The sequence below is a fragment of the Nicotiana sylvestris genome, chromosome 1, assembly GCF_000393655.2.
Source record: "Nicotiana sylvestris chromosome 1, ASM39365v2, whole genome shotgun sequence".
NCBI lineage: Eukaryota > Viridiplantae > Streptophyta > Magnoliopsida > Solanales > Solanaceae > Nicotiana > Nicotiana sylvestris.
Genome location: NC_091057.1, coordinates 33,921,798 through 33,993,886, shown reverse-complemented (window position 1 = coordinate 33,993,886; position 72,089 = coordinate 33,921,798). Strand labels below are relative to the sequence as shown.

Genomic DNA, 72,089 nt, shown 5'->3' with positions numbered 1-72,089 from the left:
TGGGTTGCAGAAGCGGAAGGCTAAGGGAGGCACGATATCGTAGATGCGGAAAAGAGACCACACCTGCGAAGCCGCAGATGCGGCGAGTGGACTGCAGATGCGGTGTGGATCCGTAAGTGAAATTCCGCATATGCAGAGAAATGACCGCAGAAGCTGCTATTGGACCGCAGATGCGGTTATGTCTGGGCAAAAGGTATATATGTTTCCTTTTCATGTTTTTTGAAGGGTTTATTCATTTCAACTTCGGACTTAGAGTTGTTGAGCGATTCTGAAGAGAGATTTCAAGAGAACTTCGATAAGGTAAGGATTTTGAACCTAAAACACACTTCTATGGTAATATTTCATGGATTGGGACTGAAATTTTAGAGATTAAAGGACTAAAAATGGAGGTTTAGGGCTTGAGTTTAAGAGGGCTTAAATTAAGGATTTGAGGGGTCAATTGAACTCCGATTCTTGTGTGTTTTGATATACATGAACTCGTGGGGAGACGAGGAATCTAATGATGTGAAAAGTTCTGAGTTTCGAGAAGTGGGCCCAGGACTCGAGTTTTTCTAATTTTGGGATTTTTGATATTTTTCGAATGTTTTCGCTTGGGCTTTGTTCCCTTAGAATATTGTAGGTATTCGTTCTGATTTTGGATAGATTCGACGTGCGTGGAGGCCGATTCGAGGGGCAAAGGTGTCGCGAGCTAGAGTTGTAGCCGCTCGAGGTGAGTAATAATTGTAAATGATATTCTGAGGGTATGAAACCCCAGATTGCACATCGAAGTGCTATATTGAGGTGAGACACGCGCTGATGATGAGCGTGAAGTCATTTACTATTGGGGATTGTGACTTGGTCCGTCCCGATTGATGATTTTACCGCGTATTTGACTGAAACTTATTTGTTATCATCATGATTTGGGCTGATTGCCATATTTGGGTTTCGTGCCAACTATTTGAACCCTCCGAGGATTTTTATCGCTAATTCTTCACTGTTTGACTTGTTACTTGAACTCAGTCCTGTTGATATTTACTGTTTTACAAACTCAATCACTTTTATTCATATTTGAAACTTAAATGATATTTTTAAATGATGTTTTGGGCTGGGAACTACTGTTTTACTAATGCCCGAGGGGCTTGTGATGATTTTCAGACTGAGTGAGGCCGAGGGCCATATGTGAGGATATGCTGAGTGATATGAGGCCGAGGGCTTGAGATATTTTTATACGCCACGAGGTGGCTTGATATAGCGCTTGGGCCGTAAGGGGCCCCTCCGGAGCCTGGACCCCTTACAGTGAGCGCGGGTACCCATCATGATTTGAGAGTGAGCCCGAGGGGCTGATACTATACTGAGAGTGAGCCCGAGGGGCTAATATTGGACCGAGAGTGAGCCTGAGGGGCTGATACTGTTCTGAGTGATTGTTACTGTGCCCGAGGGGCGGAATTCTACTTGTTATTTACCTGCTAAATTACCTGTTTTACTTGGTTTAAAGGAATTTCATTTGACTTCTTCATGGATTTACTGCTTTAAGTGATTTTACTGCTTGATATTTTTGCCTTTACATGTTTTCTTGCTTTCAGCCATTATTTATATTTATTACTCACTGGGTCGGAGCACTCACATTACTCCCTGCACCGTGTATGCAGATTCAGGCATCGCAGAGTCTGCTCCTGAGTGTTGATCTTCCCAGTCCAGACAGTGTTTTCGGAGACCACGAGGTAGCTGTTGGCATCCGCAGCCCCCGTGCCTCCCTTATCATACTGTTGTCATGTTCTTGAACTTCTGTATCAGATTTCGTATCTAGTAGACTGGTATCCGGATTTATTAGTTGCTCATTACTTGTGACACCCCGCTTTGGGCTGTGTCGGGATGGTTTCTACTGTTGTTATCGTTATTTCCGCAAATTATGGTTATTATATCATGTTTTAGAACTATTTATGGTATTTAAATGTTTAAATGAGGTGTTCTGTTTTGGTCTGGCTGACCTTGTCTTCACGAGATGCGCCATCACGACCGAGTTCGGGGTTAGGGTCGTGACAAGAACATATTTTTCAAGCACCAATCAAACAAAAGGAAATAAGTGATAAAACCATTCATTTTCTAGGAAAACATTTTCCATGGAAATCATTTTCCATTCGTACCAAACACATCCTAAGAGTAGTATAATATGAATCAAGCCAAAACATTTGGATGAATCCTTGCGTGCTGTTGAAAGGGCAACATAAGACATTTGTATCTTATGTATCCTTGAAAATAAGATCATCTTTATTTTTTAATTTTGGCTCCTCTCTTGGATGTATTCTTATTCCAGGCAAAATTTAAGGATCAATTGAAGAAGGAAAAAATCGTGTAGCAGAACCAAGACTTATAACGAGGAGGAAGAAAGGGTATGTATATAATTATTAAAAATTGGTGGAGATAGAATTGGGTGAGTTAATTTTATAATTTTTTTTCTCATTAAGTGAAATAATATATTTATTTTATGATCAATTCTATTTTTGTTCCTCTATATTGTCATGACCCGGATTTCCCACCCTCGGGAGTGACGCCTACTCGTAGAAGCCAGGCAAGCCAAAAAATATAAAAATTCAATCTCTTTCATTTTTTCTCTCTTTTTAACGAATTGAATTAACAGGTAATCAACATTTAAATAATAGCAAAAGATGAAATTAAGCGGAAGACTTAGACTAATATAATACCAAAATCAGTACGAAAATGCCAACATGCGTCTCTACCCAGAAATAGTGTCATAATATCCACTGACTGTCTATTAATACTACATACAAACGTCTGAACAAGGAAATACAGTCTGTCTCGGAAACAAGTGAAAACAGAACATATAAATAGATAGAGAGAACGCCGGGCCTGCGGACGCCTGCAGGACTACCTCGGGAACTCTGAGTGGACTGAAGGCTGGCTCCCCAAGTGCTACTGTCCAAATGCTGCTTCGGTATCTGCACATAGTGCAGAGTGTAGTATCAGCACAACCGACCCCATGTGCTGGTAAGTGCCTGGCCTAACCCCGGCGAGGTAGTGACGAGGCTAGGACCAGACTCCAGATAAACCTGTGCAGTTATATAATATACAACGGAAAATAAACATGAATAAACAACTTAAATGGGAGGGGGTACATGCTACGGGAAAAATATCAAATCCAGCAGAAACTTAAGAGAAATATGAGAGAACGATTCAAGATCTACAACAAAACAATAATAATACTATTGCAGTGCGCAACCTGATTCCTTATCATTTAACACTGTTGCGGCGTGCAACCCGATCCAATATAATATTTGTTGTGGCGTGCAACCCGATCCAATATAACATTGCTGCGGCATGCAACTCGATCCATATATATATATATATATATATATATATATATATATATATATATATATATATATATATATTGCGGCGTGCAACCCGATCCATATATAATAATGTTGCGGCGTGCAACCCAATCTATATATAATAATGTTGCGGCGCACAACCCGTTCCAATATACAGTCAACAATAATCATAACAGTAGTCCCGACAAGGGATCAATAACGAACTATACTATCCCGGCAAGGGAATCGACAACATAAATAATTACGTCCCGGCAAGGGAGAAACAACTATAACCAATCTTAATCCAACATCTAACCATTTTAGCTATCACCAGTACTCAAACTTAGTAATTCCCACGAAAACAAACTTAATCCTTGCTCAATATCGAGAGTCATCAATTAAAGCATCCGTAATATCATTTAAGAACATAACAAGTTGCAATTTAAGACTCACGGTAATGCTCGACACCAACGTATAGATACTCATCACCATGCCTATACGTCGTATTCAACAAGAAGCAAATAGCAAATAGGATACAACTCCTAATCCCTCAAGCTAAGGTTAGACCGAACATTTACTTCGAACTTCCACGGCCAACTCAAGCCTCAAACACCGCCTTTCCTTTCGAATTCGGCTCCAAATCAATTGTATCTATACATAATCGACTTCATAACATCAATAAACACTAACAATCCAATTCCAATGCTTAATTATAGCTTTCTAATCATTCTTCCCAAAAAGTCAAAAATTGACCCCAGGCCCGCTTGGTCAAAATACGAGGTTCGGACCAAAACCCAATCACCAATTCACCCACGAGCCCGAATATATAATTTGTTTTCAAATCCGACCCCAAAACGAGGTCAAATTCCCAAATAATCAAAAAGCCCTAACTCTACCCAAATCCCTAATTTTCTATCCTTAATCATATGTTTTAGGCCTAGAAATCTAGTGGGTATTGATAAAAATGGAAGAAAACAAGCTAAAGTTTACTTACTCAAGAGATTATGGTGAAGAAGTTCTTCAAAAATCGCCCAAGAGGTGTGGAGAAGATGAAATTTGTGAAAAATAATAAAAATCCCGTATGGCATTCTGTTTTTGAAACTTAAAATAACTGGGCGATATTGTTCATCGCGTTCGCGACAGGCTCATCACGTTCGCGATGAGTCAGGACTGAGAGACCTTTGCGTTCGCATAAGTGGGCTCACGTTCGCGGAGAAGAAACTCCTCGAGCCCTCACGTTCGCGTCCAGGTGGTCACGTTCGCGTCCAGGTGGTCGCGTTCGCGTAGGGTATAGTACCCCTCCCCCTGCCCTGGCTATAAGCCTCCGCGTTCGCGAAGGGAAGACCCCCCAATGCCTCGCGTTTGCGACCTGGGTTACGCGTTCGCATAGAAGGAATTTTCCTTCATCACAAATAACACATCGCGTTTGCGAGGGTCCTCCCGCGAATGCGAAGAAGAAAGTATCAACACATCAGAACAACTATTTTCTGCAATTTTTCGCAAGTCCCAAACATTCCGAAACACATACGAAACTCATCCGAGCCCTCGGGGCTCCAAACCAAACATGCCTACTAGCTCAAAAACATCATATGAACTTATCTGTGAGATCAAATCGCCAAATTAACCCCTTAAAAAATGAATTAAACCTCAAAATCAATAAAAAAAAAATCAAAACTTCTTAAAGCATCAAACTTTGCATTTACGGTCCGAATCATGTCAAACGGATTCCGTTTCTTACAAAACTTCACAGAATTATCTTAAATCACATATAAGACCTGTACCGGATGCCGGAACAAAAATACGGGCCTGGTACCAACATGTTCTAATCAAAATTCATTTCAATTTCCTTTAAACAATTTCAAAAAATATTTTCTTTAAAAATTCATTTCTCGGGTTTGGGACCTCGGAATTCGATTCCGGACATACGCCCAAGTCCTATTACGGATCCTCCAGGACCATCAAATCACGGGTCTAGGTCTGTTTACTCAAAATGGTGACCGAAGTCAAATTAACTCATTTTATAGTCAAAATTTATTATTTTTCACATATTTTCACATTTAAGCTTTCCGGTTACGCGCCCGGACTGCGCATGCAAATCGAGGTGACTCTAAATGAGGGTTTCAAGGCCTCGGAACACAGAATTCAATTTAAAAGCAAGTGATGACCTTTTGGGTCATCACATATATATAGTCTTTCATATTTTTTACGATTTTAATTTCTAGTTTTACTCTGATTCTCTGTATCAACTATTCCTTTTTGTCACATTTGATTGATTCATACTTCAAAAAATAAGTTATTTTGGTAATAAATACCCTAGGCAAATGTTGCAAGGTTCAAAACTAAACCACTTACAATTTTTACTTAATACCTTTTTTTGTATAGGGAAGAGTTCAATACCATAACGTACACCTAACCCATATATTATGTATTACGCTCTCACAGCTAGATCAAAATCAAGTAGGATTTTTTTGTGTCTCAATACTATATGGAATTGATGAAAAAAGTTTAAGGGTCTTGTAATATATGTTAGCTTAGGACATCAGTTCCATTGAGACTACTACCCACGAATATCCTGTTCAACTAACTTCATTCATATTTCCTGAATAACACATTCACTATGTTTAATGTTCTTTGTAGTTGTTGTCTTATTTTTATTGAGTATATAAATCTTGATTGAGAATGTCAGGGGTGGACGGGTGGCTATGATGACTCAAAAGGTCATCACTCTTGCTTTTAAATTGAATTCTATATTCCGAGGCCTTAAAAATCTCATTTAGCGACACCTCAATTTGCATGCACAGTCCGGGTGTGTAACCGGAAAGCCTAAATGTGAAAATCTTTGAAAAATGATAAGTTTTGACTGTAAAATGAATTAATTTGACTTCGGTCAACGTTTTGGGTAAACGGACCCGGACCCATGATTTGACGATCCCAGAGGGTCCGTAGGAAATTATGGGACTTGGGCGTATGCCCGGAACCGAATTCCGAAGTCCCAAGCCCGAGAAATGAATTTTTAAATAAAACTATTTTCTGAAATTGTTTAAAGGATTTTGAAATGAATTTTGATTAGAACATGTTAGTATCGGGCCCATATTTTTTTTTCGGCACCCGATACAGGTCTTATATGTGGTTTAAGATAACTTTGTGAAGTTTGGTAAGAAACGGAATCCGTTTGATGTGATTCAGACCGTAAATGCAAAGTTTGATGCTTTAAGAAGTTTTGAAATATTTCATTGATTTTGAGTTTAATTCGTTGTTATTGAGGTTATTTTGGCAATTTGATCACACAAATAAGTTCGTATGATGTTATTGAGTTAGTACGTATGTCTGGTTTTGGAGCCCCGAGGGCTCGGGTGTGTTTCGGAAGGTTACTCAAAAGTTGCAGTTTTTTCCAGTTTCTGGTGTGCTGATACTTTCTTCTTCGCGTTCGCGGGAGGACCCTCGCGAACACGATGTGTTAATTGTGCTGAAAGAAAATTCTTTCTACGCGAAGGCGTAACCCCGGTTCGCGAACGCGAAGCATTGGGGGGTCATAGCCTGGGCAGAGGGAGGGGTACTATACCCTACGCGAACGCGACCACCTGGACGCGAATGCGAAGGCTCGAGGAGTTACTTCTCCTCGAACGCACGCCCACTTATGCGAACGCGAAGGTCTCTCTGGCGTGACTCATCGCGAACGAGAAGACCATTTTCCCCAGTTATTTTAAGTTTCAAAAACAGAACACATTACGGGATTTCCACAATTTTTTCATAAATTTCATCTTCTCCACACCTCTTGGGCGATTTTTGAAGAACTCTTTCACCATAACCTTTTGGGAAAGTAATCTTTGACTTGTTTTCTACCATTTTTATCAACACCCACTAGATTTCTAGGCCTAAAACATGTGATTAAGGGTAGAAAATTAGGGGTTTGGGTAGAGTTAGGGCTTTTTGATTATTTAGGAATTTGACCTCGTTTTGAGGTCGGATTTGAAAACAAATTATATATTCAGGCTCGTGGGTGAATGGGTGATCGGGTTTTGGTCCGAACCTCATGTTTTGACCAAGCGGGCCTAGGGTCAATTTTTGACTTTTTGGGAAGAATGATTAGAAAGCTATAATTAAGCATTGGAATTAGATTGTTTAGCATTTATTGATGTTATGAAGTCGATTATGTATAGATACAATTGATTTGGAGCCGAATTCGAAAGGAAAGGCAGTGTTTGAGGCTTGAGTTGGCCGTGAAAGTTCGAGGTAAGTGTTCGGTCTAACCTTAGATTGAGGGATTAGGAATTGTGTCCTATTTGTTATTTGCTTCTTGTCGAGTACGACGTATAGGCATGTTGACGAATATCTATACGTTGGTGTCGAGCATGACCGTGAGTCTTAAATTGGAGTTTGTTGTGTTCTTAAATGATATTATGGATGCTTTAATTGATAATTCTCGATATTGAGCAAGGATTTACTTTGATTTCGTGGGAATTTACTTATGATTGAGTATTGGTGTTAGCTGAGATGATTAGAAGTTTGGTTGAGATTGGTTATAGCTGTTTCTCCCTTGCCGAGACGTATTTATTTTTACTATTGAATCCCTTGTCGGGATGGTGTAGTTTGTAGTTGATCCCTTGCCGGACTCTTGGTGTGGTTGTTGCTAAAGGAAAATTAAATATATGGATCGGGTTGCATGCCGCAACAATATTAAATATATGGATCGGGTTGCACGCCGCAACAATGTTAAATTGGATCGGGTTGTACGCCGCAACAGTGATATAAATGGATCGGGTTACACGCCACAATAGTGTTACATGATAGGGATCGGGTTGCGTGCCGCAATAGTGTTATTATTGTTTTGTTTTAGATTTTGAGCTATTTTCTCATATTTCTCTTTGGTTTCTACTGGACATGATTATTTCCCTGTAGCATGTACCCCCTCCCATTTAAATTGTTTATTTTCGTTTATTTTCCGCTATATATATATATAACTACATAGGTTTATCTGGAGTCTGGTCCTAGCCTCGTCACTACCTCGCCGGGGTTAGGCCAGGCACTTACCAGCACATGGGGTCGGTTGTGCTGATGCTACACTCTACAGTCTGTGTAGATATCGGAGTAGCATCGAGACAATAGCACTTGGGGAGCCAGCCTTCAGTCCATCCAGAGATCCTGAGGTAGTCCTGCAGGTGTCCGCAAGCCCGACGTTCTCTTCTATCCATTTATATGTTTTGTTTTTACTTGTTTCCAAGACAGAGTGTATTTCATTTTTGAGACATTTGTATGTAGTACTCATAGACAGTCCGTGAATATTGTGACACCAGATTCCGAGTAGAGGAGTATAGTGGCACTGTAGTACTGATTTTGATCATTTTTAGCTGTTTAAGTCTTCCGCTTATTCTGTTATCGTTAATCTTTAAATTGTTGATTACCTATTGATTCAAGTTGTTAAAAGGATTGAAATGAAAGAGTTAGAATTTCTATATTTTGTGGTTTGCCTAGCTTCTACGAGTAGGCGCCATCACGACCCCCGAGGGTGGGAAATCCGGGTCGTGACAAGTTGGTATCATAGCTCTAGGTTATATAGGTCTCACAATTCACAGACAAGCTTAGTAGAGTCTGAGGGATCGGTACGGAGACGTCTGTATTTATCCTCCAGAGGCTACAGAGTTAGGAAAAACTTCACATTTGTTCTTTCTGTCGTGCGGTTTGGTTTCTCAATGCTAATTGAATCTCTACTCTGTTCTTTCGCATATGGCGAGAACACACGCTTCCTCATCCACCGCTCAGCAGCCCAAGCCCCCAGCAGCAGCTCCCACAAGGGGTAGAGGGCGAGGCCGAGGCCGTGCTAGAGGCCGGGGTAGAGCTCAGCCCAGAGCAGCAACACCAGCAACACCAGCGGCGGAGCCTCATGTTGACTTTGATGATGAGGTTCTGGCCCCAGCAGTTCTGCTGGGCCCAGCTCAGGTCCTAGAGGGGTTTATTGCCACCCCAGTTCTTCAGGATGCTCTAGTCCGTCTAGTGGGCCTTATGGAGAGTGTCATTCGGGCAGGCTTGCTTCCTGTAGCACCAACCATCTCTCAGGCTGGAGGAGGAGCCCAGACTCCTACTACTAGCACTATGGAGCAAGTAGCTCCCCAGATTCAGACTCCAGCGATTCAGCCAGTTGGATCAGTTCAACCGGGTGTGGTAGCTCAGACAGGTGATGGAGCAGCTATGTCTGCCGATGCTTTGTGGAGATTGGATAGGTTCACCAAGCTCTTCACTACTACTTTCAGCGGTGCATCTACTGAGGATCCCCAGGATTATTTAGACAACTGTCACGAGGTTCTTAGGAACATGGGGATAGTTGAGACCAATGAGGTCGATTTTGCCACTTTTCGCTTGTTTGGATCCGCCAAGACTTGGTAGAGAGATTATTGTTTGGCTAGACCAGCCGGATCGCCAGCCTTAACTTGGGAGCAGTTTGCACAGCTATTTCTGGAGAAGTTCTCCCCATCACTCAGAGAGAGGCCTATCGAAGGCAGTTTGAGCATCTCCACCAGGGTTCCATGATTGTTATCCAGTATGAGACCAGATTCATCGACTTGGCTCGTCATGCTCTTATCATACTTCCTACCGAGAGAGAGTGGGTGATAAGGTTTATTGATGGTCTTATTCAGTCGATTTGTCTTCAGATGGCTAGGGAGGCTGCGAGTGAGATCACTTTCCAGGAGGTGGCCAATGTGGCCAGGAGAGTGGAGATGGTTCTATCACAGGGAGGTGGTCATGGGTCGTATAAGAGGCCCCGTTATTTAGGCAGATTCAGTGGTGCCTCGTCTGGAGGCAGAGATTCGTATGGTAGAGGCCATCCTCCTAGGCCCTTTCAGTTAGCACTTCAGGTTTCTCACGGTGCTTCAGGTGGCCGTGGTTCTCACATGCAGTATTCGGATCAACAGCCCTATGGTGCACCACCAACTCCTATTAGTGCACTGCCGCTCCAGAGTTTTTGGGGTGATCATTCAAGTCGCCAGGGTCAGTCTCAGTTTCCTCAGCCGCAGCACTCAAGTAGATGCTATGAGTGTGGTGAGTATGGTCATATCAGGAGGGCTTATCCGAGATTGGTGGGTACTCAGTCGCAGTAGCAGGGTTCCCGTGATATGGTTCATGCACCAAGTGTTCCATAGACCGTCCAGCCAGCTAGAGGTGGGGGTGGAGGTGCTGGGGGTGAAGGTAGAGGTGCTAGTGGTGGAAACCAGCCAACTGCAGGCCGTCCTAGAGAGGTAGTCCAGGGTGGTGGGGCCCAACCCCGATGTTATGCTCTTCCAGCTAGGCCCGAGGTTGAGGCTTCAAATGCGGTTATCACAGGTACTGTTCTGGTTTGTGATAGAGATGCTTCAATTTATTTGATCTAGGGTCTACATACTCGTACGTGTCATCTTATTTTGCACCGTATCTGGTCATGCCTAGTCATTCACTAAGTGTTCCTGTTTATGTGTCTACACTGGTGGGTGATTCTATTATGGTAAATAGAGTCCATCGCTCTTGTATAGTTGTGATTGGGGGGTCTTGAAACTCGAGTAGATTTGTTGCTTCTGGACATGGTCGACTTCGATGTTATATTGGGGATGGACTGGTTATCACCTTACCACGCCATCTTGGATTGTCATGCCAAGACTGTGACCTTAGCTTTACTAGGTTTGCCTCGTTTAGAGTGGAGAGGGACTCCTGGTCATTCTACCCGTAGTGTTATCTCTTATGTGAAGGCTGGATGTATGGTCGAGAAGGGGTGTTTGGCCTATTTGGTGTATGTTCATGATTCTAGTGCTGAGGTTCCTTCCATTGATTATGTGCCCATTGTTCGTGAGTTTCCCGAGGTATTCCCTTCAGACTTGCCGGGTATGCCACCTGACAGGGATATTGACTTTTGCATTAATTTTGCTCCGGACACTCAGCCCATTTCTATCCCGCCGTATCGTATGGCCCCGCCTGAGTTGAAAATGTTAAAGGAGCAGTTGCAAGACTTGCTTGAGAAGGGTTTCATTAGACCCAGTGTTTTGCCTTGGGCTGCACTGGTGTTGTTTGTTAAGAAGAAGGATGGGTCGATGAGAATGTGTATTGATTATCGGCAGTTGGACAAAGTTACAATCAAGAATAAGTATCCATTGCCGAGGATTGATGATTTGTTTGATCAGCTTCAGGGTGCCAAGGTATTTTCGAAGATTGACTTAAGATCTGGCTACCATCAGTTGAGGATTAGGGCATTCGATGTCCCAAAGATAGCTTTCTACACTCAGAACATGCATTATGAGTTCTTGGTTATGTCATTCGGGTTGACAAATGCTCCAACAACTTTTATGGATTTGATGAACCGAGTGTTCAAGCCTTATTTGGACTCATTCGTGATAGACTTCATTGATGATATTTTGATTTATTCCCGCATCCGGGAAGAGCACGAGCAACATCTCAGAGTGGTTCTTCAGACTTTGAGGGATAGTCAGTTATATGCTAAGTTCTCGAAGTGTGAGTTCTGGTTGAGTTCAGTTGCATTCGTGGGTCATGGTGTATCAACAGAGGGTATTCAGGTTAATCCGAAGAAGATTGAGGCAGTCAAAAACTGGCCTAAGCCAGCATCAGCTACAGAGATTTAAAGTTTCTTGGGATTGGCAGGCTACTATCATCAGTTCGTAGAGGGGTTCTTATCTATCGCAGCCCCAATGGCCAGGTTGACCTAGAAGGGTGCCCGGTTCAGATGGTCGGACGAGTGTGAGGCGAGCTTTCAAAAGCTCAAGACAACCCTAACTACGACATCGATGTTGGTTTTGCCTATAGGTTCATGGCCTTATACAGTTTATTGCGATGCATATCGTATTGGGCTTGGTACAGTGTTGAAGCAGGATGGTAAGGTCATTGCCTATGCTTTGCGGTAGTTGAAGATTCATGAGAAGAACTATCCAGTTCGTGATTTGGAGTTGGCAGCCATTGTTCACGCATTGAAGATTTGGAGGCATTATCTGTATGGTGTGACATGTGAGGTGTTCACGGATCACAAGAGTATTCAGTATTTGTTCAAGCAAAAGGAGTTGAATTTGAGGCAGAAGAGGTGGTTAGAGTTGTTGAACGACTATGATATCACTATCTTATATCATCCGGGAAAGGCCAATATGGTGGCCGATGCTTTGAGTAGGAAGTCAACCAGTATGGGCAGTCTTGCTTATATTCCGGTTGGTGAGAGACCGCTTGCTTTGGATATTCAGGCCTTGGCCAATCAGTTCGTGAGGTTGGATGTTTCTGAGACTAGTCGTGTGTTAGCTTGCACGGTCGCTCATTCTTCTTTATTAGAGCGTATCCGTGATCGGCAGTATGATGATCCCCATTTGTGTGTCCTTAGAGACACGATGCAGCGCGGAGGTGCCAAGCAGGTTACCTTAGATGATGATGGAGTTTTGAGATTGCAGGGTCGAGTGTATACCAAATGTGGATGGGCTTCGGGAGTTGATTTTAGAGCAGGCCCACAGCTCCCAATACTCTATTCATCAGGGCAACACAAAGATGTATCAGGATTTGTGGCAGCATTATTGGTGGCGGAGAATGAAGAAGGATATAGTTACATATGTGGCTCGGTGTTTGAATTGTCAGCAGGTTAAGTACGAGCATCAGAGGCCTGGTGGTTTATTTCAGAGGATTGAGCTTCCCGAGTGGAAGTGAGAGCGGGTCACTATGGATTTCGTTGTTGGACTCCCACAGACTCGGAGGAAGTTCGACGTAGTGTGGGTCATTGTTGACAGGCTGACCAAGTCAGTGCATTTCATTCCTGTGGCAGTCTCCTATTCTTCTGAGAGGTTAGCTGAGATCTATATATGGGAGATTGTTCGCCTTCATGGTGTCCCCATGTCTATCATTTCGGACCGAGGTACGCAGTTTACCTCACGCTTCTGGAGAGCAGTTTAGTGAGAGTTGGGCACTCGGGTTGAGTTGAGCACAACATTTCATCCTCAGACGGACGGCCAATCCGAGCGGACTATTCAGATTTTGGAGGATATGCTCCGAGCTTGTGTCATTGACTTTAGAGGCTCGTGGGATCTGTTTTTTCCTTTAGCAGAGTTTGCCTACAACAACAGCTACCAGTCGAGTATCCAGATGGCTCCTTATGAGGCTTTATATGGTAGGCGGTGTCGGTCTCCGGGTGGATGGTTTGAGCCGGGAGAGGCTCGGTTGTTGGGTACGGATCTGGTTTAGGAGGGCTTGGACAAGGTCAGGATTATTCAGGATAGGTTTCGTACAGCTCAGTCCAGGCAAAGGAGTTATGCCGACCGCAAGGTTTGAGATTTGGCTTTCATGGTCGGTGAGCGGGTATTGCTTCGAGTGTCGCCTATGAAGGACGTGATGAGATTTGGGAAGAAGGGCAAGCTAAGCCCTAGATTCATTGGCCCGTTTGAGATTCTTGATCGAGTGGGAGAGGTGACTTATAGACTTGCATTACCGCCAAGCTTATCAGCCGTGCATCCAGTGTTTCATGTGTCCATGCTTCAGAAGTATCACGACGATCCATCCCACGTGTTAGATTTCAGCACTCTCCAGTTGGACAAAGACTTGTCTTATGAGGAGGAGCCGATAGCTATTCTAGACCGGTAGGTTTGTCAGTTGAGATCAAAGAGTTTTCCTTCTATTCGTGTTCAGTGGAGAGGTCAACCTCCTGAGGCATCGACCTGGGAGTTCGAGTTCGATATGCGGAGCCGTTATCCCCATCTTTTCCCTGACTCAGGTACTTCCTTCTTCTATCCGTTCGAGGACGAACAGTTGTTTTAGAGGTGGAGAATGTGATGACCCAAAAGGTTATCACTCTTACTTTTAAATTGAATTCTGTGTTCCGAGGCCTTGAAAATATCATTTAGCATCACCTCGATTTGCGTGCACAGTCCGGGCACGTAACCGGAAAGCTTAAATGTGAAAATCTGTGAAAAATGATAAGTTTTGACTGTAAAATAAATTAATTTGACTTCGGTCAATGTTTTGGGTAAATGGACCCGGACCCATTATTTGACGGTCCCTAAGGGTCCGTAGGAAATTATGGGACTTGGACGTATGCCAGGAATTGAATTCCGAAGTTCCAAGCCCGAGAAATAAATTTTTAAATAAAATTATTTTCTGAAATTGTTTAAAGGATTTTGAAATGAATTTGGATTAGAACATATTGGTATCGGGCCCGTATTTTGGTTCCGGCGCCCGATACATGTCTTATATGTGGTTTAAGATAACTCTGTGAAGTTTGGTAAGAAACGGAATCCGTTTGACGTGATTCGGACCATAAATGCAAAGTTTGATGCTTTAAGAAGTTTTGAAATATTTCATTGATTTTGAGGTTTAATTTGTTGTTATTGAGGTTATTTTGGCAATTTGATCACATGAATAAGTTCGTATGATGTTATTGAGTTAGTACGTATGTCTGGTTTTGGAGCCCCGAGGGCTCGGGTGTGTTTCGGAAGGTTTTTGGAACTCAAAAATTGCAGGTTGTTTTCCAGTTTCTGGTGTGCTGATACTTTCTTCTTCGCGTTCGCAAGAGGACACTCGCGAACGCGATGTGTTAATTGTGTTGAAGGAAAATTCCTTCTACGCGAAGGCGTAACCCCGGTTAGCGAACGCGAAGCATTGGGGGGGGTCATATCCTGGGCAGGGGGGGGGTACTATACCCTACGCGAACGCGACCACCTGGACGCGAATGCGAAGGCTCGAGGAGTTACTTCTCCGCGAACGCACGCCCACTTACGCGAACGCGAATGTCTCTCTGGCGTGATTCATCGCGAACGCGAAGACCATTTTCCCCAGTTATTTTAAGTTTCAAAAATAGAACACATTACGGGATTTCCACAAGTTTTTCATAAATTTCAACTTCTCCACACCTCTTGGGCTATTTTTGAAGAACTTTTTCACCATAACCTCTTGGGTAAGTAATCTTTGACTTGTTTTCTTCCATTTTTATCAACACCCACTAGATTTCTAGGCCTAAAACATGTGATTAAGGGTAGAAAATTAGGGATTTGGGTAGAGTTAGGGCTTTTTGATTATTTAGGAATTTGACCTCGTTTTGAGGTCGGATTTGAAAATAAATTATATATTCAGGCTCGTGGGTGAATGGGTGATCGGGTTTTGGTCAGAATCTCGTATTTTGACCAAGCGGGCCCAGGGTCAATTTTTGACTTTTTGGGAAGAATGATTAGAAAGCTATAACTAAGCATTGGAATTGGATTGTTTAGCGTTTATTGATGTTATGAAATCGATTATGTATAGATACAATTGATTTGGAGCCGAATTCGAAAGGAATGGCAGTGTTTGAGGCTTGAGTTGGCCGTGAAAGTTTGAGGCAAGTGTTCGGTCTAACCTTAGATTGAGGGATTAGGAGTTGTGTCCTATTTGCTATTTGCTTCTTGTCGAGTACGACGTATAGGCATGGTGACGAATATCTATACGTTGGTGTCGAGCATGACCGTGAGTCTTAAATTGGAGTTTGTTGTGTTCTTAAATGATATTATGGATGCTTTAATTGATAATTCTCGATATTGAGCAAGGATTTACTTTGATTTCGTGGGAATTTACTTATGATTGAGTATTGATGTTAGCTGAGATGATTAGAAGTTTGGTTGAGATTGGTTATAGCTGTTTCTCCCTTGCCGGGACGTATTTATTTTTACTATTGAATCCCTTGCCGGGATGGTGTAGTTTGTAGTTGATCCCTTGCCGGACTCTTGGTGTGGTTGTTGCTAAAGGAAAATTAAATATATGGATCGGGTTGCACGCCGCAACAATATTAAATATATGGATCGGGTTGCACGCCGCAATAATGTTAAATTGGATCAGGTTGCACGCCGCAACAGTGATATAAATGGATCGGGTTGCACGCCACAATAGTGTTACATGATAGGGATCGGGTTGCGCGCCGCAACAGTGTTATTATTGTTTTGTTTTAGATTTTGAGCTGTTTTCTCCGTAGCATGTACCCCGTAGCATGTACCCCCTCCCATTTAAATTGTTTATTTTTGTTTATTTTCCGCTATATATATATATATAACTACATAGGTTTATCTGGAGTCTGGTCCTAGCCTCGTCACTGCCTCGCCGGGGTTAGGTCGGGCACTTACCATCACATGGGGTCGGTTGTGCTGATGCTACACTCTACAGTCTGTATAGATATCGGAGCAGCATTGGGACAATAGCACTTGGGGAGCCAGCCTTCAGTCCATCCAGAGATCCTGAGGTAGTCCTGCAGGCGTCCGCAAGCCCAGCGTTCTCTTCTATCCATTTATATGTTTTGTTTTTACTTGTTTCCGAGACAGACAATATTTCCTTTTTGAGACATTTGTATGTAGTACTCATAGACAGTCCGTGAATATTGTAACACCAGATTCCGGGTAGAGTAGTATATTGGCAATGTAGTACTGATTTTGATCATTTTCAACTGTTTAAGTCTTCCGCTTATTCTGTTATCGTTAATCTTTAAATTGTTGATTACCTATTGATTCAAGTTGTTAAAAGGATTGAAATTAAAGAGTTAGAATTTCTATATTTCGTGGCTTACCTAACTTCTACGAGTAGGCGCCATCATGACCCCCGAAGGTGAAAAATCCGGGTCGTGACAGTGGCTCAAGGAGGAGGCTAGTAAAGCCTTGATTTACGCCCTCAAAATTCTGAGGCCCCCAAAATTTTAATTTGTGAATTTTATAATTTTATTTTAGTTTAGGCAATACTAGAGTTTGCAAAAAAAAAGTACAAAAAATGCATGGTAAAAATGAAAAAAAGAACAAGTGTCTACTCTTTAATAGTAAAAATATATAGAACTTTGAATTAAACTACTTAAATCTTTCATATTAGTAAATATAGTTTTTTACAATAATATCAAAGGTAATATATTATAAATACATGCATAACATTTTATTTGTTTAAATTACTCCTTACTAATATAAATAATAATAATATTATGTGAAATTAAAGGTTTGATATCATTTAAGAATATTATACCATAAACAATAAGTTACCTTAACTTTTTTTTCATATGTAAGTGTATACATATGCAAATTATAATTAAAAATAAAGTACAAGGCATCTCATAAAAAATTGGCTTTAGTCCATTAATCTTACTGAGTCGCCGTTAGAAGATATAAATCATAGTTCAACTAATTTTCAAATCACTTGTCTGTCTCTTCAGGTATAAACGAGGTCTAAGTGAACAACCAAGACTGGACATTAAACTCCAAATACCACAATTCATCTTATTGTAACTATTGGTCCCAACTCCTAAAAGAATAAGCAAATATTATGTTAAACAACGAAGGATCATAAAAGCTAAAACCACGCTCTAGCATAAGCTACTAAAAATGTGATCAAAGAGAAATTGGCAACTCTATCCTATCAATTTTTTTATTTTGATTGTTGTCATGGTGTAAGAATTAAGCACTGACAAGGGAATGTACCAAATTGAAAGCGCAACTGAACAAACATGAGGTGAATAATAATTCCTGAGACAAAAAAAATATAACTCATAATAAAATATTAAAATGACCCGTTGAATAATTAATGGACAACCAATGGATACAAAATAATTATACAAGACACAAACTGAAGAAACAAGGAGATATAGCATGATATGGCAACACATGAAACGAGCACCATAAGTTTCTACCTTGACACAAGGAATAATATGCTAGACAAGAAACTCAACGCTCACTATCTAGAAAACTTGATGAGCTGACCAACCGCAGTAGTTCAGACTTACAACCTCATCATCATAAAGTAGCCAAATATATGCAATGACCAAGATCGTCCTTTCAAATTTCACACCTCTCGGAAGTTAGACTAATGCATATCAGACTTGAATAAAACATATATAATTAGAGCACAAAAAAAGTTTAGGGATATCATCTTAAAAGTATTTTCAGTTCACAAATGACCAAAAACTTCATTTGAAAGAAAGTTCAATGACCAAGATCTTCATTATAATAGTGATATATAGTGTGATAATGGAAACATCTCGGGCGTAAATGCAAGGATGATGTATAACTCATATAAAAACTTGAAAATCATTATAAGTAACTGTTCAGTTTTGGATTGTTGAGTTTTGGATTGTTGAGTTTTTGCTTAAGATGAAATAGTCTTAAATGAGAGTGAATGGGAAATGAGATTTGGATTTGGATTTGGATTTGGATTCGGATTTGATCAAATGATCGATCGATTGATTAATTATTTGGACCAAATTTATTTGTTAATAGTGAATATTAACGTGATATAATCCGTGTTTGTAACGGATGTTTTTCAATCCGTGTATTGTGTTGCACCAAGAAAGCAATAAGATGCCTAGTGCACCTCCCACCATGGTCAAGTGCTCCTCCCACCAAGCAAGTGTTCATTCCACCATGTAAGTGCTTCCTCCATGATATCCTAATGCTTGTTCCACCATGGAGGGGGCGAATTTCTCTCACATGACTGCTATAAATAGAGCAGAAGTTGTAGAGAAAGAAGAACACACCGGAAAAAAAACGCTCGAAACAATCGGTATACAATTGATATACACTTTGTATATAATTGATATACACTCTGTATACACTCAAACTACACTCTGTATACACCGTGTATACACTGGAAAAACGAATTGCAATCTGATATTCTCTTCAGTAAGAATTCAACATCGGCTATACATTGCATTCCTTCCTCTCAGAATTACCATTCGACTTCTGAGTTCTCCTCCCTTGTTCTGCATTGTTTTAAAACTACAAACAAAGCAACTGTAAGTGTGATTTGCTGCCGAACTTTGCGTTCGCTGAAATACTGGGGTTTGAAGTACCGCTACACCAGTGTGTAATTCGTTCTATCCTGGGAGGAAATAATCCATAACCTTGGGTACTAGGAGGGGATTAAATTCCTTAAGGAAACACTGTGAATTCAGTGGGCTCGAATTAATTTTTGTTTCAGTTATATCATTTATATTTACGTATGTTACTGCTGTAGGTAGCTGATAAAGAGGATAATATATATCTAAGAGTGGAAAAGTTAAAAACTTGATCTTCCATCATTCCATATTTATACTAGATAATAAGTACTATACAGGAAACAACAACAACAAGCTTAAGGAATTTAATAATTTTAATTTTTGTATTTGTGTTACTTTTATTATTCTGGAAACTTAAAACCTTTGTGGTTTTGTGTACTCCCATTTGGAGAGTAAAGCCTTCGTGGCGTTTTGTTGGACATTAAAATCTACGTGATTTTTCACTCCAGTTTTAAACGTTTATTAAACGTTTGTTTGTGTCATTTTTACAGTAAAAATGGCAAATGACGGAAATCAAGCTATTCCGATGACTGCCAACGCATCGACAAGTCGAACTCTAGCGTTGGCACCGTCAGAGAAACCCGGAAAATTTTCCTGGATGGATTTCAAGCGCTGGCAGCAAAAGATGTTCTTCTACTTGACTACGTTATGTCTACAGAAGTTCATCAAGGAAGATGTTCCTGATCTTCCAGATGAAACTCCAGAGAATGATAGCTTTCTCGTGATTGAGGCGTGGAAGCATTCTGACTTCTTGTGCAGGAATTATATTCTTAGCGGACTGGAGGATAATCTGTATAATGTATACAGTGGCGTGGAGACGTCAAAAGAATTGTGGAATGCGCTTGAAAAGAAATACAAAACTGAAGATGTCGGGATGAAGAAATTCGTCGCTGCAAAATTTTTGGACTACAAAATGGTAGATAGCAAGTTTGTTATTACCCAAGTCCAGGAGTTACAAGTGATTATTCATGATCTACTTGCTGAAGGTATATTTCAAATGAATGCTAATGTTGAAAGTAAATTTTTTAGTAATTTTGCTAATGGAATTTTCATTGAAGGTCTTGTCATCAATGAGGCATTCCAAGTAGCAGCAATAATTGAGAAGTTGCCTCCATTGTGGAAGGACTTTAAAAATTATTTGAAACACAAACGAAAGGAGATGTCCCTTGAAGATCTCATTGTTCGATTGAGAATCGAAGAGGACAATAAAGCTGCTGAAAGGAGAGGCCGTGGAAATTCAACAATAATGGGAGCAAATATTGTTGAAGATAACAAAAAGAGAAAGAAGGCTTCTGGTCCGAAATACAACCCAAGCAAGAAGCGGTTCAGTGGAAACTGCTACAACTGTGGGAAAACCGGACACAAATCTACGGAGTGTCGTGCTCGGAAGAAAGACAAGCAAAGGGGTCAAGCAAACATGGTAGAAAAGCATGATGATGTTGATGACTTGTGCGCCATGCTTTCTGAATGCAACCTGGTAGGAAACCCAAAGGAGTGGTGGATTGATTCTGGAGCCACTCGCCATGTTTGTGCTGTGAGGGAAGCATTTTCTACATATGCTTCTGCTGGACCCGAAGAGACGCTCTCTATGGGAAATGCTGCTACAGCAAAAATTGAAGGATACGGTAAGATATTTCTCAAGATGACTTCTGGCAAGGTCATGACTTTGAACAACGTCCTTCATGTTCCCGAGATTAGGAAGAACTTAGTCTCTACTGGACTTCTTGTAAAGCACGGTTTCAAGTGCGTTTTTGTATCTGACAAGGTAGTGATTAGTAAGAATGAAATGTTTGTAGGAAAAGGTTACCTTACTGAGGGCCTTTTCAAGCTGAATGTAATAGTTGTTGAAACTAATAATAAAACTTCAGCTTCTTCTTACTTACTTGAGTCAAATGATTTATGGCATGTACGTTTGGGTCATGTCAATTATAAAATCTTGCGAAAAATGATTAACTTGGAAGTATTGCCTAAGTTTGAATGCGAAAAATCAAAATGTCAAATATGTGTGGAATCTAAGTATGTTAAACATCCTTATAAGTCGGTTGAAAGGAATTCAAATCCTTTAGACTTAATTCACACAGATATTTGTGACATGAAGTCAATACCATCTCGCGGTGGAAAGAAGTATTTCATAACTTTTATTGACGATAGTACTCGATATTGCTATGTTTACTTACTTAATAGTAAAGATGAAGCAATAGACGCATTCAAGCAATACAAAAATGAAGTTGAAACGCAACTTAACAAGAAAATCAAAATGATAAGAAGTGATAGGGGTGGTGAATATGAATCTCCTTTTGAACAAATATGTTTAGAATATGGAATTATTCATCAAACAACAGCCCCTTACACTCCCCAATCCAATGGGATTGCGGAAAGAAAGAATCGTTCATTAAAGGAGATGATGAACGCATTGTTGATAAGTTCTGGTTTGCCACAGAACTTGTGGGGGGAAGCCATTCTTACGGCCAGCCGAATACTAAATCGAGTACCCCATAGCAAAACACAATCCATTCCATATGAAAAATGGAAAGGAAGGAAGCCCAACTTAAATTATTTTAAAGTGTGGGGGTGTTTGGCAAAAGTGCAAGTTCCTAAACCCAAAAGGGTAAAAATAAGACCGAAAATAGTTGATTGTGTTTTCATAGGATATGCGACTAATAGTAAAGCATATCGATTTCTGGTTCATAAATCAGAAAATCCCGACATTCATAATAATACGGTTATAGAATCAGATAATGCTGAGTTCTTTGAAAATATATATCCGTATAAAACGGAATGCGAGTCGGATGGTGAAGGATCTAAACGACCTCGGGAAGAAACAAAAGAAAGTACATTTAATCAGGGGGATCCAAGACGTAGTAAACGTCAAAGAACGTCTACTTCGTTTGGACCAGATTTTGTGACTTTCTTATTGGAAAATGAGCCTCGAACATTTAAAGAAGCTATGTCTTCTTCGGAATCATTGTTCTGGAAAGAGGCAGTCAATAGTGAAATAGAATCCATATTGAACAACCATACATGGGAATTGGTTGATCTTCCTCCTGGAAATAAACCTTTGGGTTCTAAATGGATTTTTAAGAGAAAAATGAAAGATGATGGCACTATTGATAAATTTAAGGCAAGACTTGTTGTCAAAGGGTATAGACAACGAGAAGGTCTTGACTACTTTGATACATACTCCCCAGTTACAAGGATTACGTCCATACGGATGTTAGTAGCATTAGCTGCAGTGTATGGTCTTGAAATTCATCAAATGGATGTTAAAACGGCCTTCTTAAATGGAGAGTTGGAGGAAGAAATTTACATGGAACAACCTGAAGGGTTTGTGGTTCCAGGTAAAGAAAATAAGGTATGTAGACTTGTTAAGTCCCTTTACGGACTAAAACAAGCACCCAAACAATGTCATGCGAAATTTGACCAAACAATGTTGTCAAATGGTTTTAAGATAAATGAATGTGATAAATGTGTGTACATTAAAAATGTTCCAAATCACATAGTCATTGTTTGCCTATATGTGGATGATATGCTAATAATGAGTAATAACATTGCCAACATAAATGCTACTAAGCGTATGCTAACTAGCAAGTTTGATATGAAGGACTTGGGAATTGCGGATTTAATTCTGGGGATTAAGATCCAAAAGACTCCTCAAGGTCTGGCATTGTCACAATCTCATTATATTAAGACAGTACTTGAAAAATTCAAGCACTTGGGCTTTAAAGTTGCAAAGACTCCAATTGACGTGAATCTTGCACTAGCAAAGAACAAAGGCCAAAGCATATCACAATTGGATTATGCTCGTGTGTTGGGATGCTTAATGTACATCATGAATTGTACACGACCAGATATAGCTTGTGCTATAAGTAAACTAAGTCGATACACGAGCAATCCAGGTCAATCTCACTGGATGGCAATGAAACGAGTTTTGGGATACTTAGAACATACCCAAAACTTTGATTTGCACTACAGTAAATATCCTGCGGTGATTGAAGGATATTGTGATGCAAATTGGATCACCGGTTCAACTGATTCGAAGTCCACAAGTGGATATGTATTCACTATTGGTGGAGGAGCGGTATCTTGGAAGTCGTCCAAACAAACATGTATTGCCCGCTCTACAATGGAGGCTGAGTTCATAGCCTTAGATAAAGCCGGTGAAGAAGCTGAATGGCTCCGGAATTTCTTGGAAGACATTCCATTTTGGCCCAAATCGTTGGCACCAATATGCATACACTGTGATAGCCAAGCGACAATTGGAAGGGCTGGGAGCATTATGTATAACGGTAAATCTCGTCATATACGATGAAGACATAAAACCGTTAGGCAACTTCTCTCTAGAGGAATTATCACGATTGACTATGTAAAGTCAAGTGATAATGTGTCGGATCCACTTACAAAAGGCCTAACTAGAGAGGTAGTTGAGAAATCATCGAGGGGAATGAGACTATGGACGAGAACAAGTCATCGTGGCGGTAACTCTACCTAGAAGACTGGAGATCCCAAGATCTAGGTTCAAGGAGATCAAACAAAGTTATTAATGACTATTCAACATTGTCAACAAATTTTTTTAGTCCATTCTCGTAATGAGACAATGTTCAGTACCAAGGATAAAGTATTAAGACTTTTTAATGATTTCTAAATTTGATACATGGTATATCAAATAGTGTATTTACGGGATGACACATTTAGGAATCACCTATGTAAGTGTGAAATGTTAGCCGCTTCAAGGAGAATTTTACAAGGCCAATTCTCTACGCACTTATGAAACCAGGCAGTGTTCATGGCTGAAACGAACACAACAATGAGAACCAAAGACGATTAAGGGATTGATTGTGTGACTTATGGTTGTCTAGGTATACACTAAAGTTCAACGGTTCAAAGATATCAAATCTACCGATTGACCGAGTATATCCGACATAAGTTCACTACGGAAAGTTCAAAGGGAAACCTACTTATCCAGATGAAATTAATTCTTGCTTGCAAATCACACAAGTTTTTCATGCATACTTCCGTGATATAGCTCCCCATTTATGTGGGGGATTGTTGAGTTTTTGTTTAAGATGAAATAGTCTTAAAATGAGAATGAATTGGAAATGGGATTTGGATTCGGATTTGATCAAATGATCGATTGATTAATTATTTGGACCAAATTTATTAGTTAATAGTGAATATTAACGTGATATAATCCATGTTTGTAACGAATGTTTTCCAATCTGTGTATTGTGTTGCACCAAGAAAGCAGCAAGATGCCTAGTACACCTCCCACCATGGCCAAATGCTCCTCCCACCAAGCAAGTGTTCATTCCACCATGTAAGTGCTTCCTCCATGATATCCTAATGCTTGTTCCACCATGAAGGGGGCAGATTTCTCTCACATGACTGCTATAAATAGAGCAGAAGTTGTATAGAAAGAAGAACACACCGAAAAAAACACTCGAAACAATCGGTATACAATTGATATACACTATGTATATAATTGATATACACTCTGTATACACTGTGTATACACTGGAAAAACGAATTGCAATCTGATATCCTCTTTAGTAAGAATTCAACATCGGCTATACATTGTATTCCTTCCTCTCAGAATTTCCATTTGACTTCTGAGTTCTCCTCCTTTATTCTGCATTGTTTTAAAACTACAAACAAAGCAACTGTAAGTGTGATTTGCTGCCGAACTTTGCATTCGCTGAAATACTGGGGTTTGAAGTACCGCTACACCAGTGTGTAATTCGTTCTATCCTGGGAGGAAATAATCCATAACCTTGGGTACTAGGAGGGGATTAAGTTCCTTAAGGAAACACTGTGAATTCAGTGGGCTCGAATTGATTTTTGTTTCAGTTATATCATTTATATTTACGTATGTTACTGCTGTAGGTAGCTGATAAAGAGGATAATATATATCTAAGAGCGGAAAAGTTAAAAACTTGATCTTCCATCATTCCATATTTATACCAGATAATAAGTACTATACAGGAAACAACAACAACAGTAACTAGTTGGTAGTATCCGATCTGTTGGGATCAAAAGTAACAAGGCGTAATTTTTTAATGTGATTTGGTCAATTGACTTGCATATAATAAAACGAATATAAAAAAACACATGGAAAGAAAAATCTTCCCCTAAACAGAGTTTTTTTAAAAACTACATTGTGGATGTTATATTGTTTTTTCTATGAAGGAGGGATTCTCAATTTATAGAGGTCCACAATTTTTTCCTCCAAGAAAGGAATATGTCAAATATGGAAGAGTTCCTTTAAGGAAAAAATAACATATTTTAATTACATATTCTCATCACCGCTCGTTTCTCTCGGCGCTCGTTTAGGTGAATCTATTAACGTGTGCTGCTCACCGGAATGGGAGGGCGAGGAAGACTACGGAGGCGGGTGAATAAGGTACTGATTACGGGCTTCAAGCTGCTCGAGGAACTGAAGATAGGAACAGGAAGTGAAAAATCACCTGTTGGAGGAAATCTCCATAGATCTGCTGCAAAGCAAACAACAATGGATAAGGAAAATCAATTGAACAAACAGGAATTGGAGGTCACACCTATAACTGGGAAGGGAAAATCAATTACTGATATGGATGAATCAAGCACATGCAGGAAGACTAACAATGGTGATGAGACTAACTGCCATGCAGAGGTAACTCTAGGGCTAAAGATGTGCAAATTTAGAGCAGCGGTTCTAGCACTAATGGATCTAACAACAACAAGGATAATAAAAATGCTCAAAAGGTAGTAAGAAATGGAAGTTTGCCAAAGGAGATTGGAAATATGCAAACCTGAACAAGTGTAGTTACAAGATGTAAGATGGCATCAAAAGGAATGAATTTGAGATATATTCCACCTAACATCCAGGAAGGGAAGACAATTGTGAAATTGGAGCAGGAGAATATAGAAGAGGAGAGTGAAAAATGGAAAATAGTTATAATTCTGTATGTTATTGGAGATTCACCATCGATATAGTGGAGAGATTTTTAGTAATACAGTGGAAGTTTGCAGAGAAGCCCCAAGTTTACTACCATAATGATGATTACTTTGTCATTCGATTCAAAAACATAGAAGAAAGAGATGAGGTGCTGTTATCAGGCCCAAACACAATTAATAATAGACCCGTGATAATGAAGGAATAGTCGGCAGAATTTAATTTTGAAAATGAAGTGCTTAAAACCATACCAATTTGGATGAAGTTTCCTAAACTTCCTCTAAGTTACTGGGGTGAGAAGTCACTAAGTAAAATCAGTAGTGGTTTAGGTACCCCTGTATATGCTGATGAGTGCACTACCAATATTGCACACATATCATATGCAAGGGTCCTTATTGAAATGAATATTACTAGACCACTTCCTAAGAGCATTGCTGTACAAGACCCTAAGGGAGGGGTATTTGAATAGGAAGTACAATATGATTGAGAGCTTAAGTATTGTGCATCATGTCTGCAAATAGGTCACGATTGCAAGAATACAAATGTGCAGAAGCAACCAGTACAAGGCCAAAGGCGAAAACATGTAAAGCCTATGCAAATTTGGAGGAGAAGTGATCAAGTGAAGATAAGTGACAAAAAGAATGAGCAGATACAAAAAACAAATGGGCAAGCAATTGGTGGAAAAGAAGCTGAGAACAATGGGCAGGTCAATGAAACAGTAGCACAAGCAGAAAGATGGATAATGGTGAGAACAAAGTCAACTAATAAAATGGCCAAAAGTGGAAGTAACAAAGACAGAGAGGTAGATACAAATAATGGTTTTAGCTCATTAGCAAGGTGGGCTAATGAAGGCCAAGTCATAGTAATACAGCAAGATAAACAGTATGAAAGGGGACAGAGTAGCCAAGGGGATGCAAATAGTCAAGACCATTTCCCTCCATTACTAAGATGAAAGTTATCACTTAGAATGTGAGGGGAGTGAATAAGTTGTATAAGCAAAAGGAGTTAAGGGAGTTTATCAAGGCGAATAAAGTTAATGTCATAGCTATTATAGAATATAAAGTAAAGGAATGTAAAGAGGGGCAGGTGATAAACAAAATAGTACCTACATGAGAAGGGATCTCAAACACTTCTTTGAATAATAAGGGGAGAATATGGTTATTATGGGATCCAAAAGTTGCTGTAGTGAAGAAAATCAGTGTACATAGTCAATACATACAAGCTGAAATCAACTGTGCTGCCAATGCAATGACATTTTATTTTACTGTTGTTTATGGCCTCCATACAGTGCAAGATGGGAAGGAATTATGGAGAAATCTTAGAGATATAGAAAGAATACAACAAGAACCATGGCTCGTAATGGGAGACTTCAATGTTATACTTGAGGTAGAGGACAGGGTACATGGCAATGTGGTGCAAGACCATGAGATAAGAGATTTTAGAGAATTTGTAGAAGATGCTGGTATGACTAAACTAAAGGCAATAGGAAGGTCATTCACATGGACTAATAGTAATGTTTTTAGCAAAATTGATAGGGCATTAGTAAATGGAGAATGGATGAACAAGATGCCTCATATTCAAGTTCATGTTCTAGACTCATATTTTTCTGATCACTCACATTTATGTGTTGAATTGGAAAGACAACAGAAGGCAACAACTAGGCCATTCAGATTTATGAATTGTTTGGCTGATGATCCTAATTTTGGAAAGATAGTAACAGATAATTGGCAGATAAATACCAATGCGGTATACATGAAAAACGTATGGTTTAAGCTGAAGCAAACAAGCAATGAAAGGCCTGAATGCGAAGGAGTTTTCTAGGGTTGCTGACAAAATTAAAGGCATCAGGAATGATCTTCAACTATTACAACAACAGATGAGAACTTCTAATCAGGATCCCCATAATTTTGAAGTGGAAAAAGAGCTAAGGTGACATCTGGAGAAATGGGATGTAATAGAGGAGTGCATTTATAAACAGAAGTATAGAGTCCAATGGCTTAAATTAGGAGACTCTAACTCAGCTTATTTTTTTGCCAACATCAAGAACATGAGAGCTCAGAACCAGATCAAAGCACTTACCAATTTAGTAGGGGATATTGTCCAAACAGAGAAAGGGATAGAAGAGGAGATACTAAACTTCTATCAAGGCTTACTTGGGGATGAAAATCCTATACTACCTGCTATAAATTTAGATGATATGAGGAGGGGACCTGTTCTTTCAAGAGAGCAACAAATGCAGCTTATCCAACCATTTAATAGAGAAGAAGTTTGGCAAGCACTTCAGGGGATAAATGACAATAAAGCCCCAGAGGTAGGTGGTTTCAATTCACTATTCTTCAAGAAAGCGTGGGCCACGATTGGAGATGAGGTAACTGAAGCTATTTTGAAGTTATTTGATACTCAGAAGCTTTATCAATCGATAAATTGTACATCTATAACATTGGTGCCTAAGGTTAAAAATCCCACATCAGTGAAGCAATATAGACCTATTTCTTGTTGCTCCACATTATATAAGATCATCTCCAAAATGCTTACTAGTAGACTACAGGGAATCATGGATAGCATCATTGATAAGAGTCAAGCTGTATTTGTTCCCGGCAGACTTATTACGGATAATATAATCCTTAGTGATGAGCTAGTGAAAGGATATGAGAGGAAATGGGTGTCGCCAAGATGCATGATCAAAATTGACATGCAAAAAACCTTTGACTCTATTGAATGGGTGTTTTTAGAACAAGTTTTAAATACACTCAACTTCCCAGAAACATTTGTGAACTGGATCATGGTGTGTATATCAACAGTATCATATTCTGTTGTTATAAATGGTAAACTAAGTGTTCCCTTTTCTGCTAAGATAGGAGTAAGGCAGGGTGATCCTTTGTCTCCATTCCTGTTTGTGATTGCCATGGAATACCTTAGCAGATCATTAAGAATATTGGCAGAAAATTCAGATTTTAACTACCATCCTAGATGTGGTAAACTGGGCATAATACAACTGGGGTTTGCAGATGATTTGTTGTTGTTTTGTAGAGGGGATGTGGTATCTATTCAGCTGTTATACAAACAATTCCAGCAATTCTCTATGGCTTCTAGACTAATTGCAAATCAAGGGAAGAGTGCTCTGTATTTTAGAGGGGTACCAGAACAGATTCAAAAACAAATTATAAAGGAGTTAGGTTTCTTTGTAGGAACTCTACCTTTTAGACACTTGGGAGTACCATTGAGTTCAAAAAGGCTAACTATTGGACAATGCCAACCACTACTGGAAAGGATAGTGGGGAGAGTGACTTCATGGACAGTAAAGATGCTATCTTATGTAGGGAGATTACAACTGATTAGAAGTGTGCTTATAGCTATTCAGCAGTTCTGGTTGCAAATATTCATATTACCAATGAAGGTGATACAAAAGATTGAGCAAATATGCAGAAGGTTCTTATGGAATGAGAATAATGAATGTTCAAAGAAGGCTCTAATAGAATGGGATAAAATTTGCTTACTAAAATCAGCAGGTGGCCTCAACATAGTGGACATATACACATGGAATAAAGCTGCAATTCTCAAGCATTTCTGGAACTTATGCAAGAAGAAAGATAGGTTGTGGATTCAATGGGTACATAGTTACTATATAAAGGGGACTCAAGTATGGGAAAGCAATGCTCCACAAGCATCTTGGTTGATACAGAAAATCCTAAAGGATAAGCAGTGCTTGGATGAAGTAGGGGTAACTATTGAGGAATTCCTAAAAGGTGAGAAATATGCTATCAAGATAGTATATAACAAGCTGAGAGACAAACATCCTAAAGTGTAATGGAGGTAATTGATCTGTAATAACCAGGGCAGTCCTAAATGGCTGTTCATATTGTATCTTGCAATACAAGATAGACTCTACACTAATATGAGATTTAAGAAATGGAATATGGGGTATGACACAACATGCGCAGTATGTGACAACGAGGAAGAAGACATTCAACATTTGCTCTTTAAATGTTCAATCACATCTCCAATATGGCAACAAATGCTCAATTGGCAGGGAATTCAGAGGCAAGTTATGGGATGGTAGGAAAAAGTTGAATGGGCTTAAAAACATGCTTTTGGCAACAGTGCCAGAGCAGAAATATATCACATAGCTCTAACAGGTAGTGTGTACTATGCTTGGTTGGATAGAAATAGCAAAATTTTCCAACAGAAAACAAGGCCAGCAACTGTTATAGTGAGGCAGATTATTCAAGACATACACTGTAAAAGGAGAGTGAAGAAGAAATTGGCATCATTGTTGAAACAGATAGATTACTATCCTAGCTAGATTGATTAGAGGATATAGCATAGTGTATAGTTTTCTATTTGTATGCTTAGAAGAAGATGAAGTGTACTAACGTTGGGGCTGATGCCCAACTTTAGAGGTTTCAGAACACTATGTAAATATTTTCCTGGTAATGCAAATTCATAATTACCAAAAAAAGGAAAAAGTAACACAATTATGGTTAATATTCTACCCGTCCTTCAAGTAAAAGAATAAATTCAAATAAGGTAAGAAAATCATGTCAAATTCCTAACAATTTTTTCCTTTGGCCAAAATTTTAACAAGTTTGATCCTCCTTCTTCACTTAATCTTCATCACTGCTGCTTGCCATGGTTAAAAATATGTATGTGTTGAAAATTAGAGCCTCATGCATTAAAAGTGAGTACGTGTTAAAAATATTAGAGCCCTACGTTAAAAATGAGCTAGGTCAAAAGTGGAGCCCTACGCTAAAAGTGAGTAAGGTTAAAAGTAGGAGCCCATAAGAGTGGGTTAAAAAAAATCCCACCAGTGAGGTCTGGGGAGGGTATAGTGCGGGAGACCCTTGGCTTAGAGACAATAGATTTGTGACCAAAAAACTCATAAAAATAATATCAACAACGTGAGAGACATCAAATAAATGGAAAAACAATACCACAAATATTATACAAAAGTGTGAAACACAACATAAAACGACCGCCCTAACAGCAGGATTTTTGAAATTATGGTTGAAAATTATCTCCATATGTAGTATTCTGAGTACTTTTTTTTTTGGATAAAAAATCTCCAGTATCGTCAAATTGGTCGTTGCTTGATCTAAATCCGCGTTGAACCTATCTTCAGACTCGTTGATCCACTAACTCTGATACAACTTGTTGGGGATCAAAAGTAAAGTAATTCTTTAATATGATTTGGTTAATTGGCCTGCATATAATAAATAAATATAAAGAAAATTATAGAGAGAAAAATCTCCCCATGAATATTTGTCATGGTTAAAAATATGAATGGGTTGAAAATTAGAGCCTCGTGCATTAAAAGTGAGCACAAGTTAAAAATATTAGAGCCCTACGTTAAAAATAAGCAGGATTAAAAGTGGAGCCCTACGTTAAAAGTGATAGGGTTAAAAGTAGGAGTCCACAAGTGTGGGTTTAAAATAGTTTTTGTTTTGTATATACAACAGCAGAATTTTTGAAACTATGGTTGATAATTTATCTCCACATATCTTATTCTGAGTATTTTTTTTTGGATAGAAAATCTTCAGTATCGTCAAATTGGTCGTTGATTGATCTAAATCCGCCTTGAACCTATCTTCAACCTTGTTGAATCATTGACTCTGATACCACTTGTTACGATAAAAAATAATGTAATTCTTTAAATGGTTTGATCAATTGACCTGCATATAATAAAATGAATATTAAAAAGAACTATATAGAGAAAAATCTCCCCTTAAACAAAGCTCTTTTAAAGACTATATTGTGGATGTTATATTATTTTTCAAGGAAGGAGGGATCCTCAATTTATAGAGATCCTGTCACGACCCACAATCTTTTCCTCCAAGAAAGGAACCTGTCAAATATGGAAGAGATCTATATTTTTATTTAAGTAAAAGTAAAACAATTATGATTAATATTCTACCATTCCTTCAAGTAAAAGAATAAATCCAAATAAAATAAGAAAATCAGGACAAATTCCTAATAGGTCCAACTGCCTCACTTAGTTCATGTTTCAGATAGGGTTGGTCAATAGTCCCATCAAACTTTTTAATTGTCATGACCCAAAACCAACGGTGAACAACCAACTTAATTGTTCATTTTGTTATTTTTGAAATCATGAAATCCCATTAAATAATAGAGTAAAATCTGACACTCACAGAAACCTGGGTTATTCTGTACAAATTTCTGAATATAAATAAATCATAAAGTGAAATAATAACAACAACAACAACAGCAGCAGCAGCAGCAGCAGCAGCAGCAGCAGCAGCAGCAGCAGCAGCAGCAGCAGCAGCAGCAGCAGCAACAACAACAACAACAACAACAACAACAACAACAATAACAACAACAATAATAATAATAATGTGAACTACAATAATGAACATCCATTAAGAACCCCCAAAACCCAGTGTTACAAGTGCATGAGAATCCACTAGGAGGTAAAATAACAATACAACATTTATCTGGAATACAAGATAGACAGGAAAATGTAAATAATTCTGATAGAGACTCCGTATGTTGCAGATCATAACATGGGATGTAGCTCACCGTAAAGTCCCCATAATAGTTGTGGCTCTGCGCCCAAAAGACCACTAGAAACATATATATACATGCACAATAAGTGCAGAACTGTAGCATGAGTACGTAAATCAACGCATACCCAATAATTGTCTAGCCTAACCCTGGAGATGTAGTGACAAGGGGCCAACATACACACTTACTAGTGGTCCAAAATCAAGTACAGTAGAAAGTAAACAAGTATAAATCGTGATAATTAAATAGTGAAAACAAGTATAGGTACAATGATACAGTCCTCCTCTGAACAGTAAACACAAATCCTCAAATATCGATTACCTTCCCAAATGGAGTATATATGATGTGGTCCCTACTAGATAGATCGTCACAACTCATGTCAGGGAAAACTCATGGATACAATGGCTTTTTGTCAAATGTTATACACGATTATGCCGAGGCGAACGACCTGATCCCATAAGAGTATTTTATAAAACTGCCAAGGCAAACGACCCGATCCCATAAGAATATGATACATGACACTGCCGAGGCGAACAACTTGACCCCATAAGAGTGTGATACATAATTTCGCCGAGGCGAACAACCCGATCCCATAAGAGTGTGGTATATAATCATGCTGAGGCGAATGCCTGAAGAGTATATTACAATATCCTACCGAGGCGAATGACCTGAGCCCATTAGAATATGTTACAATATCCTACCGAGGAAAATGACCCGGTCTTATTAGAATAAGAATCTTAACAGGTCCTTGACCCCCACTCACGAATATACGTATGAGTTATGAAGTTTAAGGAAAACTTTGCGATGAATATGCACAACGCGGGGGGAATTCGTAAGAGAAGCACAATTTCCATGACTAATCAAGTAGCTCGTCAAATTTCTAAAATAACGAGTCCATTACTCTATGCAAGTCTAATCTTAGGTCGTAATTAAAAATAAAGTAATTAAACAGGCAGGGATAACTCAAATAGTACATTTAAAACATGGCGTGAATCTTATTCTACTAGATATAATCAAGAATTCTAGCATATGCACGGACACTCGTCACCTCATACATGCGTAGCTCCCACAACATATAACACATAAGACATATAATACCTACGAGGTAGTTTCCCCATTACAAAGTTAGACATGAGACTTACCTCGCTTTGAAGTTCCATAACCGGCTCCCACGCCTTTCTGACACCTTAAACTGATGCCCATCGATCCGAAACTAGTCAAACAATTAGGAAAACCAATAAATATATACTTTAACATATTAATTAATTAATTCATAACAATTCTCAAATCTGCTCGAAAAGTCAACAAAGTCAACCCTCGGGTCCACGTGCCTAGATTCCAAATATTTTTGAAGACAAACTTTACCCGTCATGACACGAACTCAATTATATGATATATTCCAAATTCCATGCCCAAAATCGTGGTTAAAATCCAAAAATACCAATTTCTAGGTTTTCTCTTAAAATTCCACAATTTCCATAAATTTTTCATATTTAAATCATTGTAGAACCCATGTAATTAACTACCAATATGTGGGAATTACTTACCTTGCCATAGATGATGAAAATATCCTCTTCAAGAGCTCCAATATCGCCAAACCAAATGAAAATGTGAGAGAAATAAGCTAAGTACCGAAATAAAAGCTCACTACCCAACAACTCCCTTCTTCGCGATCGCGGAAAATGCCTTGGGATCGCAAAGGCCAAAATGCCACTGCCCCAAAAACCTTCTTCGCGTTCGCGGTCTGGAGGTCGTTTTGCAATGCATCATTGCCCGACCTTCCACGTTCGCGATCCCTAAGTCGCATTCGCGTAGGCCAAAGGCCTCCTGCCCCGTTTCCTCCATTTTCCTCATCGTGATAGTGGTTGGGCCTCCGCGTTCGCGAAGCACTGCTAGGCCAACCTGCGCGATCGCCGTCCTATCATCGCGTTCACATAGGAAAATCAGCTGCCCCTTCAATTTCCTTCTTCGCGATCGCAATACACACTAGCAGACCAGCAATAGCAAAACATGGGGAAATTGATCCGAAACTACCCCAGAACTCACCCGAGGCCCTCGAGACCCTGTCTAATCATACCAACAAGTCCCAAAACATAACACGAACCTAATCGAGGCCTCAAATCACACTAAACAACATCAAAACTGCAAATCGACGATCGAAACCTTCTTTCAACTTTCAAACATTCAAACTTTGCCGAATGCATCCGAATCAAACTTAAACATTCTGGAATGACGCCAAACTTTACGCACAAGTGATAAACCACCATACGTACCTATTCCAAGGCTTGGAATCCCAAACAAATATCGATAACACTAAAGTCCACTTCAAGTCAAACTTAGGAATTCCTAAAACTTTCAAAGTGCCAACCATCCATAATAAGTACTGAAATGCTCCTGAGTGACCCGATACTCAACCTGAACATATGCCCAAGTCCGAAATCATCATACGAACCTATTGGAATCTTCAAATCCTGATTTCGAGGTCGTTTACTCAAGAGTCAAACCCTAGTCAACTCTTCCAACTTAAAGCTCTTGAATTAAGAATTTCCTTCCGAATTAACTCCGAACTTCCCGGAATTCAATTCGGACCACACGTACAAGTTATAATACATAAAGTGAAGCTACTCAAGAACTCAAATAGCCGAATGACATGCTAGAGCTCGAAACAACCGGTTGGGTCATTACATTCTCCCCCATTTAAACATACGTTTGTCCTCGAATGTGCCAAGAACTGTTATGGGGTTGACCAAAATCATTGACACCTAGAGCACCTGCCCATGCCACCACAACCCACGTAAGCACACCAACTCGAGCCAGACTAAAGATCCCCCCTTTTTACTTTAGCCAACAAGCCTTAGGACCATATTCCAACATCCGAATTTCTCTATAAGATATGATTCTAACATATGAAAACAGTGTCAATATCTACACACTGAGCCAAAACATGATCATGCACCCATGCTGATATCACATAGTACACCGCATAACTCATTTGCCCATGGTTACCTCCTCCAAGCACAATAGTTGTAAATTCACTAACCTGATGCTCGTAATATACCTCATAATGTGTACAAGCCCTTATCCAATACTAGAAGTACCACAACGATGAAAAACAACACGTAGATACTTATAACCACCTGCCAAATCAAAATTTCCTAGAGTCTCTCTATTTGACAAGAACCATCTCCTCATTTTGAACTGAATAATGACCTTTTCTCTTTAATATACCTTATATGAATGTGATTGCACTGATTTCAGGTCCAATAACCCCGTCTTACCCAGTATAAGCTGCTTACGCAATAAGACACCTCAAATACTGAATAAAATCTCATATGACGCCACCATTGCGCCAATAAGATACAACTCGAATATGACGCATAAGAAAAAATGAACTCTGGCAAAGAACTACCTAGCCCGCATAACGAGTAGAACGGCCAAACAGATGCTATGAAAATTTCTCAAAGATAAGAAACAAGATACATGAAATTAAGTATAGGGAACCGTACTCAACATCTCACTGTTACGGCGTGCCACTCGATTCACACATAACAATCAATAAGGAAATACACATCCAGACATAATGCTCATACCTACGGAATGCCTGAATATCCACCACAAGCACGTCAAGTGCATAGATACGACCTTGGGGAGATGGATAACGTCACATGCTACAAAAATCAAGCACGACTAAGGTGCAATAATGACAAGCTACACAGGACCACAATATACGTGCGAATAATCAAGTCGTCTCACAATCCATATGGCATAATATAGTATTACAGAAAATAGTTGACGACAGGAATAACATCCAACACCCGAAGACTCCTCCATAAGCAATGATACCATACATGACACATAAGAGCGGACATCAAATCCAGAACAAACTCCCACAGCCCATCAAAGGAATAGAGCGCCTCTTAGTCCTAATCTCTCCCATTAGCGACAATACCAATATCTCCATACCTGTTTTAAATCTCTAACCGTCGAATGACTAATGCATCACACTTATACGATCTTGTTGTGGGATATACCCCCACAACCTTCTGCACCAGGTAGTAAAATCTGAACATTAATGGTCATCGACCATGCTATTTCCATAGTGCTAGTCCAGCATCCGCATTTCAATACCCAACTCTTCTTCCACAAAATAGACCATCCTCAAGCTGGCCAAAAATAGTGCCAGCATATTCTGGACATCTGAAATCTTCCCCTGCTCCTCCGAGCTCGTGATATTCTTATCGAAATTGAACCGCAACCTTGATCCTCAACTTCCAATTACTATACCGCTCACCACACCCATCCTACCTCTACACGAGAGTCTAAGAATTTCATTATAACCCCTGAACCCCAATAAAATACACACTTCATCGGCTAGAATCCCTTTTACTCCACTTATTTCAGAAGAACAATTGCAACACGCAATCAAATTCCCATAACTGCAAAAAATCAAGCCTCAAACTGTGATTTAAATCACCATAATTTTTCCGGGATTCATTTACACATAACAAGGCCATCAGAATAAAATACTTCCAAATCAATCAAATTAAGGTGGATGTCAAGCCCGCACGTACAACCACGAATCACTTGTCTAGCTTAACATACCTAAGGAATTGATCATTTCCACAATCCTGTTGATCCAAACAATTACTAACTGACTCAACTTCTTCCAATTTACACTTGACTCGCCTTTGAAATAATAATAGCTCCATTCAAACATATAACGGACCTCAACAACACTCATCCCAAGTGACCTAAATCACAAGACTACCTCGTCTCCATACCCATGAGACATCTTATATTCTCATGCACTCAATAGTATTTTCAATTTATACACCCGTTCTGAAAGACCTCATTCAGATCCGAAGTTGTTTTTCCCATTCCTCTAAACTGCACCATAGGCCCGCCCAAGTATTCTTTACACTCTGGTGCAAAACCCACTCCTCAAGCATATAACGAACCCAAAGTTTTTAAACACTGCACTTTAATTCTTGAACCCACTAGAACCATTGTCGAGAGTCACCCACTCTGACCTGGTCCGAAATATGTAACAAACTCTAGTGCTCTGTTAGCATATAAACACTTCCAAAGAAGCAGCCGGATGATTTCTTTTCCTTGCACATCACATCCACAGAAAGCATAAATCCTGAGTCATACCTAATGCCTGCACCTGAATCGATAGGGAAAAATGTAACACATATACATCAAATTCCTTGTCCTCTTGGTCATAAATAATCTACCAATACACCGGTAGCCAGAAACTATATAGGCACACAACCACGTGACTTAGTCATAGACGGTGGGCTCCCCAACTTAGACTTATGCTACAATCACATAGATCCAGACCCCACAATGACCTTTTCTACATAGTTACCATGATCCCACACCGTTGCTTGGCCAAACTTCTCATAAGTTCTTATTGGACTAATCATAACACATCTCGAATTATCAGCCACAATCGCACACTCGACCTTTTGAAAATTGTACAATCTTCTTCAAGCGATCCAAGCTCACATCGCAATACATGCATCCCATGTTGGGCCGATGGTAGAACCCTTCATAGGAACCTCATCAAAACCACACAACCGCTAACCTGCTCACAGGAGATAGCCCACCTGTGTAACCCCATATCAACCTCCTCCAACGTCATTTCTATAGATACATCTATCATGAAATCAACTAACCTCCCTAGGTCCATACTAGTTCGCCAGCCGTAAGAATCCCTTCAATCTTTAACATCACCCAAATGTCCAATGATGTGTTTGAAACTCGAAACCGTATTGCATCCAAAACAATGATTGAATACTTCAACTTTTCCTAAATTCTTATCAATCCTTTCTCGTCACATTCAAACTTTCCTTAGCATAGAATCCATCTCAAGGATCATCTCCCTCGAACCATCTACAATGAAAATGCTGATTCAATCCTGAGGTGGCAACACACAGCCACCCCTGATAACTTTTTCTTTGGTTCCATTCCACAACATCGTGCCTCGAGGCAAACAAATGAAGACCAATATGTCAATAAGCCTTAATGCATTCAATCAAGGATGGAAACACCATAATATTAACAAGAATTCCACCGAATTCAAAATATATCAGACCTCGACCGTAGGCAATACCAACACTGGGGTGAAATGACAGAATATTCCTCCACAAAGCGATAGTAATGGTCCGCCCACATTCGCCGGGAAAAGCATCCTGCACCGCATTTGTCGCATCTTCACAACTCATCGGTGCCCAATTGATAACAAACAATCCACAATGTATAAGAATGAGTAGGAAGGAAATGGAGGCATAAGCTCCAATGGAATCAAATCGTACGACGAGGAAGAAAGAAGCGAAGTGCCCGTAACAGCCTTGTAGCCTCTCAACGATAACTACAGACGTTGATAAGTGGGGATCTTGACTACTTATTTGCGCCTTTTGACTTTTGTTTTAGTGCAAAAATGTTTAAAAGTATTTCCGAAAATTAATGAAATATACTTACTTGCAGGAGTATTAGAAAATGAGCCAAAGTGATGAAATTCAACTCAAGAAGGAGTACCTTTGAACAAGGACAAAAATCAAGCAAAAAGGCTAAAATGTGGACCGCAGAAGCGCAGAACATGAAGAAAATTTGACATTGCTCCAATGTAAAGTGCCGACCACATAACAATTGTGCGACCGCAGAAGTCAAGGTTCAAAGAGTTAGAAATGTGAGACCATCAAGAAGTGCAGACCACACTATAATTGTGTGGCCGCAATAATCAAATGTGCAGCCGCACTCAGAATTGTGCAGTCCGCAGAACTTAATAGATGCGGCCGTAGTTTAGAATTGTGCAGCCGCAGAACCCACTCCTATCAAGAGCAGCAGAAAAATAAGAACCGCACACAGAATTGTGCGGCCACAGAAACCTCCGAAAGGGAAATTTTGTCCAAAAATTTCAGCTGTGTATAAATAATATTTCCTGACAAAATTAGGTTAAACTTTGAATACCTGAAAGTTTGTAGCCGTTTCCTTTACACTTTTAGGAAACTTTATCATATCCTGTTGATTTCGCTTTGGATTTTCATATATTTATCATTTAATATGAGTTTAATAATTTTTTCTTCTTTATTTTCTTCATCACCCACTATGAGTAGATAAATTTCTAGCTAAGGTTATGACCTAAGCTAGTGTGGGTACCTAATGGGTGTTTGATTTAGGGCTTGTTTATGGTTGGGCGTATAGTATTTAGCCTAGTTCTTGATATAACTGCAGAATTGATAGTTGCAAATATTGATTCAAGCCTATTTGACTTAGTCTCTACTTAAGAAAGAGAGACTTAGTCTAGAAAAACTTGGCTACAAGAAATTGGGATGAACTCAAGAGATTGATAGCCCCAATTAAAGGGTTGAACCTAGAGATAGTAAAACCCAACTTGAGCATTTATCAATTGTTTTGTGCAATACCCATTTGGATTTGAGAAAACCAAATTGGGCAAAACCACTCTCTTACCGAGAGGTATTGAGTGGGTAATTATGTGTTGATTACTGTAATACACCCCGACCAACGAAACTCGCTCTAAAGCCCACAACCCGTTAGAAAAATACCTAGGTGGAAGTCACAGCCCTAGACCTTTTATATATTTGAAAAAAAAACAAAAAAACATTATTCTCTAGTTTCATATTTTATATTTTCAAACCGTAGCATAATTTGGAAGTAGAATCAAAACAAAGTTTGTGGAAGTGCAACTTAGACACTTTACGCGCTTAGTCCAAATATATACCACTAATCCCATCTACGCTCCCTATGAATTCGATCCCGACTTCTAGATGGGTAATTATTATTGTAATCGACTGCTTCACAACCCCAATTTGAGGTGTGACTTGGGCGAGATCAATTGGCACCGTTGCTGGGGCGCTAAAAACGGATTTAGCCATATATTTGGTCTTGTGTGTGATTTGTCCTCCTTTCCTTCCGTGTTACTAATCTTTTTGTAAAACAATTGTAGGTGATACAATGGCTCTCAACAACAATGATCCTCTCGGAAATATTTCATTGGAGGATGACGGGGATGATGACCAAGTTGAAGAGGTTCCTCTTGAACCTCAAGCAAATAGATAAGACCGACCGCCTCAAGACAATGTTTCCGTTCCACCCCCACCTCCACCAAGAGCGGCTCCATACCGGGTGTTGCCAAATGAAGGGTATGCAAGTGCCATAGTCCCGCCCCGTATTAGGGCGGGCAACTTTCAAATCACAAATGTTATGCTCACTTTGTTAGAGCAATGTGGATTCTTCACCGGGGCTCCGAATCAAAATGCGTACAAACACTTGAAGGGGTTTGTGGACACTTGCTAGGGGAGTAAACAGACAAACATCTCTGAAGATGCTTTATGGTTAAGGCTATTTCCTTTCTCTCTACGGGGGAAGGCCTTGGATTGGTTAGAGAGGTTACCAAATCATTCTATCTATACATGGGATGAATTGACCGAGAAATTTACTTCCAAGTTCTTTTATCCCGGGCATATGGCGACTCTTAAGGATGATATTCTAGCTTTCAAACAAGAACCCAATGAGCCTTTGCATGAGTTATGGGAGAGGTAACTAAATATGGTGAAAGATTGCCCAAACAATGACATGAAAGAGGCTATGATTCAACAAACTTTCTATAGGGGGATCAATACTACCAATCAATGCATGGTCAACCAACTTGCCGGTGGAAATTTCATGATAATTCCTTGTGGAAGCTTGTGATATCTTATATGAAATAGGGGATACTTCATCAACATGGCAAAGTAGAGAAAATTTTCCTTAAGGTGATCCAAATGTAATTCACCTTCACAAAAAATTGCATGATCATGGGCAAGCAATTACCGAGTTGACCACCACGATGAATCAATTAGCGAAAGCTCAACTTCAACAAGTGCAAGGTCCTAAGCAAGTAAATGAAATAGAGGGAGTTAATATGATGGTAAATAAGAGAAGTAAAAAGGGTCCTCAAGTGCAAAACTGAGTTGAAAATTATGTGCAAGATGATAGTGGGTTTGATCAAGATGGACAATACAATGAACAAGAGGAGGAAGTATAATATGTGAGCAACTTCCAAGGGCAAATAAACAACAATCAAGGCCTGAATCAACAACAATGGTGACCACAATGAAATCAAGGGAATTGGAATTCAAACGACCAAGGTAATTGGAATGGTGGTAATAGTCAAGGGAATTGGAACAATCAAAACAATCAAGGGAATTGGAACTGTCAAAATAACCAATATAATTAGAGTGGCAATAATCAAGGATATTAGGGAGGCAACTGCCAAGGAGGGTGGAACAACAAAAACAATCGAGGGTCGGGTTTTCAAAGGCCCCCGATGTATCAACAACCGAGCAACCTACCTCCTTATCCTTTCTAAGGTCCGAGTTCTTCCAACAATGAGATGGGTCGAATCGAGAACATGTTCAAACAAATAATGGAGAAGAATGCCGACTCTGATGCTCAACTAGACTCTCATAACACTTCAATTTGCAATTTGGAAGTTCAATTGGGGCAAATCTCGCAAGCTTTAAACACTCGTCCTAAGGGGGTACTACCAAGTGATATGGTAGTGAACCCAAAGGGTGGTAACAACCCGGGACATGCCATGGACATTACTACAAGAAGGGGAAAAAGTGGGTATCCAACCACCTCAAGTCAAAAGAAAATTATGATGATAAGCAAATGATACATGAAGATGAGATTCCAAATAATGAGGTGCAAGCAAATGGTGAAGTGAGGATCAATATTGATGACAACGAGGAGGTGACTCAAGAAGAAGTGAACCCATCTAGGGAGCATATTGTTGACATACCGAAACCGGTAGTGCCAAAGGCTAAGGCACTAATGCCAAGGCATCCTCCTCCTTATCCTTAAAGTCTTGCCAAGCAAAATGGTGAGAACCAATTCAAAAAGTTCATTGACATGATGAAGAGTTTGTCTATTAATGTGACATTGGTTGAGGCTTTGGATCAAATGCCGGGTTATGCAAAGTTCATGAAGGACTTGGTGACAAAGAAAAGGTCGATGAATTGTGAAACTATAAAGATGACTCATCAAGTGAGTGCAATTGTGCACTCAATAGCTCCCAAATTGGAAGATCCTGGTGTTTTCACAATCCCTTGCACCATTGGAAGTGCCGACTTTGCAAAAGCTCTTTGTAATCTTAGGGCAAGTATCAACTTGTTTCCCTATTCGATGTACAAAACTTTGGGAATTGGGCAACCAAGACCCACATCTATAAGGTTACAAATGGCAGATCATACTATGAAGAGACCATTAGGTATTATTGATGATGTGTTGGTTCGTGTTGATAAGTTCATCCTCCCAGCAGACTTTGTAATTCTTGATTGTAAAGTGGACTACGAGGTGCCTATTATTTTGGGTAGACCTTTCCTTGCTACGGGGAAGGCTCTTGTTAATGTGGAAGCCGGTGAGCTCACCTTCCGGGTGGGTGATGAAAAGGTGGTCTTCCATGTGTGCAAATTTATGAAACAACCGAATAGCAATGAAGTTTTTTCGTTTGTGGACTTGGTGACCGATGTGATTATTGATGATGCTAGTGCTACAATGAATATTGATGATACTTTGGAGGCCGTTTTGCTTAACCTTGATGATGATGAGGAGAAAGAGGTCTATGTGGAATGTGTGAATGCATTGCAAGGAATGGGGTCTTACACTTTTGAACCCCACAAATTGTCCTTGGATCTTGAAAACCTGAGGACTCCTCCAACAAATCCCTCAATCGAGGAGCCTCCCACTTTGGAGTTAAAGCCATTTCCTCCGCATCTCAGTTATGAATTCCTTAGCCCTTGTTCTACTTTACCGGTTATTCTTTCCTCTTATTTGACTAACTTGCAGGTAGACTCCACATTGACAGTGCTACAAAAGAGGAAGAAAGCTATTGGATGGACATTGGCGGATATTCGGGGAATAAGCCCCGCATTTTGCATGCACAAGATTATTTTGGAGGATTATGCCAAAACATCCGTAGAACATCAAAGGAGGCTAAATGAAGCAATGCAAGAGGTGGTAAAAAAGGAGATCATAAAGTGGTTGGATGCCGGGGTTGTTTACCCCATTTTCGATAGTTCGTAGACTTCTCCGGTGCAATGTGTCCCAAAGAAAGGGGGCATGATTGTGGTTACTAATGATAATAACGAGTTGATCCCTACAAGAACGGTGACCGGGTGGAGAGTGTGTATGGACTATCGCAAGCTCAACAAAGTCACAAGGAAGGATCATTTCCCACTTCCCTTTCTTTATCAAATGCTTGATAGGTTGGCCGGCCGTGCTTTCTATTATTTCCTTGATGGATATTTCGGCTATAGTCAAATTCTTATTGCTCCTGAGGATCAAGAGAAGACTACTTTCACATGTCCTTATGGTACTTTCGCATTCTCGCGGATGCCATTCGGGTTATGCAATTCACTAACACTTTTCAACGGTGTATGATTGCTATCTTTACCGACATGGTGGAGGATTTCTTTGAAGTCTTCGTGGATGACTTTTTAGTGGTAGGGAATTCTTTAGATGATTGCTTGAAAAATTTGGATAAGTTCTTGACAAGATGTGAAAAGACAAACTTGGTATTAAATTGGGAGAAATGTCATTTCATGGTTGAGGAAGGTATTGACCTTGGCCACAAAAGTTCAAAGAATGGCATTGAGGTCGACAAGGCAAAAATAGAGGTGATTTCTAAACTTCCACCTCCAAAATCCATGAAGGGAGTGAGGAGTTTCTTGGGTCATGCAGGGTTCTATAGCCGTTTCATCAAGGATTTTTCCAAAGTAGTGAACCCCTTATGTAAGATTTTAGAGAAGGATGCCAAATTCCATTTCAATGAGGATTGCATGAATGCATTTGAATTGCTAAAGTTCAAATTGACAACTACTCCTATTATCACTGCACCGAATTGGAGATTGCCTTTTGAGTTCATGTGTGACGCAAGTGATGTGGCGATTGGAGCAGTTTTGGGGCAATGTATCAACAAAATCTTCCATCTGGTCTACTATGCTAGTAAGACCATGAATGATTCCCAAGTCAATTACACGGTGACCGAGAAAGAGCTTCTTGCTATTTATTTTGCTATGGAAAAGTTCCGCTCGTACTTGATGGGTACAAAGGTGATTGTTCACACGGATCACGCGACACTTTGGTACTTAATGATCAAGAAAGATTTAAAGGCGCGGTTAATGAGATAGGTACTTCTATTGCAATAGTTCGATTTAGACATTCAAGACCGCAAAGGCAGTGAAAACCAAGTGGCAGACCACTTGTCTCGCTTGGAGGAGGAGAGGAGGCCACATGACGGCCTTGAAATCAGTAACTCTTTCCCCAACGAGAAACTTCTAGCCATTTTAATGACCGAGATGCCATGGTGCGTCGACTTAGAAAATTATCTTGTGAGTGGTATTAAATCGAATGAGTTCTCTTCAAACCAAAGGAAGAAGCTCAAATGGGATTGCCTTGACTATTATTAGGATGAACCGTACCTCTTCCAGATTTGTACCGATGGTGCGATTAGAAGATGTGTGCCGGAGGAGGAACAAGTTGAAATTCTTGGGGCTTGTCATTCTTCACCATATGGTGGTCACCATGGTGGAGCAAGAACGGCCGCCGAAGTGTTGAGTTGTGGATTCTATTGGCCTACCCTCTATAAGGACACAAGTGATCTAGTCAAGCATTGTGATGAATGTCAAAGGGCCGGTGAAATTTCAAAGAAAAATGAGATGCCCCTCACCACCATCTTGGAAATTGACATTTTTTATGTGTGGGGCATTAATTTTATGGGACCGTTTATAAGCTCTAGTGGGAATACCTGCATTTTGGTAGCTGTGGACTATGTGTCAAATGGATGGAGGTCGTTGCTCTACCCAACAACGAAGCTAGAAGTGTGGTGGCATTTTTGAAAAAGAACGCCTTCACAAGATTTGGTACTCCAAGGGCCATTATAAATGATGGGGGATCACACTTTTGCAACAAAGCTTTCGATACCTTACTCACCTAATATAGTGTCACTCACAAAGTCACGACCCCTTATCACCCTCAAGCAAGCGGAGAAGTGGAAGTCTCCAACCAGGAGATCAAGAGTATTTTGTCAAAGACAGTGAATGCTAACCGAATGGATTGGTCGAAGAAACTTGATTATGCTCTATGGGCTTATAGGACGGCTTAAAAAACACCGATTGGGATGTCTCCATACCGGTTGGTATTTGGGAAAGCTTGTCACCTTCCGATAGAACTTGAGCATAAGGCCATGTGGGCATTGAAGAAGCTAAATTTTGAGTGGGATGCCGTTGCAAACTTAAGGGTGACACAGTTGAATGAGCTAGATGAATTTCGGTACCATGCATATACAATTTCTTTCTTATACATGGAGAAGATGAAGTACCTCCATTACAAGTACATTCGGAACAAGGAGTTTAAAGAAGGTGATCTTGTGTTTTTGTTCAATTCTCGGTTGCGGGTATTTCTGGAAAAGTTGAAGTCTAAATGGAGTGGCGCATTTGAGGTTGTAAGTGTAACCCCCTTTGGTGCATTGGACTTAAAAAATAAAAATGATGAAGTGTTTAGGGTCAACGGGCACTGGTGAAGTACTATCTTGGAAAAATTGATGATGGCCATGTCGTGGCGGTTCTTCATTTCATGTGATTGGTAATCTGCGTCATGCCGCGACGTTAAATCAGGCGCTTCTTAAGAGGTAACTTATGTGTTTTTTTCTTTTCTTTTTCTTTTTCTTCTTCTTTAGATAGGTCTTATTTTGTGCTAACTGGTTTTGAGGTGTATGCAGGAATGAGTGTACTTTGCAGGGACTGTGTCCAGAAATAATTGGCTAAGTGTGAAAAATGTGCAGACAATAGAAAATTTAGTGCCATAGCAGAATGGAATCTACGGCTGCACAACTCTTGTGTGGGCCGCACAATCTTGTCCGCGCTGCACAACTAAGAAGCTAAAAGTGCACACCCTCTGAAGTTTGTCTCTCAGAGTAATGGCCAATATGTGGCCACATTTGGAATTGTGCGGTCCGCACAAATATCTACAGCCGCACCCAATTTTGTGTGGATCGCAGATTTTCATAGAAGGGCAGTGACACCAGGTAAAGAGTGCTGACTGCACACAAAATTGTGCGGCAACATTCAGCTTCAAAACTTTGCCCTTATTTGGTCAACCTATAAATAGGCCCTCCTCACACTGTTTAAAAGTTTACGCACTTTGAACTCTTGACACCAAAGCAAGCACAATGCACAAAAATTGATTCAAACATCACTCACTTAATCATCCTAGATTCTCCCCTGCATACTTCATCACTGGTATGTTCAGTTCATGTTTAGATTTTTCAATTTTTCTTAGTTTTTGTTCTTTATTAGTATAGTTATATTTAGGCCTAAATGTTAGATGATTCATCATGTGTGCTTAAAGGTGTGTGGGTAACTTCATATATGCTCATTGGGGGTTGGGTAAATTATGTACCATACCTATATTGCAAATACCATGTCATAATTGTGCTAAAATTGAACAAAACCTAAGTTCACTGTCGATGGATTTTGAATTATGCAGCCGCACATGAAATTGTGCGGTTCGAAGATCCTTAGTTTAGGGCAAGTCTGTGCATTCAATGTGCGGGCCGCACCAAAAATTGTGCGGTCCGCAGAAAATGAACTGTGGCTGTAGAAAAATTTGTGCGGCTGCAGATCCAAACTTCAGAGAAATGGTATTGCTGAGCCTGGAATTGTGCAGCCGCACTCTCAGTTGTGCGGCCCACACTTCAATTGTACGGTCGCACTTCAAAATTACGCGGTTTGCACAAGGCATTCTATGACCACACTCGGAATTCTGCGGACCACGCTTCCCCCTTTTGCACATTGTTTTGTCTGCAACTTTTTATAGCCTGTTTTTGAACTTTATCTGACTCACGTCGCTATGTATTGCAGACAATTGTTCGGTCAAGAGGTTGTGGTGATACTTCCAAAGGGAGGGGTAAACCCTCCCGAGGCCGAGGCAAGGGTACTCAACCACTGGCAGTGCAGAAAGGAATATCAAAGAAGCCAACCACAGGGATAGGTAGGGCCACAGAGCCCTCTGAATCAAGTTCCTACATCCTATCTAGGGAGTCATATGAGGGCCACACAGTGGAGGAACAACCTGAGGCCCAATCTCAACCACAACAGTTCCCTAGGAGATACCAACTCCACAATGAACCCTCCATGTCAGCAAGCTCTTCTGAGGGTTCAAGAGAAGGCATCTAGGGTTCAGAACCCTCATCTACTCACACTTCTGCTGCACCAGTCACAGTTGATGGTGATGATGATATTTCAGATGGTGGTAGAGGGGGTGATACTAGAGTGGCCGACCTAGAAAGGTCAAAAAAGAAAGAGGCCTGGGACAACAGATTTGTGAGCCTGACAGCATTTATCAAATTCAGAGAGTGGTGGCCCCAGAGATCGCTCACACTTGACAGTTTCTTTTGAAGGATTTGGATAGATTCAATCCAAACGTGGCAAAGCAGTTCAGGGAGAGAAATGGATGGACTTGGTTCACTCAGAGTTATAGATGCCAAGGAGCATTTAGTGCGGAAGTTCTATGCCAATGTGGCACATATCTAGAAGGGTACTAAAGTGACCAAGGTGAGGAACCTGAGGTCAAATTTGATTAGAGCACTCTGAACACCTACTTTGGGTTTGAGGAGGTGGAGCCAGTTCAATACTTGGAAAAGTTTTCAATCGGTGATGTAGCTCGCCCTTGGCTAGCAGAGATCTTGGATATCCAGTACCACCACCACCATAGATCACATCGGAGGTTCCCAATACATGGGCCACCCTCAACTTTAAGGCAAAAGGGTGGCAAAAATTTGTGTGCGGCCGCATATACCTGAGGCAAAATGAGAACAACCTTCCAATCCCCCGGGCAATCTTAGTTGCATCTGTCATGGCTGGGTACCTAATCAATGTGGTTGCCATCATGTTGGCCAATACGTCGGTGGTTGTCAGTCAGGGTGAGAGTTCTTACCCGTATCCAAACACCATTACAGAATATCTTACAGATGTGGGAGTTGAAACGAGGAGCTTTCGGGATAAGAAGCCTTTCTCCTGGTATTCTCTGAAGGATCCAAGGAACCCGAAGAACAAGGGTAAGGAGACTACTACTGTAGGCCAGTCTGATGAGTCATCAGTGGTAGTTGCAGATTCTGCTGCTATGCCTTCTATAGATTCCATGCCTTCCACCACGACAACTGCCATGTCACCACCTCTATCTCCAGGGCCATCAGCATCAATATCAGTTCCTTCCTCCTCCACTTACCACTCACTGCTTTGCGAGTCTCCCAGACACTCGCAAGACTTAACAACTGGATGTAGGCATCTACTGCAAAGATGTCTGACTTATCCAGTGCTGTTGCAACACAGTCTTCTACCCCAACACCCCAGATTCTCCGACAGTGGAGGAGACCTTGAAAAAGATTCTGGAGAACCAGAAGACTATTATGGACACTCTGGTGGCACATAGGGGAGCAATTGAGGAGCTAGACAATTGAATAAAATGACGAAATCCCAGGCCTCGAAGAAAGCACTTGACAAACTAGCACGAGAGGTGACCAAGATAGAAGTAGCTGGTGATCTTCCACTTGATCTGCTGATGGAGTCAGCTCCAGCAGCACCAGCAGACCCAACAACACCAGAGGCATCAAAGGCACCAGCTGGCCAGTATGAGGAGCCAGACTTTGCAGCCCACACTGCTAAGGCGGTGTTACAAATGTTCACCAACACAGCTACTCCCCGAGCAGAGGATGATGAGATATAGTTGGAGGAGCCTGAGGGTGGTGATGCTACTATGGACACTGAGACCACATAGGGGGTCTTCTCTACTTTTTCCCTTCCTTTATTTTTATTTTGTTAAGCATTGAGGACAATGCTTATTCTTATTCAGGGGGTGGTCTATTTTAATTTGATATAACATTGGCTTATAATAACTATAATACCCTATTTTTTATCTTTATTTTATTTTTCATTATATATATATATATATTCCCCCCTCTATTGATGTATATATCTTCTTTCCCATTCTTGGTTTGTATATTCGTTTTTTTGCTTTCAGTAGTTACTTCATAACTTCTTTATTTTGTTTCTTAGTAGTTTAGCTTCTTATTTACTTTAATAACTTCTTGTTGATTTGGTAGCTTCTTTTTATATTTAAGTGATCAATAAGTCTTTGGTTTTCTTAATGCCACAGTTCTTTCTGAAGGTGGTTTTTGCGTGAACCGGGTGGCTCTTTTCAACGATGGATGACGTAAAACCTTCTTAAGGGATTGAGTCCGTTTTTTATGTTTAGGTAAAAACAGTAGTAATAATGAATAAAAGGGTCAAACATGCTTCACTTGGTAACGACACACTTAACTACGACCTTATGGTTAAAAATAAGTTCTTGGCAAGAAATAGCTCTAGTTAGTGACCTTTTGACTCTTGTGTAGACTTATGCAATGATCGAGTGGTTTAGTTAAGCCATTAGTGATCTTCAATCTCGAATATGGTTGTGTGGGCCCTCGACTCTATTCTCTTTCACAATCCATCTATGTGAGAGGTGAGATATTTTGTTGCAAGTCCAAGTACCCGTGCTAATAGTCTAGAACTTTTCCCGAATATGTTTCTACGCGAAATTCTAAGTTTTTCTTGGCTTGAGAAGTGATTGTAGGATCTCCTTGGCCCATTTTTAAAGTTTTCATAGCCCACCAATATTGTTATCCCTAGTCAACACCTTTTGGGCCTAAAACCCTTTTTCATTTGATAACTATGTTACAAGCCTTTACCTGTTTCGTAGTGACCCTCTCTTGGCACCTGAGCTTTCCTTAAAATTCTTGAGAAACAGTTGGCTAAAACATAAGTTTGGGGGAGAGACGAGGAGTTTGAAAGTGGTATCAAGGTACAAAAAAAGAAAAGAAATGAAGAAAAGGGAAAGCAAAGAAAAAGAAAGAAAAAAAACAAAAGAAAAATGAAAAAAGAAAGTGAATAAAGTGAAGAGTTGACGGGATTCAAAGAAAAGCAATGATGAAAGACATGGAGAAAACAAAGAAGGAGAAAATTATTATCATGACCAAGAAAGAGTGATGTTAAGTCTCTCTAGTTCCCCTAAGGAAGAAGAAAATGACTCAAAGAGTCGGTATAACATGAGCCAAAAAGAGAAAATGGAGTTCTTAAGGAAAGATGAACACGTTCTATTCCAACATATCCTACCTTTGTCCAAAAAGCCTTCATTACATTCCGAAAAAACCCTACGTGATTTCAAGCCGAGTGAACTTACATTAGTGGTGATTTACATCAAGGGAAAACATATGGTACTTAGAGCCATACTTGTGACATTCTTTTGAGAGAGATGAACGAACTTCTCACAAATCCTTGAATTGAGTGCTACATTCTTAAGTGAGATATGCTAGCGGAGAGTAGAGGAGGAGGAGTTTCGGATCCACAATGACCTACATGAAAGAGCGAGCTTCCTTGATGAATAAAGTCAACTCTTGATGCTCTAGTGTCACATTAGAACTATTTGTGTTTAAAACATTAAATCATTGCCTTGTTGATAATTCATAAGGGTTGTGGATAATTGTTGGTCCCAATTGATGTGTGTTTGATTCACCTTAGCTTAGCTAGAATAGCTCTTTTCTTGTGGAGGTGGGAATTACCTTATTTGCTTGAGGACAAGCAAAAGCTTAAGTTTGAGGGAGTTGATAAGTGGGGATTTGACTACTTATTTGCGCCTTTTGACTTTCATTTTAGTGCAAAAATATTTAAAGGTATTCCCGAAAACTGATGAAATATGCTTACTTGCAAGAGTATTAGAAAATGAGCCAAAGTGATGAGATTCAACTCAAGAAGGAGTATCTTTGAACAAGGACAAAAAATCAAGCAAAAAGGCTAAAGTGTGTACCGCAGAATTTTGTCTGCAGCCGCAGAACATGAAGAAGATTTGATAGTGCTCTAATGTAAAGTGCGGGACCGCACAATAATTGTGCGGCCGCAGAAGTTAAGGTTCAAAGAGTTTGAAATGTGAGACCATCAAGAAGTGCGGACCGCACTATAATTGTGCGGCTATAGTAATCAAATGTGCGGCTACACATAGAATTGTGCGGTTCGCAGAACTCAAGAGATGCGGCTGCAGAACCCACTCTTGTCAAGAGCTGCAGCAAAGTGTGGACCGCACACAAAATTGTGCGGCCGCAGAACCTCCGAAAGGGCAATTTTGTCAGAAAATTTCAGCTCTATATAAATAGTCCTTTTTGACGAAATTAGGTTAAGTTTTGAATACCTAAAAGTTTGTAGCCATTTTTCTTTACTCTTTTAGGAAACTTTATCATATCTTGTTTATTTCACTTTGGATTTTCATCTATTTATCATTCAATATGAGTTTAATCATTTTTCTTCTTTATTTTCTTCATCACCCACTATGAGTAGCTAAATTTTTAGCTAGGACTGTGACCTAACCCTAGTATGGGTATCTAATGGATTTTGATTTAGGGCTTATTTATGATTGGTTGTGTAATATTTAGCCTAGTTCATTCTATAATTGTAGAATTGATAGTTGCAAACATTGATTCAAGTCTATTTGACTTAGTCTCTACTTGAGAAAGAGAGACTTAGTCTAGGAAAACTTAGCTAACAAAAAATTGGGATGAACTCAAGAGATTGATAGTCCCAATTAAAGGGTTGAACCTAGAGATAGTAAAACCCGACTTGAGCATTTATCAACTATTTTGTGCAATAACTATTTGGACTTGAGAAAGCCAAATTAGGCAAAACCACTCTCTTACCGAGAGGTATTGAGTGGGTAATTATGTGTTGATTTCTATAATACACCCCGACCAATGAAACTCGCTCTAAAGCCCACAACCTGTTAGACAAACACCTAGGTGGAAGTCACAGCCCTAGACCTTTTACATATTTGAAAAAAAACAACAACAAAATATTATTCTCTAGTTTCGTATTTTACATTTGCAAACCGTAGCATAATTTAGAAGTAGAATCAAAACAAAGCATGTGAAGGTGCAATTTAGACACTTTATGCGCTTAATCCAAATATATACCACTAATACCATCTACAGTCCCTGTGGATTCGATCCCGACTCCTAGTTGGGTAATTATTATTGCAATCGACTGCTTCGCAACCACTATTTGAGGTGTGACTTGGACGAGATCAGACTTCTCCGTACCAATCCGCAAGACTATACAAGACTTGCTCATGACTCGTGAGACCTAAGTAAACCTAATGCTCTGATACCAAGCTATCACGTCCCAAATCAACGTCGCCGTTAGGCAAGCCAACGGTGAACTACCAACTTAATTATTCATTTTATTATTTTTAAAATCATGAAATCCCATTAAATAATAGAGTAAAATTTGGTACTCATAGAAACCTATATCATAAAGTGAAATAATAATAATAATAATAATAATAATAATAATAATAATAATAATAATAATAATAATAATAATAATAATAATGTGAACTACAATATTGAACATCCACTAAGAACCCCAAAAACCGGTGTCACAAGTGCATGAGCATCTACTAGGAGGTAAAACAACAATACAACATCTGTATGGAATACAAGATAGACAAGAAAATGTAAATAATATTGAAGGAGACTCTGTATGCTGCGGATCGTAACATGGGATGCAGCTCACCGTAAAGTCCCCGCAATAGTTGCGGCTCTGCACCCAAAATACTACTAGAAACATATATATACCCGCACAATAAGTGCACTTGTATATCATGAGTACATAAATCAACTTATACCCAGTAAGTATCTAGCCTAACTCTGGAGACGTAGTAACAAGAGGTTGATATCGACACTTACTAGTGGTCCAATAAATCAAGAACAGTAGAAAGTAAACAAGTATAAATCATGATAATTAAAGAGTGAAAACAAGTATAGGTACAATAACACGATCCTCCTTTGAATAGTAAATACAAATCCTCAAATATCGGTTAGCTTCCCAAATGGAGTATATATGATGTGGTCGCACCAAATAGGTTGTCACAACTCTCAAGTCACAGAAAATTTATGGATATAATGGCGTATTGTCAAATGTTACGCACGATTCTGGTGAGGCGAACGACCTGATCCCATAAGAATATTTTATAGAAATGCCGAGGGGAACAGCCCTATCTCATAAGAATATGATACATGATATTGCCGAGGCGAACGGCCCGATCCCATAAGAATATGATACATGATACTGTTAAGGAGAACGACCCGATCCCATAAGAGTATGGTACATAATCCTGCCGAGGCTAACGACCCGATCTAATAAGAATGTGGTATATAATCCTGCCGAGGCGAACGATCCAATCCCATAAAAGTATGTTACAATATCCTGCCAAGGCAAACGACCTGATCCCAAGAGAATTTGTTACAATATCCTGCCAAGGCGAACTACCCGATCCCATTAGAATAAGAAGCTTACCGGGTCCTTGACCCCAACTCACAAATATACGTGTGAGTTATGAAGTTTAAGGAAAACTTTGTGATGAATATACACAATGTAGGAGAAATTCGTAAAGGAAGCACAATTTCCACGATTATCAAGTAGCTCGTCAAAGTTTTAAACTAGCGATTCCATTACTCTACGCAAGTATAAACTCAGGTCGTACTGCAAAAATAAAGTAATTAAACAGGTAGGTATAACTCAAATAGTACATTTAAAACATGGCGTGAATCTTATTCTACTCGGACATAATCAAGAAATTTAGCATACGCACAAACACTCGTCACTGTGTAGCTCTGACAACATATAACACATAAGACATATAAAACCTACGGGAAAACTTCCTTGTCACAAGTTTATACAGGTGACTTACCTTGCTCAGAAGTTATATAACTGGCTCCCACACCTCTCTGACAACCGATGCCCATCTATCCGAAACTAGTCAAACAATCAGGAAAACAAATAAATATATACCCCGACATCGTAATTAATTAATTCATAATAATTTTCAACTCCTCTTGATATGTCAACAAAGTCAACCCTCGGGCCCACGTTCCCGAATTCCAAATATTTTCGAAGACAAACTTTACCCGTCATGCCACGAACTCATTTCTTCCAAATTCCATGCCCAAAATCGTGCTCAAAATTCAAAAATATCAATTTCTAGGTTTTCTCTTAAAATTCCACAATTTCTATAAATTTTTCATGTTTAAATCATTGTAGAACCCATGTAATTAATTAACAATATGTGGGAATTACTTATCTTGCCATAGATGATGAAAATCTCCTCTTCAAGAACTCCAAAAATTGCCCAACCAAATAAAAATGTGAGAGGAGTGGGCTAAGTCCCGAAATAAATGCTCACTCCTCAGCAACTCCCTTCTTCGCGATCGCGAAGGCCAAAATGCCATTGCCCCAAAGACCTTCTTTGCGTTCGCGATGCATCACTACCCAACTTTCCCTGTTCGCAATCCCCAAGTCGCGTTCGCATAGGCCAAAGGCCTCCTGCCCAGTTTCCTCCATTTTCCTCATCACGATCGCGGTTGGGCCTCCGCGTTCGCGGAGCACTGCCAAGCCAACTTGTGCAATCACATTCCCATCTTTACGTTCGCATAGGGCAATTAGCTGCCCCTTTCAATTTCCTTCTTCACGATCTCGGGACAATCTTCACGATTGCGAAGCACACCAGCTGACTAGCAACAACAAAACATGGGGAAATGATCCGAAACCACTCTGAAATTCATCCGAGGCCTCAGGGACCCAGACCAATCATACCAACAAGTCCCAAAATACAACACGAACCTACTCGAGGCCTTAAATCACATCAAACAACATCAAAACTATGAATCGACGATCGAACCCTTCTTTCAACTTTAAAACATTCAAACTTCATTGAACGCGTCCGAATCATACTTAAACATTCCGGAATGATGCCAAACTTTACGCACAAGTCATAAACACCCATATGAACCTATTCTAAGGCTCGGAATCCCAAACAGACATCGAAATACCAAAGTCCACTTCAAGTAAAACTTAGGAATTCCTAAAACATTCAAATTGCCAACCTTCCATAATAAGTGTCGAAATGCTCCCGGACGACCCGATTCTCACGACCCTAAACCCGGACCCGGTCGTGATGACACCTCTCATGAAAACAAAGCTAGCTTACACGTTCCCAATTCATTTTTAAGCAATTAAGTAATAAAACTAAGTCTTAATCATAATCATAAATCCCAAAATAAGGTAAATAATACAGTTTACGGAAAAAGACATAGCCCGACATCGAGGTGTCACCAGTCATGAGCATCTAAAATAATACTACAAGTATGAACGAATCTACTCCACTATTACATAACTAAAACAGAAGGAAATAAGATAGAGGGAGAAGCACTGGGTTGCGAATCGCCGGGCAGCTACCTAGTGAATCTCCGGAATATGCTGGACAGCTCTCAACCCTCGCAAGCAGGACCTGATGCGCCTAAATCTGCACATGGGGTGCAGGGAGTAAAGTGAATACTCTAACTCAGCGAGTAATAATAATAAATGCAGACTGAGTAATAAGAAACCACGCAAAGGCACGTCAACAGGTTATAAAGAAGCAGTAAAAGCCAGTAAAAACAATGAAGCAATAAAAATATCTGAAGTCACTTTAGCTCAGTTTAAACTTCTTAAAAATGCTTTTTTAACAATTAAGTAAGTAAGTGACAGGCAACTAGGAAAGGTAAACACATAAAGAACCGCCCCTCGGGCACAATGTCACCAAAATCCACCCCTCGGACAATATCATAGAACAACACCGTCCCCTCGGGCTATATCTCACATTACAATGGGTACTCGCGCTCACTAGGGGTGTGCAGACTCCTAGAGGGGCCCCGTACGGCCCAAGCGCAATATCAAGCCATTTCGTGGCATAATCACATAGGCTCTCGGCCTCATATCAACAAGCCACCTCGTGGCGTACAAATCAATCAAGCCCTCGGCCTCATAATCATAATCAGGTGTTTCCTCACAACATAGGCCATCGGCCTTACTCAGTCAAAATTCTCACAAGCCACTCGGGCAACAGTAAAATATGATGCTCAACCCAAAATATCATTTAAAATATCATTTTAAGTGTTAAAACAGAGTAGACATGGCTGAGTTATGAAAACAGTAGAATATAGCATGACTGAGTACAAGTATAAAGTCAAAACAGTGAGGAAATATCAGTAAAATTCCCTAAGGGTTCAAATAGTTGGCACGAAGCCCAAATATGGAATTCAGCCCAAAACATGATGATAGCAAATAGTTTTCAGTCAAATACGCGGTAAAATAGTCATTTGGGACGGACTAAGCCACAATTCCCAACAGTGCATGACCCCATGCTCGTCATCTAGCGTGTGCGTCACCTTAATATAGCACAATGTTGTGCATCCGGGGTTTCATACCCCCGGGACAACATTTAAAATCATTACTCACCTCAATCTGGTCCGAACTCTAGCCCGCGACGCCTTTGCCCCTCGAATCGGCCTCAACTCGTCAAATCTATCCAAAATCAGAATCACTACGCCAAAATGCGCTAAGGGAACGAAGCCCATGCGAAAATAATCAATTTACAACACAAATCCCGAAATTACCAAAACCCGACCCCTGGGCCCAAGTCTCGGAATTCGATAAAATTCACATCAATAGATTCCTTGCCTCCCCACAAGTTCACGCATATCAAAAGTCCCAAAATCTGACCACAAATGGCCCCTCAAATCCTCAAGTCTAGGTCTCCAATACCAAGCCCTAGTTTTCCCAATTTTAATCCTTAAATTCCATTAATTACAGCCCTAATCCGTAAAATAATACCATAGAAATGAGTTTTAGGTCCAAAATCCTTACCTCAATGAACCCCCCTTGAAATCCTTCTTCAAATCGCCCAAAAAGCTACAAAAACCGACTAGGAATGGTGGAATAGCTCAAAAATCGCGAAGGAATGAATTTATATATTCTGCCCCAGCTAAACCGCTTCTGCGGTCACAAGCTCGCACCTGCGGACCCGAATCTGCGGTCCCAGGTGCGCTTCTACGCAAACCACTTAACCGTCCATTTTCCGCTTCTGCGATACCTTACCCGCACCTGCGCCTTCGCAGGTGCGGCTCCTCAGTCGCTTCTGCGGCTCCAGCCTTCCTAGACGCTTTTCGCTTCTGCGGCCCTTTTCTTCGCATCTGCGGCATCGCACCTGCGGTCCCCAATCCGCAGGTGCGGAAACAACAGAACCAGAAAATCTGCAGCTTCACCAAAACTCCAAACTCCCCATCAATCATCCGAAATCACCCCGAGGCCCCCGGGACCTCAACCAAAAGCACAAACATATCTCATAACATCATTCAAACTTATACCAATCTTCAAAACACCTCAAACAACATAGAATCAACCAAAACACTTCGTATTCAAGCCTAAGTTTGCAAAATCTTCCGAATTACGGTTTTGATCAAAAAGTATACCAAACCACGTCCGAATGACCTGAAATTTTGTACACACATCCCAAATGACACAACGGAGCTATTACAACTCTCGAAATTCCATTTCGACTCCTATATCAAAATCTCACCTATCAACCGGTAAACGCCAAAATTTCAACTTCGCCAATTCAAGCTTAAATCTACTCCGGACTTCCAAAACTCTTTCCGATCATGCTCTTAAGTCCCAAATCATCCCCCGAAGCTATCCGAACCATCGGAACTCACATCCGAGCCCTCTAACACATAAGTCAACATCCGGTTGACTTTTCTAACTTAAGCTTCCTCAAAAGAGACTAAATGTCTCAAACCTTCTCAAAACCTTTCCGAACCCGAGCCAACCAACCCGATCACATATAGAACCGAAAAACAAGGCAATAAAAAGTAGAAATGGGGAAAACGAAGCGATAACTCATGAGACGACTGGCCGGGTCGTCACACCGATACTCAACCCGAATATATGCCCAAGCCCGAAATTATCATACAAACATATTGGAATCTTCAAATCCCGATTCCGAGGTCGTTTACTCAAAAGTCAAACCCTAGTCAACTCTTCCAACTTAAAGCTCCCGAATTATGAATTTCCTTCCGAATCAACTCCAAAGTTCCCGGAATTCAATTACGACCACACATACAAGTCATAACACATGAAGTGAAGCTACTCAAAGTCTCAAACGGCCGAACAATGCGCTAGAGCTCGAAACGACGGGTCGGGTCAGGTCGTTGCACCATGTTAGCCGCATATGCTCTCCTTACTATAGGCATGTTATCTTGCCACAGTTGGCTATACATGGTTCTTAGTTCATTTCTGAAAGGCTCTAGAGCATTTGGATAAACAATGTGAAATAACCAACAGGACGAAGCTCGAGCAGTACACCACGAAATAGGCGCAACTGCCAGTCATTGATTAGACCAAATCAGGAAGAGAATGTCACTATGTCACCACATGTTCAATCTTGCAGGATAACGCATAGAAGATCACTACATTAACTTACATAGTAATACAAAACGATGGACTACGAAACTGCTAGACTATAAACCAGAAGGAGCAGAAAGCAATATATTCCCTTTTGGTGGGATATCTCCTCCTTTCTTCCTTCAGACCTTTGTATGTTGAAGCTTTGGTGGAAATCAACGTTCTTATCTTGACACATCCTTTCGTTAACGTCCAGGCATTTTGTATATTTTATGTGCATCTGCCAATTTGTGAACAAAGTCTAGTGTTCTTGTCCACTTGTTTAATCCAAAAGTACTGAGATTTTTGCCAAAAAGGAAATCTCCTCAGCTTTGGCTATTGATCTTTCGGAGTTACAAATAGCATCATCATTTTAAGAAGTGTAAATCTGATCTAGCTTTTTCAATTGCGGCAAAATCAAAATCAGAATCAGGTTTCTAATTTGCTATACACCTCCTTCTTCCATCAAGATGTTTCAAAGTTACAATAGCAATATAATAACGTCCGACTGTTTCCAAAAATTTCTCAAATATTCACATGTTGAAGTAACCTTAAATTTCTAACCATGCACATTCCATCCTAACAAAAATACGACAATGATAAGCATAAATTCCAAAATTTTGAGCTCCCTCATACTTCTCCTCTTTGTTTGAGATGGGATTCTCAAACGAACAGAATTCTTTTACGCCCCCTATTTATTTCAATTCGAAGCAATAAGTTTTAACAAGTACATTCTTTTTGGAACACCAAGCTGCTTGCAGAGATCGAGTCTACTGCATGTGTCACGTTCTAAACTACCCTCTAGGTGTAATTGGCACCCGGCACACACTACCCACCAGGCGAACCCTACTTTCATACCTTAGCTATTACTTTGCAGTATTTGGTTAATTAAACAAATATGCAAATAATCTCATAAATAATTACGGATAATTAATATCTCTAAATATTAAATTGAAAACTCTATCTCAAATTCCACACTAGACCATGTAGCATCTAAGAGAATTCCAAAAGACATTATATGAATAAATGATAAAGACTATTTTGGCAGCCTCCACAAACAATGCGGCGGCTGATCATCTCAATAAATGAATCAACTCTAGCGAACTCGTCAGCTACTAGCTCCATCTTCACCAATAGTATTTGCATGGGCACGTAGGTAAAGAATGGGTTATACGTAAATATAACCCAGTAAGATCCTGGACCCACCACTCTAAATACCTCTAGAACAAGTGTTAGAAAATACAAACACACAACGAGCACATGAATAATATACACCGAAATTCTTTCACCATATAATTACTCTATAAGGCCCAAACAATTATTCAACAACAACACTATATATCTCTACACAATCTACATTAAGGAATTGTCATAAACGGTAGTGCAGAAAATTAACCAAACACCCCAACGAGTCCAACGATAGCATATACAACGTCCCAAATTTGCCACAACAGCATACACAATGCCCCAAATATATTACGGCAACGAAGAAATAATTTCTAACGCCCCAACGCCATAGCACGAGGCTACACCACGCCACACCACACCAAAATTCACTTACTATTAAATAATTTTAGCTTTTTGTCAAAATAATATATATATATATATATATATATATATATATATATATATATATATCTGCAAATACCATTGATTCTGTCAAACAGATGCTCGTCCCAACACATAGACAAGGGAGACAAAACATACTTTTAAAATGAATTTTGATAAAGCAAGCATTAAAGCTTAAAGCCTGACTTACCTCATTAAAGAAAAGTCCTAACCTTGCGACGTCTAGAACTCCCACCAAATAGCCTCTAATGACCTCAACCAATTGAATCTACGTAATTTGTTTCTGGTCTGGCACGCGTCTCGTCACCTTCAATCTCAGCACCTTGGCTATAAAGTAATCCCGGTCTTCTAATTGTTAAAAATAGTAATAAACTTGTTTTCATTTGTCCACATTTATTTGAATTTGTTTACATTAATTTAATATTTTCATACATATAGTTAGAAAAGAATGAGGTGTGGACATATGTGAATTTGTGTGAACTAGTGTAGGCATGTATGGACTAGTGTGTGCATATGTGGACTTAATTAATATGTACACATAAAGTTTAGGCTAGATACATGTAAGAGTTCTACTATAAATACCCATGTATGCTAGCTATTTGGTGCAAGTAAAGTTGAATAAAAAACATTTTTTTCTCCACCTTTCTAATAGTGAGTTTTGAGTGTTTGTTTAGTTGTCTTGGTCTCCCAAAAATTTCTAACACTAATATCCTCAAAGTCTTGAATGGATTACTGTTGTCGAATATTTTTGACTTGTATAAACCTAGTTCGATTTTAGTTCTCATACCTTCCCTTAAAACCCCTTATATGCCGCTATAGAGATGAAGCAACTATTTCGTTGTTGTTTCTTTCAGCACATCAGAATTTTCCAAACATAAAATATTGTTTAGTCTGCTTGCCACATCACGTTAAGCCAACCCACCAATGCGAATTCCTATTCCCAAAATCACGTGCAATTGAAATGAAAGAATAGCTCTTGCTGCTTTGTTATATACCGAGATAGGACCAAGATATTAACTGCTATGTTTGCATTGGCAAACCCTTGCCTCTGTAAAGCTTGGTCCCTATCTTATTAAATTATTAATTATACTAAGCATTTATGGGCTGATTATTGATTATAATACAATTTCATATTGTTTTTATTCAATCGCCATTCTCTGTTGTCAAAAGCAAAATTATGTAAGCTTGTCCCGCACATCAACGTGTGAAGTGATTACGTGAATCACATTTTTGACAGCAAATATATATAAATGTATGCTAAAAGATTCCTCAAATTAATGATTAAATAAAGCTTGTGACTCTTGTAGGATTGCATAAAGGTATTCGTAACACGCAGCGGAAGACAATAACAATCCTAGGCAGATCTTTTTATGTTTAAAATTTATTTACATGTCAATAGATCAGATTTAAGACGTACCTGGTGAAGAGAGTCTCGTTTCAAAATTTCTTCGATAGTGCGAAGACTCTATGCGTATCCACACCGAGACTGATTCTTGCTATCAACTCTTTGATCAATGAAACCCGCGAACAAATTGAACGAAATATTGTGTTTGAAATTTTTCACAAAAATCTCAACTCACTGTTAGAAGAACAAGAAACACTTTTTTTGCAATTGTATTTTCTCTCTTGGCTTTGTATTGCACTCTCACTTTCACAAAGTGGGTTTTCTTCTCAAGAATAAGTTGTGGTAAATTTTCTCCGTCACCCTTTTTATAGCATCACCTATAAACCCTTTTCATATTTGATTGAGGTAATGATTTAGTTAGGGTAAGTCTAATTCCAAAAAATAAAACTTCTGGAATTTTTCAATTGGAAAAACGTACACCCCATTCCTAATAGGGTAACATGTGCCGCCGTAAGCTAATCCTTTATGGACGTTCCAGTTCAATTCCAATCGAATTGGATTATAAGAATTAGTTAATATTTTATGTAATATCAATCCCATTCGTAATGGGTTTGAATTAGTCTCACGTCCTTTTGGACTTTGTGTCAATCCAATTCTATATTGGATTTACCAAATATTAATTATATATATCACATATATATTTCAACCAAGAGATAATTTAATTTTCTACTCCAAATAGAAAACATCAATTTGTTCACAATATTAATTATATCCTCTGTGCTAGCAAAGAATATAATAATATTTTATTTGGACTAATAATTTAAATTTATTTGACTAATTAAATTCCTTAATTTAATTATCAAATAATAAGTTAATTAATCCTTTAGCAAAGATCAGAACACTCGTTAGTGTGCGACCCCATAGGTTCAATACTAAACCGGTAGTAAATTGATCACATCAATATACTAATCAAGGGTGGCGTCTAGCAACACTCCTTAACGACCAGATAATATGAAGTATACAATTTACTCTCAAGAACCAGTAGAAGAATAATTTAGTAATTCCTTCTGTCCTTATAGCTCTGGATCACCCTAGGACATGGTTCAACTGTCAAATCCTAATAGGCGACCAACTATGTGCTCATGTCAAATATAATCGACCATTGAATGACCTAAGAAACTCATTTCTTCTTTCATTCAATTTCCTTGGCCAAGGTCTTAATTTGGTCGTTTATAATTCATGACAACATGGAGCTTAAACTCATTACCAAGAGTTGACAGATTCCATCTTGAACAATCACTAATTCTACAAGCATTTAATCATACCCAATATCCTTTCAACTATCGCCCTAGGGCCATAGGTGTCTAGTATCAAAGCACAATAAATAACTTGTCAATTACTATAACGATCTCAGGTCAAAGGAAACGGTTACATCACATTCTTCAAGAGAATATCCTATTGACAGTTTATGGTAATTCTAACCATTAGGAATTATCCAATGAGTCGGTTCAATAATCATATCTCTATATGCATCATCTATCTATGTAATTTAGTTAATGAGATCAACTAATCTTTATCCTATAAAGACGATCACATAAATATTGATCTAATCGGATTACTAATGTCCAAATTAATAATCCTACGATCAAGAACAAATTTAGATTAAATTATAAGAAACTTTACTCTCATTATCATGATCTCCATCACAATGTCAAGTCTCAAAATTTAATCAAGGACCTTATCAAATTAATCAAGCAATTAATAACAATGATAAAAGAATATCAAATGCCATATATATTTTATAAAAATATGTTCAAAACATCAAATATGATATTGGATCTAGGGCATATCTACTATATCCCCAATAATCTCCCACTTGCACTAGAGCCAATCGCTCTTGTACTTCATTCCCAATTTCCACTTGTTCTTGTCAAACTCCTTTGCGCCAAGAGCTTTAGTGAATGGGTCTGCAACATTTTCTTTTCCATCAACCTTTTGAATCTCGGCGTCACCACGTTCAATGATCTCTCTTATCAAGTGATACCTTCGCAGAACGTGTTTGGACTTTTGGTGTGATCTTGGTTCTTTTGCTTGAGCAATGGCTCCAGTATTGTCACACAACAGTGGAACCGCACCTTCTATTGAAGGAACCACACCAAGTTCAGTTAAGAACTTTTTCATCCATACAACTTCCTTAGCAGCTTCACTAGCTGCTATATATTCTGCTTCAGTCACTGAATCAGCTACTGTAGCTTGTTTGGAACTTTTCCAACTCACTGCACCACCATTTAAGGTGAATACATAACCAGAAAATAGATTTGCTATCATCTCTATCTGAAGAGAAACTTGCATCAGTATAACCTTCAAGTTTCAACTCAGAATCTCCATAGATGAGGAATTGGTCTTTAGTCCTTCTTAAGTACTTAAGAATGATCTTCACCACCTTCCAATGTTCCTCACCAGGATTTGCCAGATAGCGGCTAGTCACTCCAAGTGCATAAGCCACATCAGGACGTGTACATGTCATGGTATACATGATAGTTCCCACTGCACTAGCTTATGGGATCTTACTCATGCGTTCTCTCTCTTCAGGTGTTTTAGGAAAATCCTCCCTACTTAGAGTAATTCCAGTGCCTATCGGTAGATAGCCTCTTTTGGAATTATCCATATTATACCTTTTTAAGATGGTATCAATGTACAAAGACTGGGAAAGTCCAAGCAGCTTCCTAGATCTATCTCTATAGATCTTTATTCCTAATATATAAGTTGCTTCTCCCAAGTCTTTCATGGAGAACTGTTCAGATAGCCAAATCTTGGTACTTTGCAATGCCGGTATGTCATTCCCTATGAGCAATATATCATCAACATACAACACTAAGAATATAATTGTGCTCCCACTAACCTTTTTCTACACACAAGGTTCTTCTTCGCATCTAACAAAATTGAACTTTTCAATTGTCTTATTAAAGCGAATATTCCAACTTAGAGAAGCTTGCTTTAGTCCATAAATGGATCTTTGTAGCTTGCAAATTTTATTATGATTAGAGGAAGATGTGAAACCTTCAGGTTGTGTCATGTACACATCCTCTTCTAGCTCACCATTAAGGAAAGATGTTTTCACATCCATTTGCCATATTTCATAATCATAGTATGCTGCTATAGCAAGCAAAATCCGAATAGATTTGAGCATTGCCACGGGAGAGAAAGTCTCGTCATAGTCAACTCCTTCTTTCTGATGATATCCCTTGGCAACAAGACGGGCTTTGTAGGTCTCCACTTTTTCGTCTGCTCCAATCTTTTTCTTAAAAACCCATTTACAACCTATAGGTTTTATATCCTTTGAAGGTTCAACTAAATTCCATACTTTATTTTCCTTCATGGATTCCATGGCCTTTTGCCACTTCTCATAATCGGAACTTTGTATAGCCTTTTCATAGGTCTTAGGGTCATCATCATTATGATCAACCTCATTTGATACATCATCTTGTACCAATAAATTTAATCTAGTTGGTACATGATGTTCTCGTGTAGACCTTCTAAGAGGTACTTGTACAACCTCTTCACCTTGTGCTGGATTTGGTTGTTGTTCAATTTGGTTTAGAACTGGTTCATTAACTTGTTCTTGAACTTCAGTTAGTTCTTGAACTTCAACCGTTGAAGATGGCAACTTCCTTGGCAACTTCAAAACATCCAATAAAGGTTCTTCAACTTGGGTCTCATGATCTTTATATTGTGTTGATTCATTAGTTTCTTGAACTTCATCAAGTTCTATTTCTCCATTATAATTTCCTTCTAAAAGAAATTCCCTTTCCAAAAAGGTTGCTCCTCTGGCCACAAACACTTTATGGTCAGAAGGGTGATAGAAATAATATCCCATTGTTTCCTTGGGATACCCAATGAACCTACACTTATCTGATCTTGAGTCAAGTTTATCAGATTGTAGTCTCTTAACATAAGCTGGACGACCCCAAACTTTAATATGTTTAAGGTTAGGCTTACATCCTTTCCATATCTCATATGGTGTTGTAGAGACTGACTTAGTGAGAACTTTATTAAGTAAGTATGTTGCTACTTCCAAAGCATATCCCCATAAATTTATTGGAAGATCGGTGAACTCCTTCATAGATCTCACCATATCTAATAAGGTTCGATTTCTCCTTTCAGACACACCATTATGTTGCGGTGTTCCTGGAGGTGTCCACTGTGAGAGAATCTCATTCTCTTTGAGATTTCTGGTAAAATCTTCACTAAGATATTCTCCACCTCTATCAGACCTTAGTACTTTGATACTTTTACCAGTCTGCTTCTCAACTTCACTACGGAACCTTTTGAACAATTCAAAAGATTCAGACTTGTGTTTCATAAGATACACAAATCCATATCTTGACATATCATCAGTGAAGGTGATGAAGTAAGAATATCCACCTCTAGCTTGAATTGTCATGGGCCCATACACATCTGTATGAATTAGTCCCAATAATTCAGAAGCTCTCTCTCCACTTCCAGTAAATGGAGATTTGGTCATTTTTCCTTTGAGACAAGATTCACAAGTTGGATATGATTCAAAATCATATTTGTCAAGGTACCCTTCCTTGTACAACTTGTTAATTCTTTTCTCTCCAATATGACCAAGCCTACAATGCCAAAGGTATGCATGATTTACTTGATCATCTCTTTTCCTCTTAAGACTTGAAACATGCATAATCGAATTAGCATTCACATTAGGTAAGACATAAACGTCATGTTGGAGATAGCCGTTCACATATAAATTATCACTATAATAAATAGAGCAAATACCATTGCCTATATTAATGCGAAAACCACGTTTGTCTAATATAGAAGCTGAAATTATGTTCGAAACAAATTTAGGAACGTAAACAATCATCCAACATAAGTACTTTGCCCGTAGGCATTATTAAAAAAATTGATCCTACAGCTACGACTGCAACTTTTGCACCATTTCCAACTTGTAGATTAACTTCTCCTTTCTTTAGCCTCCTACTTATCTTAAACCCTTGTAACATATTACAGATGTTATAACCACTGCCAGTATCTAATACCCACAGTGAAGAATTAGTAGTAGCTAAAGAGACCTTGAAAATATTTTTCATTAATATCTCACCTTGTTTCTTGTCCTTTAGAGTTGCAAGATACTCCTTGCAATTTCTCTTCCAATGCCCTTTCTTCTTACAGTGAAAACATTCAGCATCATATACTGACTGCAAGATCAAATCTTCAGAAAGCTCTTTACCAAGCTTGTACCCCAACTTCTCATGTTCTTCTGTAAGAACAATCATATAATTGACAAGGGGTACAACTGGAGAGTTGTCAATGTCCAATTGTGTATCAACCATCTTCTTAAGATATTCAATGATTACAGTTGGATCTATATTCTGATGTTTCCTCTGGAGTTCAGAACTCATAGAAGCGAGAATGATGTGTTTAATAGCAAGGCATTCTTCCAAGTATTTCTGATAAACCTTGGTGCCTTGAACATCACTCTCTGGTGGGATTATCTTTGCAGGCTTATCGATCACATCAATGAGCTTTTCATGCATGAGAACAATTCTCAAATTTCTATACCAGTCATCAAAGTTTGGTCCTACCAACTTGTTGGTCTCAAGTATTTCGCGCAATGATATAACAGACATATTGAGAAATCTAAAATATAGAAAAGAAAAGGCAATAATATAAGAACATATTTGCATATATCATAAAGACATGGACTTTTATCTAAATGATATTTCCACTAATTATTTTTGACTATTTACCCTCATTATAGTTTACGAAATCTTTATTTCTATTAGTGGAGTAAAGGAATCCTTTAACAATATGTATGAGCCCTTTGGAAGTCAAGTCGTTTCTCACATATATTTTAAAGGTAGGTACTCTTACCAATTGTATCCTCATACAATTTCCTTAAATAGCTCTATGTCAAATAGTCCCCTAGTAGTCAGGTCGATCCTATTGGCATAGTTGAGTTCAACCATCATGATAACAAAGAACTTATTAAATTTTATACTCCCCCGGGTGGTCCATGCGTCTAGTGTAAAATTGAATAATTTTTTCAATCCATACATCTAATGCAATAAATAATTTTAACATATTCTCGAACTATAAGTCTCCTGGTAGTCAGGCCGCTCCTTATAAACAAGAAATAAGTAATATTATTTACCTTGATGGATAGCTCTATAATAAAATATCTTATATTTTATTATTTAAGAACCCAAATTTTAGTAAGAGGAAATTGTTACTAAAACAACTTTTAATAACATGAAGATCAAATCTTTTACAACATGCGAATTTAGTTCAAGTTGTCTACATGCTTAGTCCTGGATTGATTTACATCACATGTAATAAATAATTCAAAATTATGTAACGAACAAGCATGTGACACAAAAACGAAATTCAACATCTTCTAACATGTTTATCTTATATATCACATAAAAATAATTCATGCCAGAAAACTATTATTAATTAACATCTCATGAACTAATAACAATTAAAAATAACAATAGAATCATGTAACATATTATAGATTCCCGTCGTATCTAATACAAAATTTCAAATTCAAGTTTTGAACTATCTCAATAGTTATATGAATACATATTTTATTCATAATAAAATAATATCAATATTCAAACGATTTGACTATTGCACAATACACATGTATTATGATTTGAACTCTTCAAATATAATATTAAAATATTTCTTAAATAAATTTTAGACACAATAAACCACGGCTCTGATACCACTATAGGATTGCATATAGGTGTTCATAACACGCAGCGGAAGACAATAACAATCCTAGGCAGATCTTTTTATGTTTAAAATTTATTTACATGTCAATAGATCAGATCTAAAATGTACCTGGTGAAGAGAGTCTCGTTTCAAAATTTCTTCGATAGTGCGAAGAGTCTATGCGTATCCATACCGAGACTGATCCTTGCTATCAACTCTTTGATCAATGAAACCCGCGAACAAATTGAACGAAATATTGTGTTTGAAATTTTTCACAAAAATCTCAACTCAATGTTAGAAGAACAAGAAACACTTTTTTTGCAATTGTATTTTCTCTCTTGGCTTTGTATTGCACTCTCACTTTCACAAAGTGGGTTTTCTTCTCAAGAATAAGTTGCGGCAAATTTTCTCCATCACCCTTTTATAGCATCACCTATAAACCTTTTTCATATTTGATTGAGGTAATGATTTAGTTAGGGTAAGTCTAATTCCAAAAATAAAACTTCTGGAATTTTTCAATTGGAAAAACGTACACCCCATTCCTAATAGGGTAACATGTGCCGCCGTTAGCTAATCCTTTATGGACGTTCCAGTTCAATTCCAATCGAATTGGATTATAAGAATTAGTTAATATTTTATGTAATATCAATCCCATTCGTAATGGGTTTGAATTAGTCTCACGTCCTTTTGGACTTTGTCAATCCAATTCTATATTGGATTTACCAAATATTAATTATATATATCGCATATATATTTCAACCAAGAGATAATTTAATTTTCTACTCCAAATAGAAAACATCAATTTGTTCACAATATTAATTACATCCTCTGTGCTAGCAAAGAATATAATAATATTTCATTTGGACTAATAATTTAAATTTATTTGACTAATTAAATTCCTTAATTTAATTATCAAATAATAAGTTAATTAATCCCTTAGCAAAGATCAGAACACTCGTTAGTGTGCGATCCCATAGGTTCAACACTAAACCGGTAGTAAGTTGATCACATCAATATACTAATCAAGGGTGACGTCTAGCAACACTCCTTAACGACCGGATAATATGAAGTATACAATTTACTCTCAAGAACCAGTACAAGAATAATGTAGTAATTTCTTTTGTCCTTATAGCTCTGGATCACCCTAGGATATGGTTCAACTGTCAAATCCTAATAGGCGACCCACTATGTGCTCATGTCAAATATAATCGACCATTGAATGACCTAAGAAACTCATTTCTTCTTTCATTCAATTTCCCTGGCCAAGGTCTTAATTTAGTCGTTTATAATTCATGACAACATGGAGCTTAAACTCATTACCAAGAGTTGACAGATTCCATCTTGAACAATCACTAATTCTACAAGCATTTAATCATACCCAATATCCTTTCAACTATCGCCCTAGGGCCATAGGTGTCTAGTATCAAAGCACAATAAATAACTTGTCAATTACTATGACGATCTCAGGTCAAAGGAAACGGTTACATCACATTCTTCAAGAGAATATCCTATTGACAGTTTATGGTAATTCTAACCATTAGGAATTATCCAATGAGTCGGTTCAATGATCATATCTCTATATGCATCATCTATCTATGTAATTTAGTTAATGAGATCAACTAATCTTTATCCCATAAAGACGATCACATAAATATTGATCTAATCGGATTACTAATGTCCAAATTAATAATCCTACGATCAAGAACAAATTTAGATTAAATTATAAGAAACTTTACTCTCATTATCATGATCTCCATCACAATGTCAAGTCTCAAAATTTAATCAAGGACCTTATCAAATTAATCAAGCAATTAATAACAATGATAAAAGAATATCAAATGCCATATATATTTTATAAAAATATGTTCAAAACATCAAATATGATATTGAATCTAAGGCATATCTATTATATCCCTAATAACTCTATCTTAGATACCTCATCGTATAATAACTTTTGATTCGTTCATATATATAGTCTTATTTTATTTTGTTCTAGTTCCAAATTCAATCACGTTAAAATTTGACCCTATAACTCTTTATTATCTCATAGTTTTATTTTTCAATTCGTTTACCTCACACATACATATACAACGATACTATAATTTTGACAAGACCACACTTAAAGGAATACTTAAAAGACCATTGCAAACAACGTGTGATAATTAAATGGAGTCACTCAAGATTTAATATGCTTTTAAAAATAGTAAAATTTTACGGGACGTAATAGCATGCGTTTTGTCCAACACTTGAACCATCATCTGAAATTTGTTGCCTTCGATTTCTTCAACATCAGCTTCAGAAGGTACGCAGCCATACCAATAGAAGAATCATGGCCTCCTCTCTCTCTCTCTCTCTCTTTAGTGTTAGGAAGACCTACTTCACATAATTGAAGAACCAAGCTATCAGTCCTATTTCATCTGAAATGGAGGGTGTAATCAAGATCACCGGCCGAATGCGATGACAGAGGAGGAGGAGATGGTGGTGGTGGTGGAGAGAGCAGTGATGATTGTACTTCAGAGGATGAAGGTACGGAGAGTTACTGGCGGTCTTACCTCATATTCGCATAGGTGATTCCTTCAATTTTCAAAGTAGGTCGCTCTATGTGGTTTAAAGCAACTTTGGTTTGGGTCACTTCTCCACGTTTGGCCGCCGTGGGACCATTTTCTTTTTTCTTTGGCCTAGTTTGGCCAATCTAGAATTTTGGTTCAACATGCGAAGAAGCCGGTGGCGGATCCAGAATAAAGTAATGGGTGCTCGCCAATAAAAAATTCGAAAAAAGAGGAAAAAAAGTTTAGTTATGGGTGCTCACTCAATATTTATCTAACTATTTTTATAATTGCCTATGCAAATTTACTAAATCCGATTAAAAGTAATGGGTCCTCAAGCACCCATAAGTATCCATGTACATCCGCCACGGGAAGAAGTAAATATACAAAGAAGTCAACAAAATAATTTTTTATTAAAAAATTAAAATACAAAACATTACTTTTTTTTATTTATAATTTTCAGATTTCAGATTATGTTTAAAAAAATGGTGCAGTTTTCTTTCACTAAATTCTATTATATATAGAGACAAAAGTAAGCTTTCCTAGTCCAAAAAGTGAAAGAAACATTTCTATGTCCTGTACAGCAAAATAAATCCGCATTTGTTGCTGACCACAGTTTCAAACTCAGGCGAGTTTTACCAACTTTGAACCCACTTTGCCACTGGGCTAAACTCTGACTTTGGTCTAAGTGGGGTCAATATGTATTTTAGACAGTATTTGTTTTGAAGAAAGGTATCCTATATATATAGTATTATTTTCCGACTAAATACGTGTTCAGATAAACCCTCTTGATCCTATGTAAGTCCGCCCCCGATTTGAAGCAATCCCTTTTAGTGGAATTTTTATGATATGTTAGTTTTAGTATTATGAGTGACCACTAATTGCTCTTTCCTACGTCACTTTTGAGGTGTTAGTATTTGTTTCACTAACTATGTTAAAGTTTAGAGTAAACTTTT

The 72,089-nt window shown here is 39.0% G+C and overlaps 2 protein-coding genes across 2 annotated transcripts; both read left to right on the top strand.

The window, feature by feature from the left end:
- The first annotated feature begins 27,250 nt into the window (after positions 1-27,250).
- On the top strand, positions 27,251-27,823 carry LOC138868519 (uncharacterized). Its single transcript, XM_070146075.1, has one exon. The coding sequence runs from the start codon at positions 27,251-27,253 to the stop codon at positions 27,821-27,823; it is 573 nt and encodes a 190-aa protein (XP_070002176.1).
- A 14,619-nt stretch (positions 27,824-42,442) lies between these two features.
- Positions 42,443-43,615, top strand: LOC138868507 (uncharacterized). Its single transcript, XM_070146063.1, has one exon. It carries the CDS (start codon positions 42,443-42,445, stop codon positions 43,613-43,615), a length of 1,173 nt encoding a protein of 390 aa, XP_070002164.1.
- The last annotated feature ends 28,474 nt before the right edge of the window (positions 43,616-72,089 follow it).

Coding starts and splice junctions, on each gene's coding strand:
- LOC138868519 (XM_070146075.1), top strand. CDS start 27,251: ATGACATTTTATTTTACTGTTGTTTATGGCCTCCATACAGTGCAAGAT.
- LOC138868507 (XM_070146063.1), top strand. CDS start 42,443: ATGATGAAGAGTTTGTCTATTAATGTGACATTGGTTGAGGCTTTGGAT.